This window comes from Hevea brasiliensis, chromosome 6 (assembly GCF_030052815.1).
Source record: "Hevea brasiliensis isolate MT/VB/25A 57/8 chromosome 6, ASM3005281v1, whole genome shotgun sequence".
Taxonomy (NCBI): Eukaryota; Viridiplantae; Streptophyta; class Magnoliopsida; order Malpighiales; family Euphorbiaceae; genus Hevea; species Hevea brasiliensis.
Genome location: NC_079498.1, coordinates 72,495,979 through 72,568,067, shown reverse-complemented (window position 1 = coordinate 72,568,067; position 72,089 = coordinate 72,495,979).

Sequence of the window (72,089 nt, the reverse complement as noted above, 5' to 3'; positions counted from 1 at the left end):
TGGGTAGTTGAATTGTGGAAGGATTTTTGAAGTTTGATGAGTTAAGGGAGAGGTACATTTTTGGCAACCATGAAACTCCATAAGAACAGTTTATCCTTACATGTAAATGGTAGATTAAAGTGTTGATGAAGTGTTTATGTGTGTAGGAATAAATTGGATAATGTATACTAAATGTATATGTGAAAGTACACTTCATTTTGGAAGCTCGGAAAACTAATTGAAGAAAATTACAATCGGCAATTTGAAGTGTGGACCAAAATATGTTGTTTTGTGGTTTGGTTTATGGAATTATATTGTTGAATTATGGTGCTTGTTATGGCAGCATGTTTATGTGTATAGAGGTTTGAATATGGACATGTAAATGAGCTTGTCATGTGGTTAAATTGTTTGTAATTTGGACTTAGAAAATTTTGTACTATAATGTGCATATTGAATGTTATTACAAGCTGTCAAAATGACCAAAAATGTGTTGTGAAATGTGTTAATGGTAAGGTACAAAATAGAAATGACATGGAAGAGATAACTTGGTAGGCATAGGATGTGTATTTGATGAGTGATGAACAATGAACAATAGGGCAGTGTATGTTTTGGCTTAGAACCTTAAGTGTGTGACTCCCATTGGTATGAGACCAATTGGAGGTGAAACTAGGCACAAAATGTGCCAACTTTCATGAAGGAAGCTTACCAAAATTCTGCTTGAAAGGTGACTTGAAAAATGACCAAATCCGAATTAGTACATTGAAAGCCTAAAAACTGACCATTTGGGCAGCAGTTAGTATTTTGGCCATAGCTCACTCAAAACAGGTCCAATTGACCTGAAATTTTTACCATGAATATTTAAGACATATATCTACAATTCTTATGAAGACAACAAAGCCCAGAAATGGCCAGAACCAAGCCAAATAGCTTGCACAAATTCAGGTCCAAAAATTGGCCGAACCAAAAGTGACCTAAAAATGACCTAAAATGACCATTTTGGTACATTCTGATCAGCAATAGTAAAATGACCATAACTTGGTCTAGTAAACTCAAAATGACCTGAAATTTTGCCCCCGCATGCAATAAGACATAAACCTACAAGTTTTTAGTTTTGACCGAAACCTGAAAACCGAGGAAACTAGGTCATCCGGCTAGGTCAAATTAGTATACTGAAATCCGGCAAATTGCAATAAAGTGCAATATACATGGAAATGAATTTGGTAATATGTACCAATACTTAAAGGCTACAAAATGTGACATATTGATAACATTAGAATTGGCTCACTTAGAGTGCATCAAGGGTCAACATTATAGATTGACTAACGAAAGGAATTGAAGGGAATAATACCAAGAAATTTTAAATATTAGATTTTATTATTAGAAACAAATTCATTGAGTACTGAAACACTTTAAATTGTGTGTTTCAGTTGAAAAGGATATTGAGAAGCGTAAGGAACACTGAGTCAGGGCCAAAAGGCAAATATCAGAGGTTTGTGCACAATAGTTATTTCTTTTGAATTTTTCAATTGAAGTAAATTATGATTATTTGTATGTTATTGTTTTAAATTGTGTTTGTGCACAATAATTTTAACTTCTCATTTTCTACTTAAAAATTTAATTAAACATTATAGTTTTAAATTGTGACCGTGCACAATACTTTTATATTCACTGCTTTTACTAGCAAATTTATTTGGAGAAATGAGTTATGAATAATTTTTTATTGTTTTGGTTTTGGGAATATTATTTGAAAATTATTGTGTTGCCAACTTTGCAAATGAATTTTGAGATAAAATGTGATTTGTGGTTTCTATGAAATATTATGATTTGAAATTGTTTTGATTCACACTTGGCATGACAATGCTATTATATTCCTCCCTCTTTGACTTATCAGTCTAGGGTGAGTGTGATTATGTTCCTCCCTCTTTGACTTGCCAGTCTGAGGTGAGTGTGGATGAGTACTCATTATTTAGCTAGCTTCCTCCCTCATTGATTTCGATTATTGGGGTGAGTGTGTCTTGTCGTGGTGTACAACACGGCATGTGCGGAAAATTTATGTCATGGCCTAAACTGTGTTATTCAGTTATTTGATCAAATGGTGTTATTGATTGGCAAAACTATATTATTCAGTTATTTGATCAAATGGTTTTATTGATTGGCAAAACTGTATTATTCAGTTATTTGATCAAATAGTGTTATTGATTGGCAAAACTGTGTTATTCAATTATTTGATCAAATTTGTGTTATATGAACTTTGTAAATTGTGAAATGGAATTGTGAATTATTTGATTTGTGAATTGTCAATAAAAGATTTATATATTGCATTTCAAATTGTTATTGTGCACCACTGAGTAAATTTTACTTAGCGATGGCTTTTCATTGCTGTCGTAGGTAAACAGACTGACAGGACAGTAGACTAGGCCGCTAGTACTACACTGAGAGATCATCGGGTATAATGAGTATACCATAGTTTGCATTTTGTATTGTAATGTATGTTCACTGTATGTATATAGTGTTCTTGATTTTGAGTAGTTGTAAATTAAAATTGTACATTGAAGTTGTAAAATAAATTGTAAATTATTTTGGTTTGTAAATATTGTGATATATTTCTTTTATCTCAGCCTTTAAAATTACTGAAATTATTGTGGATTTGAGTTGACTAAATGTTGGAGTTTGAGATTGAGAAATATATTTGAAGTGCTTTTTGCAGGTTTTTGAAGAACTGTTTTATTCAAAATATAGATGGCACTCTGCCAAAATTTTTACAGAAATTATTAATACTTCAAATGTGTTATTTGGTTTGACTTAAGAAAAAAAAAATTTTACACCTGTCAATGGTGCTCACCACTGTAAAAAGAAGTAAAAAAAGTTTTAAAATCCCTTGTAGTGTATTTAATGGGTTATCAGTAGACGAAGTTGATAATTCATTAAGTATACTATGGGATCATGTTATGCCTTACAGAGGGGTAGGGTGTGACAGTCATCTATATTTGGGAATAACAGTTCTTCAGATACCACTAAATACACTTCCAATAATTCTTTTCATCAAAATCAACCACTACCACAACACAAATCAACATCATTTCTCCCAACTCCATAATTCAAAACAATTCTCAATTCAATTATTTTCAAATATAATATTAAATAACTTCATTCATATTCCACTAAAGAAAAATTAATTTACATTCATTACAAAACTTAAAATTAAGTTTGAACATTACAATAATTTGCATTTCATTACATACCAAAATAATATTACAAGAGTTTTTGTACAACTGCTCAAATAAGTTACATATATATAATTACATGCATACATCAAAATCAAACATACAAGGGTATACCTATACCATACCCAAAGCTAATCTCAATGAGTTTTCAAGGCGCAGCTACAAGAAATCTTACTCAGCTGCTCTGTCTTTACTTTCACCTGCGACAGCATACAAAGCTATCGCTGAGTGGTAAACTCAGTGGTGCACAACTATAATTTAAAACATAATATAATATACTTTAACAAAATCACAACAAAGAATTTGGAAATCTGAATATTCATCAAATTCCAAAAATAGTAATATTTGTTGCCAATAATGTAAATCATTTGTTAAAATTACCTTGGTCCAGAAATTCAATTTATCAAATCACAACTAAACATTTAAAGTAATTTCAACAATTTATGGAACTAAATATTAATTTCAGTAAAATTACTTATGCACAAATCTCATTTAAAATCATAATTCCTTACTATTCAAAACCCATTCTTTATCTCACTAACTATGCAAGACTAATCTGAAAGGGCCATCTTTGGGGGCGATTCTAACTTCCTATGGTCGGGGAGGTCGAATCAAGATTCTAACTCCCTATGGTTGGGGAGGTCAAATCATCATGCATAGTACACAACACAATAATGAAACTTCCGAAAGGGCCAATGAATAACTTAGATCTAACCTCTAATAAGAGGAGAATCTAAGCCTATGCACACACCATGGTATTTAAAACAAAACAAAGCTAACTCCATTGTCTCCTCAACAAATGATATAGAGACGAGTAATAACCTAGTCAAGCATCTATAGTGAGATATAAAACCATATTATGCATTTCTTTGTCCTTTTTGTGAGCATAAATCACAACACAATTCAATTTAAAGTCAATTCCAGTATTCCCTAATTTTTTTATGCTCATCACTATCCAGAACAAAATTTTGTATTTTATTCATGCAAATTGCCCGCCATAATTCAAAACATAATTCCAACGCAATTTTCCAAACATAATTTATCCAGTCCAAAAAAATATTAAATAATTGTTGAAATAATATTTTACAAAACTAAACTCATGCTTGCTATACCAATTTCAATAATCATTGAAATAAATCCCATAATTGATAAACATAGTGCATAAGAAAAAATAAAACCATTTAATTACGTAAAATATTCAAAATAATTCAATTAAAAACTAGTTGTGCACAAGCCTCTTTTGTTGACTTAATTTACTCAAACTTTCGTTTCTCCTTCGAAGATCCCTTTCCAACTGAAACACAAATTTAAAGTGCTTCAGTATCCATTTTTAATACTTAAATTTCAACAATTTCTTTGCAAACTTGTCCTACCTATTACGGTTTATAAATTTCGGGTCTTTCACATTTTTGTGTATTGTGACAATATTCATGGCACTATTCAAGTCAAAATGTTGACTTTTCTATACTTAATAGGTTTATTAGCTCTAATTGCACCCATATACCCCATTTTGGGTGTCAATTTTGTTGGCATTGATTGCCAATTCAAGTTCTAAGTCTCCTAAGAGAAATTATAATTTTTAAGTTTTGGTCCCCTATTTTCTACTGTTCCATTGGTCTGGTTACTGTGAGAATTTGGCTAAGTGTCTTGCATCAAAGTTGTTCCTTATTATCTTAGCTTTAATTCCCTTTTTGAATCACTCTATTTGGAGTTTTGTAGCCCAAGTTATTCCTATTTTTCTAAGGCTGGCCAGATTTGGTGTTACCCAGAATTCTAGGCATTTTCTAGATATTGGCAGTTTTTGTGCGCTGACTATAGGTGACTATTTGGATAGGTTATGGTCAAAATTTAGGTTTTTTTTAAGTTGTAGAACTATGTCTCAGCTTTCTATCAGTATAAGATTCAGGTCATTTGGACCTTCCTAGACCAAGTTATGGTCATTTACGTAACTACTGCTCATTTGGTCATTTTTGTACAGGGCAGTGTGCCCAAATCCAGATTTGGCCTAATTGTTCACTAAGTTATGGTTATTTTTCTAGGCATGATTCCTAAATGAAAATTGGTCTATTTTGTTTCTAGTTTCATTCCCAATTGGCCTTACACTAATTGGATTGGTAAATTTTCAGTTTTGGTCTTTGAAAGGGACCTAGGTCAAGCTGCCTGAATATGAACACTAACCAATCCGAATTGCAATTTGGTTCTATCATTTCATACACACTACAAATGGTCCTATTTGACCATGTCTAACCCTCATTAAGATCATTTGCATCCATTGACTATTTTTTACAATTTTTCTTTTCTAAACCCTAAGTCAAGAATCCTAATTTTCTAAATTCTTCAATTCATGCAATTCACATATATAGATCATCTATACAATTTCAACTCACCAAGAATCCTTGTTTAATTTAATTAAACACCATCAAATCCTACCCTAACCATGGCTGACCAAAATTTCTTAATGGTCTAACATGCTTAATTTTTGTGATTTCTAAATTTAAATCCTCATCTTCAAGTTCACTTCTATGCATACATAACTAAATTAACTTAAAAGAAAGCTTACCTCAATGAAGCTTTTCTATCTTCTCCAATTCTTCAATTTTCCTTTTCTTTTTCACTTTCAATCTTCATATTAAGATTCAAGGATAATTTTTTGTTAAGGAAAGTCTACAATTAATGGTTAATTTTAGGGTTTTGGAAAGCTTGGGTGGGCTTCCATGGAGGAAGGAAGAAAAAGAGAGAGAGGTGAGATTATGGAATCGGCTAGAAGAAGAAAGGGAAAAAAAAAAAGAATTTTCTTTTCTTTTCTTTTAATTCTTATTGGTTCCTTTTTATGTTGAATTATCTCCCAATTTTCAAATTTAAAAAATGAATATTTATTGTGTCATGGATGATGTCATAAACTTTTTGATTTTTGATTTTTCACTTCTTTTTCATTTCTTTTTCATTTACCTCTTCAATTTAAATCAACATTTCAAAATTTTCATTTCTCAAATTTTATTGGACAGTTAGGTCAGGAGTCAGCTCTAGGGGTAAATTGACCAAATTGCCCCTCGCTGGTTCAATCCGGTTTGCAAGTTATTCGATATTTCTTCCAGATCCTTGACCTAATTATTTGACCTGTTTAACAACTCTTTTTCATGATTTTCTCTTTTCCACTGTGTTAGCAATAGTCCTAAGGACCGTGGCGTTATATTTTCTAGTTCGAAATTTGAGTTTAAACTGACCTCGCAGTCATTTCCCGAGAAGGTCACCCATCGCTGTGACTCCCGGCTCATTTAACTTCTTGTGTTCTATTTTTCTTATTTATTCTTGACTATTTGGCAATTACTAATTATTTGTATTCAGGGCTTATCTAGGTATCTTAGATGTGGTTCTAATTCTCTTAATTGTCTGGATTGATACCGGTCACCGGAACAGTAAAATATACTAGGCTATGCAAATAAGGGTGTTACATGAATAGGTATTATTCTTGAACCATTGGAAAGCTAAATGAATACCCTAAAATTTTGTAGTTATGATCGAAAATTGATTTTATTGGCTATAAGGTGAAATTCTTGCATTTCCTATTATTGCTCTGACTGTGACTGGAGTCTGGAACAATTTACATATTTTCATTCATAACTTGAGTTGTAGTCCTGATTTTCAAATGATTCAAATTGGAGATTGAAATAGACATATGAAAGTTCAATTCTGAAAAAGATGCCATAAAACCCTTATTGCTAGAATTTTTTATGGAATTTTAACTTTGCTGTCCTGTTTACCAGAATTGACTAAAAATTTAGGACAATAATGATTCATAGGCCTATAATTTGCATTCTTTGACTCCGAATGACATGAAATTTATGGAAAATGAAAGTTAAGATATAAGGCTAAAATTTTCATGAAGGAATGCCGCCCAAAAATTGTGTGTAAGTGACCTTAAAATTGGCTAGAAAATAGGGCATAGAATCTGAAACCTGGTAGGAGTGCATTCTAGACTATCCAGACTAAAATGGGTATAACTTACTTTAGGAAACTCCAAATGAGTTGATTCTTATTTTTTTGGAAAGTTAATATCTAAGGGAATAACTTTCATGAAGAAAGAATTGGCAAAATCTGATTGCAACCTGTTCAAATCTGGACGCCAAAATTTGTCCAAAACCTGCCTTGTAACTAGTGAAGTTGAAATTTTGCTTTCGGACAGTTGTCGATTAATTAATCATAACTTTTGATCTTTGAATTCAAATTAAATGATTCAAAAACTATATTAAAGTTAAGACATAGATTTAAAAATATTATGAAGAAAATTGAATTTAATTCCTATAATTACTAGATCAAAATACTTGAGCAAAGTAATGTATGAAGTCTGATTTTTGTTGGAATTTGACAAGGGTCATCATATGTGTAAATTTTGTATAGATGTATGAAATTTAAATGCATGCGATATGAAAATATGGTAATGGCAAAAGTTTATGTGCAAACAAGTATTATTGGTCACATCATATGAAAATAAAAATGATAAATACCTTATTAAGCCTAGATAAACCTAAACAGTGAATTATAGGTTTAGATAGATTGGCATGCCAATAGGGGACATCATTAGTAGTACTGCATTAATTATGTTAATGGGTTAATGAATCACTATAGAGGCACCAAGTGTTCAGTATTGAGTGCCTGTTATTAAATCGGTCAGAGACACCGAGTGTTCAGTACCGGGAGTCTCATATCCAGTCCATATAGTTTTGTCATAGGTTACAGTGGATACATAACAAATCTTAAAATGTGATTTAATTAAGAAAATGTACACAAATATAATGAGAATTATGTTAAACCTTGAAACTTTAAAGATTTCATATAACCATTGTATCATTTAATTGATTTAGTATGTTTGAAATTGGAAATGGTCATAGATTCGAATGTTTTGAGTTTCTTTATTTTTTATCATTATTTATAAAATCTCTTACAGTATGTATGCAAGTTTCACTCTTACTTTTAAATTAAAAGTATGCCACTAAGCTGTAAAGCTTAGCACGTAGGTTTTTCCTCGTACAGGTACAGAAGGTAAGGAGCAGATAGAGACAGGAGAGGAAAGAGTGGATTTGCTGGAAAGTCTGAAGTTACCTCATACTTGGACTTTGTGGTAGATGCACTACCAACAATAGATGTATTTTGTCACTCATTTTTGTATGCCCATTTGGCATGTACTAAAAAAAAACACATGATGTAAATTTATTTTGGAAGACTGTAAATTTTAGTATTAATATATTTTGTTACATTGACAAGTTTATGCTAGAATATATGTTGCATTAACATTTGCATATGATGAAGGAATGAGGTTAAATGCAAAGATGATGAGAATATATTATCAATATTGTTGCAATTGGAAATTATAAATATTGTTATTAACAGGTATTATTAACATATGGATATTATATGTTTGGGAAAACTCTTTTAGTTTTTCCATTTGAACTTTATTAAAAAATAAGAAGCAAACATTAAGAAAGAAAAATGTTTTAAGACAAGTTTAGGTGCTTCGTACACAGAATGTGGCATTCTTTTACTCAACTTCATTGTTGGTCAGGTAGGGGGGGGGGTGTTACATGAAATCCCATATGAATAATGCGTTACATATGTATGAACGAATGATGCAATTAATGATGATTAGTTTACTAATGAGCTTGTGGAAGCTTACCCCTTCCCCTAACCCCCAAGTACAGGGTTATAGGACTAGAAGAGTTCCTTGAGGAGAGAGCTCCAGGGGTAGCTTTAGCCTTCTCCTTATGTATAATGTATTAGTAGATGGACGTGTAAATTATAAATGGATAGTATTATGCTAGTGATTAAAGGAATTTGGAAATATGCAATAATTGTTTAAGTATGATAATGTATATGTTGTGTTAACCCTTTTAAGGATATGCAAGTCGAACCATTACACTTTGAATCTTATGTATGTCAAGGTTCAAATTATGAACCATTATTATGTTATGAATGTTTTGTTGGCATTGGGAAGCATGTTTAGGGCCCTAGAAGATTGAAATTCAAAAATTTATCTAAGGTTCCATGCAAACATGTAAGATGAGTTATGAACCTAGCTAATCTCTAATGCCCTAAAGCATGCCAAAACACACCTTTAGCATACATTTTTGATTCATTTACCATCAAAGATTGAGGTTTAACATTTAAACCTAATAAACCCTAACTAAATGAGGGATTGGAAAAGAATAACCTCAAAGGCGCAGAATCACACTTCTTACTCCCTTTGATAGTCTTCAAAGCTCCAATTGTAGCTCCTCTAGCTTGTCCACCACAAGTACCACCAAGATCACCTTAGGAAGCTCTAAATCTTCTTTTTGATGCTTGTCAACCACTAATAATTAGGGTATGCATCTTTAGGTGATGTTTTTATCGATGTAGGCAGCTAGAAACAATTTATAGAATTTTTTATTCAAGAGCAATTGAGTTTTTTCGCAAGAATCAATAGAGAAAAATTAAGAGAGAGAGAGCTCCCTTGTGCCGTCCAAAGTGGGAAGGAAGAAGAAGAACCAATTTTCTTCTTATCTTGTATTCATATACAAGAGACAAAAAGCATTAAGTAAGTGCCACATGTCATGATCTCATTTTATCTTGCTTTGATGTTGTCTTAATCTCATTAAGGCAAGTGTCAAGCCAATATTAAATTATCAAATATCATCTTCCATCACATGGAAGACAAATGGCACATTATTTAAGTGCCACGTGTCACCATCACATGGTGCCATGTGTCACCTTGTAAAATGACCAAAATGCCCTTATATGCATTTTTGAGTTCTCAACTCAAAATTGTAATTTTTCCCTCAAATTAATTTATATCATATATAAATAAATTAATTAATTAATCTCCATTAATTAATTTCACAATTAAATTCGTACTTAAACTCTTTAACTATAAATATAATTTATTTAATACATCAAATATCCTAGATTTGATTTCAAGTCATGCTAGGGACTTTACAATTTTATTGCAAACAAGATCTATTTAATTAATTAACTAAACTCTTTAATTAATCAATTAAATCATAATTAACTTGGTGGTTAACTTGTGTAAGTGTGTGACTTACTAGGCTCATTACTGATTGGCAATGAGAAATGATATTAACTCTCAATATCATTGGAATCTTCCTCACCTTAAATGATTTCTCCAAATCATTTTAGGTATCTCATGAATCATGGTTAATACCTAGCATAGCATGCCATGACCGCCCAATTAGTAATAAGGAATACCTTAAATATGAACCCTTAATCATACGTCATCATGCATTAAAATCCTTCCTTATTATGTTCTAATCCCATTAAGGGTCATGGTAGAGTCAAACCCTTTATCATGGAATCTTATGAACTCATTTGAGATCTGATTCATGACATATAGGACTTTACCATCAGGAAACACTTTTCCTGATAAAGTTATTCATCCTGGCTAGGAACTTAATCTTGTAAAGAGCAGCTCAAATCAGTATAGTACTTTTAACCCTGTTTACTTAAGGCTACGAATCCCCTTTTGACTGAACACCTGTCCCAATATATGACCAATCTGAGCCAACACACACTGAAATATCCATACACAGTATAGTTATGTAAATGGTATCAAACTCAAACTGCCCATATAAGAGACAACTGTTTCATCTCAGGTCTGAGGATTATATGCACTAATATGACACAGATAACATTTTATTGACTTGAGTAAACGCCATGTTCATGTCATCTGTGCATCACAAGTTCGACCTACTTATCTCATAAGTACCCACTGTGTTTATCCCAATATCTCATATCAGATGGCATGAGACTCATCATTCCATATACATCAGTATCTCATACTGATCAACAGAGATAAACAGAGGTGACAGCTCTTTGGATATAATGTGCCCACCAAAATATCCTTCAGCTGCGAACTCTGATTTATAGCAAATGTCCGATATATTCTGTCACTCATATTCTTATCTCAGAAGAATAGGATATACAACATATTGCTAATGGGAAATTTCAAATAAATAAGATATTATACATATACAACATTTAAATGAAATGTTTATTGCCATTAATTTATTTATAATGTTATTTACAAGTTACAAGATTAGTGCATGCTCTAGGGCACACACACAACAATCTCCCACTTGGCCTAGAGCCATTCATTACAGTATCTAAGACCCATCTTCTCAAGATGTCTGTCTAACTATTGCTATGTCATGGCCTTGGTCAGTGGATGAGCTAGGTTATCAGCTGAAGCTACTTTTTGCATGGCAATATCGCCTCTTCCAACTATCTCTCTGATAATATGAAATCGCCACTCTATGTGTTTGGATCACTGGTGAGACCTTGGTTCCTTTGCCTATGCAATGGCTTTATTATTGTCACAGTAGAGAGGAACTGCTGACTCAATGGAAGGAACCACTTCTTGTTCTAAAATGAACTTCTTGATCCAAATAGCTTCTTTTGTAGCATCACATGCAACAACATACTTGGCTTCAGTGGTGGAGTCTACTCTAGTTGTCTGTTTGGAACTCTTCTAACAGATAACCCCTCCATTGTACAAAAACACAAACCCCGAGATAGACTTTTTGTCATCAATGTATGATTAGAAATCAGAGTCTATAAATTCTTCTAGTTGAAGTTCACCTCCTCCATATATCAAGAATGAATCCTTAGTCCTTTTCAAGTTCTTAAGGACATTCTTGACGGCTATCCAGTGTTCCAAACCTGGATTGGATTGAAACCTGTTAGTCACACTAAAAGCGTAGGCAATATCAGGCCTAGTAGACAGCATGGCATACATTAGGCTTCCTATAGCCGAAGCATAAGGAACTTCAGCCATCTTTTCTCTTTCTTCAGAAGTCTTGGAAGACTATTCCTTAGAAAGATGAATCCCATGCCTAACTGGTAACAATCCCCTCTTGGAATCAAGCATGTTGAACCTCTTCAACAACTTTTCCAAGCAAAGCCTTTGGGACAAACTTTTCGGTCTATCTCTACAGATCTGAATTCCCAGAATATAGTTAACTTCCCCAAGGTATTTCATAAAGAAAGTACTTGACAACTAGGTTTTTACAGATGTTAGCATACCAATATCATTGTCTATGAATAATATATCATCCACATATAATACTAGAAAGGTAGTTATACTCCCACTAGTCTTCTTATACACACACAGCTCATCAATGTTTTGAATAAAACCAAAAGATTTAATGAATTCATCAAAACATTTATTCTGGCTTCTAGAAGCTTGCTTAAGACCATAAATGGATCTCTTAAGCTTGCACACCTTGGAGCCTTCCTTGGATTCAAAACCCTTGGGTTGTTCCATATATATGTTTTCCTTAATAACACCATTGAGAAAAGTGGTTTTGACATCCATTTGCCAAACCTCAAAGTCATAGTGTGCTACAATAGCTAGAAGAATCCATTGGATTTAAGCATGGCTACCGGAGAGAATGTTTCTTCATAATCAATTCCTTCCCTTTGACGAAACCCTTTCACTACAATCCTAGCTTTGAAGGTCTCTACCTTTCCATCAGGACCAATCTTTCTCTTAAAACTCCATTTGAAGGAACGAAAGCGTGAAAAACACAAGTTTACACCATTGAATTCAAAAAATTTTCACCTAAGATCACATGCATAATGCAAGATTTATTTTTATCTATTTGATTTCAATGATAAACAACATATTAAAACTCTTTTAATATGTTTTTGGATCTGTATTTGCCATTTAAGATTTTAAAATTAATCAGATTAATTTTAGAACCCTAGATTAAATCAAGAACGATTACACTAATCTCTTGATGCACTGCAGCGTGTCTGCGCCTTTGAGATTCGTCTTCAGGACACCAGATGTTGTCCCTCTAGCTTATCCACACCAAGAATACCTATGGAAGCCCTTGAATAGCTTCTAAAGCTTTTTCTATTAATTGGAAATTCAAGTTCTGCCTTTTAAGATATTAGAGATGTAAACAGGACACTAGAAACAATTTCTAGTGTTCTTAATTCAAGAGATTGATGGCTAATCTCTTTGAATTGATGAGAGATGAGGAAGAATAGATAAAAAGCCTCAAAGTGGCGTGACAAAGGAGAGGACTAGCTGCAGGTTATTTTTTCTTTTCATAACCACACTTAAATAGCTAGGTTAACACATTAAACCCTTACCACATGTCACCCTTTGATTAGCTCTAGGTTTATGTGACCCAATCACATTGTGCCAAGTGTCAAACCTATATTAAATCTTGATTTTAATCATCTTACATGATTAAAAAAACATTTGGCAAGCTTATGTGTAATCCCATGTGTCACCATCTCATGGTGCCACGTGTCACACTATGAAATGACCAAAATGCCCCTGTGTCTTAATTTTGAGTTCTTAACCCAAAATAATTATTTTTCTTCTTCTTCTAATTAATTTATATCAAATACAAATTAATTAATTAATCTCTATTAATTAATTTCTCATTAATTAAATTCATATTTAAACACTTTAAATATAAATTTAATATATACTACACATCCAATAATCTAGATTTGGTTTCAAGTCATGCTAGGGACTTTGCAATTTAATTGCAAACCAAACCTATTTAATTAAGCAATTAAACTCTTTAATTAATTAATTAAATCATATTTAAATAGGTGATAACTTGTGTTCGTGTGTGACTTACTAGGCTCATCACTAATTGGCAATGAGACATGATATCAACTCTTAATATCATCAGAACTCTTTCTTACCATAAATGATTTCTCTAAATCATTTTATGAACCTCATAGACCATGGTTAACACCTAGCATAGCATGCCATGGCCACCCAATTAGTAATAAGGTTTACCTTAAATGAACCTATAATCATATGTTACCATGCACTAGAATCTCTACATTACAAAATCCCAACTCAATTTGAGTCATGGTTTATGTCAAACTCCATTTGCTATGAATATTATGTTCTCTTTTAATTCCAGTTCTTGATTAAAAAGATTTTCTCATCATAAACTCTTTTCTGAATAAATCTATTTGTCCTGGCCAGGAACTTGAAACATCAAGAACAATTAAATGAACATAGGATTTTATCTCTATTTACTTAGAGGAACAGATTCCATCTTGATCAACACCTACCTCCATATATAACTAGTAGGAGCCAACAGATGCCCATATACCCATACATAGTACAAGTATGAAAGCAGTATCAAACTCAAACTACCTATATACAAGATAACTGTGTCATCTCAGCTCTAAAGATTATATGCACTGATATGATTTATGACAAAACATTGACAAGAGTAAACTCCATGTGCTTGTCATAAGTGTCACTGGTTCGGCCTACTTATCATTTATAAGTGCCTATCATGTTTGTTATATGGAATGAGACTCACCATTCCATCTTATTTATATCTCATATAAATAACTTGGGTACAACCATGAATACAATCTTTCTGGATAAGTCATGTCCTTATTATGAAGTATCCTCGATTGTGAACCTATTTATGATACTTTGTGCTAGAAATATTGTCACTCATATTCTTAACAACTTAAGAATAATATTTCTAACAAAATATCAATGGACCTTTTCTATTACACATAAATATATTATGTAAACGGAAAATTGGAAATGCCTTTTATTAATAAAAATATGTACAAGATACATACTAAATGATATGCTCTAGGGCATACTACTAACAATCTCCCAGTAGCACTAGAGCTATTCATTACAATATCTTAGACCTATCTTCTCAAAATATCGGTCTAACTGAGTCTGTGACATAGGCTTAGTGAATGGATCAGCTGGATTTTCAGTTGATGCTATTTTCTGCATGGCTATATCGCCTTGCCCAACTATATCTCTGATAATGTGGTAGTGCCTTTCTATGTGTTTGGATTTTGGGTAAGACCTTAGTTCCTTAGCCTCTATGACTGCTCCGTTATTGTCACAGTGTAGTGGAACTGCTGACTCAATGGAAGGAACTACTGTAGATTATGTCACGAACTTCTTTATCCAAACAGCTTCCTTTGCAGCATTTGATACAGTAATATACTCAGCCTCTGTAGTGGAATCTGCAGTCGTGCTCTGTTTGGAGCTCTTCCAACTGACTGCACCTCCATTACAAATGAACACATATCCAGAGGTAGACTTTCTATCATCGATATCTGATTGGAAATCAGAATCAGTATAACCATCCAATTGCAAGTCTCCACCTCCATAATTCTTCTCAAGTACTTAAGGATATTCCTGACAGCTATCCAGTGTTCCAAACCTGGATTGGATTGATACCTGCTAGTCAAACTAATAGCATATGCGATATCCGGCCTAGTACACAACATTGCATACATTAAACTTCCAATAGCCGAAGCATATGGAATCCTGGCCATCTTATCTCTTTCTTCAGGTGTCTTTGGAGACATCTCTTTAGAAAGGTGGATACCATGTCTCACTGGTAACAATCCTCTCTTGGAATCAAGCATGTTAAACCTCTTTAACACCTTTTCCAAGTATAGACTTTGAGATAAACCAATTATTCTTTTCGCTCTATCTCTATAGATGCGAATCCCAAGAATATAGGTTGCCTCCCCTAAGTCTTTCATGGAGAATGTATTAGACAACCATACATTTATAATCGTCAACATACCTGTGTCATTACCCATCAACAGTATGTCATCCACATATAAGACAAGGAAAGTGATAGCACTGTCACTAACCTTCTTATATACACATGGCTCATCCTCATTTTTGATAAAACCAAAGGATTTAATGGCTTCATCAAAACGGATGTTTCAACCCATAAATGGATTGCTTTAGCTTGCATACCTTGGAACCATCTTGGTATTCAAAACCCCTAGGTTGTTCCATGAAAATGTTTCTTTCAATGTATCCATTGAGAAAAGTTGTTTTGACATCCATCTGTCAAATCTCATAATCATAGTATGCAGCTATTGCTAATAAAATCCTATTTGATTTAAGCATGGCAACAGGCGAGAAAGTCTCCTCATAGTCGATTCCTTGCCTTTGGTGAAACCCTTTCGCTACTAGCCTTGCCTTATAGGTCTCTACCTTTCCATCAGAACCAATTTTCTTCTTGAAAACCCATTTGTTCCCTATAGGTATAATACCTTCAGGTGGGTCAACAAGATCCCAAACTTGATTCTTATACATGGAATCAATCTCGGATTTCATAGCATCAATCCATTTTGAAGAGTCTATATCTGATATAGCTTCTTCATAGGTAAGTGGATCATCTCCATGATCTACTTCTTCATGAGTAGACAATTCTCGTTCTTCTTCATGAAGAAAACCATATCTCACTGGTGGGTGAGATACCCTGGTTATTCTACGAGGAACAGCTGTAGATGTTTCATCAACGGGTATAGGTTGACTAGATGGATCTATATCCATCTGATCTGTTGGTTGGTCAGAATTCTCCAATTCTAACTCTATTTGCCTTCCTTTGCCTCCTTCTTGAACAAACTGTTGTTCAAAAAATGTGGCATCTCTACTTATCACAACCTTTTGTGAAGTAGGCAAATAAAAATAATATCCGAAACTTTCTTTTGGATATCCAACAAATCAACCTTTTTCTGATCTGGTCTCCAATTTATCAGTGTTCAGCTTTTTAATATAAGCTGGACAATCCCAAATCTTAACATGCTTAAGACTTGGTTTTCTTCCATGCCATATCTCATATGGTGTGTAAGAAACTGATTTTGATGGATTCCTATTCAGAATATACAAAGCTGATTCTAATGCAAATCCCCAAAAGAAGATTGGCATATCAGTATAGCTCATCATACTATGTACCATATCCAATAGGGTACGATTTCTCCTTTCAGATACACCATTCAGTTGTGGCGTTCCTGGAGGAGTTAGCTGAGAAACAATGCCATGCTTTCTCAAGTATTCATCAAATTCAGTACTCAAATATTCACCTCTACGATCTGATCGAAGAGCTTTAATACTCTTTCCTGTTTGATTTTCTACTTCAGATTTAAATTCTTTGAACTTTTCAAAAGATTCATGTTTGTATTTCATCAAATACAAATACCCAAACCTTGATTTATCATCAGTAAAGGTAATAAAATAATGAAAACCCCCTCTAGCCATTTCTTTAAATGGACCACATACATCACTATGTATTAGCTCCAAAATATTTTCAGCTCTTAGCCCTTGTCCAACAAAGGGTGATCTAGTCATTTTGCCCTGAAGGAAAGATTCACAATTTGGAGTAGGCTTAGAGCCCAATGATGATAAAATCCCCATTTTCTCCAGTTTTGCAATCCTATCTTCTGCAACATGACATAACCTTAAGTGCCAAATATATTTTGAACTTGAGTTGGTTTTCACCATGGCATTGCATTCTTTTAGATCACTTGCATTCAATTTGTGTTTGTCATTATTATCCAAATAATAAAGACCATCATTCATATAACCCGAACCAACATATTTATTTCCAAAATAAATATTGCAAACATCATCTGTGAACTGAAATTCATAGCCATTTCTAGTCAAACTAGATATAGAAATGATGTTCTTAAAAGCATCAGGTACATATAAAATATTATCCAAACACAAAACATGTCCAAACATGTAAAAAGATTTAGATCCTATGGCTAAAGCTTCAACAGTTGAGCCATTGCCAATCCGGACTCTAATATCTTGAGAACGCAAGCTGCTACTATTTGCTAGTTCCTGCATATCATTAGAAATGTGAGAACTGGCACCAGTATCTAAAACCCAAGCTGTAGATGAACTATGAGTATCATCAGAATCTAAATAACAAGATATGGACATACCTTCCGAAGGTGTATCCTTCTTGTCCTTCAGAAAAGCAAGATACTCTAGGCAGTTCCTTTTCCAGTGCCCATCCTTTTGGCAGTGGAAACACTTTCCTTTGCCTCCATCAGCTTTAGTCTTCCTTTTCTGTTTAGCTATTTTCTTGGAAGGACCAGGAATCTGAGGTTTCTTTTTCTTATTGCCCTTCTTCTTGTTGGACTTTCCAGTAGAAGAAGATGCAACCAAAGCTACCTCTTTTCCTTTATTGCCTGGCATATTCTTTTGGGCAATAACTAGCATGTTGATTAAAGCTGCTTAGGTGCATTCGTGTTTATTCATATGGAAATTTGTCACAAAATTCCCAAAAGACTCAGGAAGGGACTGAAGGATCAAATCCGTCTGTAGTTGGAAATCCATGTTAAAGTCAAGATGTTCCAACTGCTCAATCAGCCGAATCATCTTGTGGACATGATCCCCAATGTTCTGTCCCTCAGACATCCTCATACGGAATAGCTGTCTAGATATCTCATACCTAGCGTTCCTACTGTGCTCACCATACAACTCTTGTCGGTGAAAGAGGATCTCACTCGCACTCTGCATGTTCTCATGTTGCTTCTGTAACTCATTACTCATGGAAGCAAGCATGTAACACTTAGCTCTCATATCATGCTCCTTCCACTTATCCAAAGTTTCATGTTCCTCTTGTGTGGCCTCTGGAGGTAAGGGACCAGGAACATTTGAATCTAGAACATATCCTATATGTTTAACGTTCAGGACAAGTTTCAAATTTCTTAGCCAATCAGACAGATTAGGTCCTGTTAACCTATTGTGATCAAGTATGCTTGCAAGGATATTGGATGGTGGTGGTTGTTTTGTGCTCATTTTTATCAGAAAATTAACTACAGAAAATAACCAAATTAATTAGTAAATATATCATGTAATTAACCAAAATAATTATGGTCTTTTAATCAAATTGGTCCTCCCACTAACTTAGCGAATCCTACACTTCCAAAGTAGAAAACGGAAATCCTAGTTGGATGGATTTCTAGTGGGTGATTGAATTCTTATAATTCTATTGATCATCCTCAGGTACATCCATTATTGAAATTACAATAAACTATAAGTGAGCAACTCCTTGCCCATCACATCTCATGTGAGGGTCAATCCTTTACCTAGCCCCTAATGCTCAAAATCTTAGGTACATTCATTATTGACTTATCTTGCATTAGTTAAGTTGATCCCATTGAGCCAGTAATTATGCAAATAATTTTAATGTCCTCAGGTACATCCAATATTGCCCACCAAACCATTTACATATTTACAACATCTCATGCTTAACAATTATTCTTAAGAAAATCTCTTAAATTAATTGCATCTCATGGAACGATTTAAAATTTCTTAAAATAATTTCCCCAATGGAGGGCCTATGTTATAATTACTTTAGTTATAGCATTTCCAACTTAATCATTTGTTTGGAAGATTTTATGGTCATTCTAATTACTATTAAGGTCTCACTTTGCACATTATCCATTTAGCATGCATATATCATATAATTGCATAAATTCCCATACATCTCATGCATTCATGGATAAGCAGTAAATATGGTATGATCATGGACTTTCTAAGGGATTTAATTCTGAGCCACCAAGAATTGAATCAGGGCATTCCTAGGTGCATTTCATTCATTCATTTTACAAGAGTTGCTGAAGGAGTACGTAATCAACACTTGATCTTGAATTCCTCCCACTGGTCCCACCAATGCTCTTGACCTCCTTGAACTTCTTGCAATCCAATATTACATGGTAATCCTTGCCATACCAAGGTGAATTTACAAGAACTTAAATAAATGAAATTACAACCCAAAAATTATTACAAACTTAATAATACATGCCCAAAATAAATTAAAATAAATTAATTAATTTACAATCCCAAAGAAACATAAAAGAAATAAATCCAATCACATTGGTCTTTTATAGTCCATGATCATCCATCATACATATCATTATTTAACAATTAAATAAAACATATATACTTAAATTAAATTGAATATCTCATATTCAATTTAAAAATCCAGATTTGAATATGTTTCAAATAAATTTAAAAATCCAGATTTGAATCTCATTCAAACAAATTTAAAAATTCAGATTTGAATCACATTCAAACAACTTTAAAAATTCAGATTTGAATCACATTCAAACATTTTTTAAAAAATCAGATTTGAATCACATTCAAACATTTTTTAAAAAATTAGATCTGAATTTTATTCAATCAATTTTAAAAAATCAGATTTAAATATAATTCAAACAAATTTAAAAATTTAGATTTGAATTACATTCGAACAACTTTTAAAATTCAGATTTGAATCACATTCAAACAATTTTTAAAATTCTGATTTGAATCATAATTTAATTGTGTAATTAAAATTACTAATTAAACACTTTAATTAGTCAAAGAATAGGCCTTAGATCATACAACAATTGCAGAATTAAAAGCCAATCCTTGAACCACCCATGGTAGCCAAACCATGCGCACCATTGATGGTATTTTTTTTTTAAATATGCCGCCACCTTGCTTTGCAACCAGCAATGATCTATTGATCTCATGATTAAACACACAATTAAATCATATAATCGACAATCTAAATGGCAAATATAGTGGCTCTGATACCAATTGAAGGAACGGAAGCGTGAAAAACACAAGTTTATACCATTGAATTCAAAAAATTTTCACCTAGGGTCACATGCATCATGCAAAATTTATTTTTATCTATTTGATTTCAATGATAAACAACATATTAAAACTCTTTTAATATGTTTTTGGATCTGTATTTTCCATTTAAGATTTTAAAATTAATCAGATTAATTTTAGAACCCTAGATTAAATCAAGAACGATTACACTAACCTCTTGATGCACTGCAGTGTGTCTGCGCCTTTGAGATTCGTCTTCAGGACACCAGATGTTGTCCCTCTAGCTTGTCCACACCAAGAACACCTATGGCAGCCCTTGAACAGCTTCTAAAGCTTTTTCTATTAATTGGAAATTCAAGTTCTGCCTTTTAAGAGATTAGAGATGTAAACAGGACACTAGAAACAATTTCTAGTGTTCTTAATTCAAGAGATTGATGGCTAATCTCTTTGAATTGATGAGAGATGAAGAAGAATAGATAAAAAGCCTCAAAGTGGCGTGGCAAAGGAGAAGACTGGTTGCTGGTTATTTTTTCTTTTCATAACCACACTTAAATAGCTAGGTTAACACATTAAACCCTTGCCACATGTCACCCTTTGATTAGCTATAGGTTTAAGTGACCCAATCACATTATGCCAAGTGTCAAACCTATATTAAATCTTGATTTTAATCATCTTACATGATTAAAAAAACATTTGGCAAGCTTATGTGTAATCCCATGTGTCACCATCTCATGGTGCCACGTGTCACACTGTGAAATGACCAAAATGCCACTGTGTCTTAATTTTGAGTTCTTAACCCAAAATAATTATTTTTCTTCTTCTTCTAATTAATTTATATCAAATATAAATTAATTAATGAATCTCTATTAATTAATTTTTCATTAATTAAATTCATATTTAAACAATTTAAATATAAATTTAATCTATACTACACATCTAATAATATAGATTTGGTTTCAAGTCATGCTAGGGACTTTGTAATTTAATTGCAAACCAAACCTATTTAATTAATCAATTAAACTCTTTAATTAATTAATTAAATCATATTTAAATAGGTGATAACTTGTGTACGTGTGTGACTTACTAAGCTCATCACTAATTGGCAATGAGACATGATATCAACTCTTAATATAATCAGAACTCTTTCTTACCATAAATGATTTCTCTAAATCATTTTATGAACCTCATCGACCATGGTTAACACCTAGCATAGCATGCCATGGCCACCCAATTAGTAATAAGGTTTACCTTAAATGAACCTATAATCATATGTTACCATGTACTAGAATCTCTCTATTATAAAATCCCAACTCAAGCTGGAGTCATGGTTTATGTCAAACTCCATTTGCTATGAATATTATGTTCTCTTTTAATTCCAGTTCTTGATTAAAAAGATTTTCTCATCAGAAACTCTTTTCTGAATAAATCTATCTGTCTGGCAGAACTTGAAACATCAAGAATAATTAAATGAACATAGGATTTTATCTCTATTTACTTAGAGGAACAGATTCCATCTTGATCAACACCTACCTCCATATATAACTAGTAGGAGCCAACAGATGCCCATATACCCATACATAGTACAAGTATGAAAGCAGTATCAAACTCAAACTACCTATATACAAGATAACTGTGTTATCTCAGGTCTAAAGATTATATGCACTGATATGATTTATGACAAAACATTGACAAGAGTAAACTCCATGTGCTTGTCATAAGTGTCACTAGTTCGGCCTACTTATCATTTATAAGTGCCTATCATGTTTGTTATATGGCATGAGACTCACCATTCCATCTTATTTATATCTCATATATATAACTTGGAAACAAACATGAATACAATCTTTCTGGATAAGTCATGTCCTTATTATGAAGTATCCTCGATTGTGAACCTATTTATGATACTTTGTGCCAAAAATATTGTCACTCATATTCTTAACAACTTAAGAATAATATTTCTAACAAAAAATCAATGGACCTTTTCTATTACACATAAATATATTATCTAAATGGAAAATTGGAAATGTTTTTTATTAATAAAAATATGTATAAGATACATACTAAATGATATGCTCTAGGGCATACTACTAACACCATTTACATCCTATGGGTACAACACCCTCAAGTGGGTCTACAAGATCCTAGACTTGGTTCTTATGTGTGGAATCCATTTCAAATTTCATGGCTTTAGCCATTTTGGATAATCTATATCTGATATAGCTTCTTTATAACTAGTAGGATCATCTCCATGATCAACTTTTTCATGAATAAACAACTATTATTCATTCTCATGAAGAAATCCATATCTCTCTTATGGATGAGATATTCTATTAGATTTGCGAAGAACCGGTGTTGTGGATATATTATCTATAGGCATATGCTCTCCCACTGGATCAATATCCATAGGTGCAGATTGTTGGTCATCAGTGGAATTCTCTAATTCTGTTTCTATTTTCCTTCTTTTGCCACCTTATTGAAGAAACTCTTTTTCCAAGAAAATTATATCTCTACTTATCACAACTCTTTGTGATTGTGGAAGATAGAAATAATATCCAAAACTATCTTTTGGATAGCCAACAAACCTACCTTTTTTGGACCTTGTCTCCAATTTATCACTTTTTAGCTTTTTGATAAAAGCTAGATAGCCCCATACCTTAACATGTTTAAGGGATGGTTGTCTTCCATGCCATATCTCATATGGTGTGGAAAAAAATTGATTTAGTTGGAAGTTTGTTAAGAATATACAGTACAGTTTATAATGCATATCCCTATAAGGAAATAGGCAAATTAGTGAAGCTCATCATGCTACGTATCATGTCCAACAAAGTATGGTTTCTCCTTTCCGATACACCATTCAACTGTGCTGTTCCAGGAGGGGTCAACTAAGAAATAATGCCATGTTCCCGATGGAACTCATTAAATTCAGTGCTCAAGTACTCACCACCTCAATCAGATCGAAGGGTTGTAATACTCTTTCCTGCTTGATTTTCTACTTTAGCCTTAAACTCTTTCAACTTTTCAAAGGATTCAGACTTGTATTTCATTAAATACAAATATCCACACTAAGATTTATCATCAGTGAAGGTAATGAAGTAGTAATATCCACCTCTAGCCATTTCTTTAAATGGCCCACATACATCACTATGTATGTGTAATGCGGTTACTTTAGATAATCCATACAATCTACTGTTCCAATGACTAATGTCTGTCTGGATAGCCAAAATGTCTGAAACTATATTTAAACTAGAGTGAGGAGTCATGCTGTGTACATGTTTGCTAGGTCCATATTTAAACTAGGTGCTATGTTTGCTACAAAAAATAGGGTAAGGGCTATCCTAAACATGCTGTGTGCATGAATGTAATGTAGAAATGGACCATTTTGTTTTTACCTTTACCTATTCCTGATACATAACTAAAACTAAAGCACATAAATAGAACCAAAATTAGAACCAAAAACACAATCTAAAGGAAATTGAGAGGTAAAAAACAAAACCAAAACCTTCACTATAATTAAATCTTCGCTCCCTTATTACTCCAACTCTCATGTGTAGGGTAGGGGTAAAAAATCTATCCTAAGCTTTAGTACACTAGATACACCAATAGGGATGGTCTAGGACGGTCCTTCCTTTATAAACAATGGGTTTATATCCTTAATGTTTAACCATAAGTAGGCATCCCCCTAACATGGGTCCTTGAAATGGACCTTGGCCTATACATACATTAGGTTTATGCATATGCCTGAGTTCATTTCAACTATCATTAAGACTTATAGTTTGGACAAAAAGGGCATAAATTTGACACAACAAAGCTACAGGATACCTAGGTTGAAATCTAGGGCTCATGGGCTTCATTGGGTAGGAGAAAGGGTTACCCATGTGAGAGCTTGTTCATTACGCACAATAGTCGGAGCTATGGTTCTTTTATATACCTGAAGGTATAAGAATACGGTGCTAGCATTTGCCAATTTGCCATACCTCAAATGGAACTATAGCCTCCTTAGCTAGTTCTAGCTGGGTTAGAAGGGTAAGTGTAATCTATGTGATAGTGTAGTGCAATGCAAAGAAGTTTAACAAAGGAATAATGTTATATTAGTGGAAACACATTAGAGTAACTATCCATCATACCCAGTGGAGTTGCCAAAAACTATGGTTGGATCAAGTGCAATGAGGTAAAAATTCATCTACCAGAACTACATCAAGTGCACCAAGTAATGCCCAGAAAAGATGGTAAAGTCATATTGATTTCACTTAAGTACCACCTCCTTAGACAATATTTCCTAGACATGCAATTCATACAATCCTAATAGAATTAGATCTAATGGTAAGTACTATTTTCCCATAATACTACTAAGGTACTAAGGATTCATGTAACAAAGGCATAGATAGACAAGAGTTACCGCCCGGGTAATGTAACGCCCTCACTTTAGGTAGTCCATACATTTTACTGTTCTGACGACTAACGTCTGTTCGGACAGCTAGGATGTCTAGAACTACACTTAAAATAGGGTGAGGAGATAAAAATTGACCGAATTAAGACTATGAAAAATTAAGAAAAAATAAAATAAATGAAGTGCAGATAGGTTAAGGGAACCAAAAGTCACAGCGATAAGTGACCCTAATGGGAAGTGATTGTGAAGACAGTTGCCAATCCCAGGCTCACGGGGAAACCATGTAAGATAAATATTGGGAATTAATTGAAGACTTTATGAGGTCTAAATGACAATAAAAATGTCAAAGAAAATTCAAAAAAAATTTAGCCAATCGGTATAGATCGTTATAACTCGATAAACGCAATAAAGGGCACTTTGGTCATTTCACCATCAGTGTTAAATTTTGACCTAAATGTCAATTAAAATGAGAGAGATTAAAACACATAAAATAAATTATGATCATGAATTATGTAATGGAAAAGAGAAAAGAAGGAAAAGGAAAATAGAATTGAATTTTGATGTAAGCATTACTATATAATGACTTAAGCATGACTAAGTATGATGTAATAATGACATAATTAAAACCTTAATTCAATTACATGGAGATAAATACATAGCAAGAGATAAAATTGACTAAGAAATGATCATCTTCTTCCTTTGGACCAAGTTGGCCGAACCTCATAGCTCATCTTCCACCATTTTTTTTAAAGCTTTTAAAAGCTTAATTTTCCCATGCTCTACACCTTTAAACTCCTAAGTGTCTTCATTAAAAATTATCCCTACACCTTGATGAAGCTTTAGGCAACAAAAATTTGAAGAAAAATTAAAGTTTTAAATAAGTACAAGTTGGTCCTAATTGAGGTTAGTGCCTATCTTTACTTTCTTTCTTCTTAAATCATTGAAATTGAGTTGTAATAAATTGTTATTGCATGAGAATTTGAGAAAATAATGAGTACATGAAGGGATGAATTTTTGGCAGCCATGGTAGTGATGGGAAATTAATGAATTGATGACTATAATTATGTTCACTAATATTGATTAACAAGAAGATTTGAGTAGCATGTCAGTATACAGGTGTTATGCACAAATTAAAAATTGGAAGTTAGGGTTTTTGACCTCACTTGGAAATTTTGTGTTGTGGCTTGAAATTGATGTTATTGAGGCTTTTTCTTGACCATTAGAAGTTCCATGAATGCCAATTGAAGTTTGGGAGTCAGAAGGAATTAAATTTGCGAGTGTTACATTTTCATGTAGGTTTTAGGACCTATGAGTCTAGTGTAGTTTTTGAGCCATAAGTAGAGTTTTGTTGCTCCAATTGGTGTGAGGTGAATTGGAGATAAAACCTAGGACAAGTCGCCACATTTTTCATGAAGAGACCATACCCAAAAGCTGACCTTAACATGGCCTAAAATTTGCTTGAATCCAGGTAATGCTATTCTAGACCTGGGAAAAAAATGACCAAATGAACAGCAAATGTTCAAATGGCCATAACTTACTCTAGAAAGGTCAGAATGACCTGATTTTTAAACCATTGGAAAGGTTAAACATAGGAGTAAATTTTTCATGTAGATAACAAAACCCAGTTCTGACCCTAATCGAACCAAATTGCTAGAAAACATTAGGTCAATAATTCTGACCAGAACCAAAACTGCCCAGAAATTCTGGACTTGAACCTATACGACTAGTTTTGGTTAAAATATCATAACTTGGTCCACAAAACTATTAATGTAGTGAAACAAAATCCAAAAGTTTTATAAGACATAGAACTACAATTTTTGTGTTTTAACCAAAACCCAAAACCTAATGGAACTTGGTCAAAGTGCTAAGACAAGTCAGCATGCCAAAACCTAAAATTGAACCAAATAACCACTTGACCACAGAGAGTTTTTATATCAAAACTTTTAATAGAAAACTCCAATTGGGATGAGCAAAACAATTATGGAACCCTAAGAACCAGGGTTCCAACTTTTATTGAGGAACCTTCCTCAGATTTTGAGTGTAAGAATCCTAAAATGGGAGACAAAGCCACTGACCTGAACCTGGAATCCTGAAGGCACAGTGTGCATGAGTCTAGGCTAGTTAAATTACTATAATTAATTCTAAAAAATATGAAAAATTGAAATTATTAAATTTGAGTGATCCTAAGACATAGGGTAATAATTCCTATGAAGAACATTTGGCCTAAAAGTTCCTGTAACATGTCTAAATAATTAGGAAAATATTAACTCTAGAATCTGCTTGGTTCTGGAACTAGAGTGAGTTAATGAACCAGTTTTGGTTATTTGACCATAACTTGAGTTCTAAAACTCCAAATGACATAAATTAAAATGGAAAACAAATACAAGACATAAAGGAACATCTTCTATGAATGGAGTGTGGCCAAACAGTAGCCACATCTTGAACAATTTGCTAGGTGAAGTAAAGATACCAAATCTAGACCTTGAGAAAGGTTTATAAACTAACTTAGCATATGATATGAAATTAATCAAAATGACTTATTAAACATAAAAATGATATGAATATATATGTGGGACTTATGTTTCCCATTACAAGTGACATGAAAATGTTATGAAACACAATTAGTACATAACATGAAATAATGAAACTATAAGTACTTAATAATACTAATTTGCCCAAAGTATACCTAAAGTTATATATATAGCATGGATCAATTGGTATACCAATTAGGGATTACAGATTACAGTACTGCCTACAGGAATGATCTTTGATAGACAACATATGTCTGATATGGTTGTTCTTCAGGCTTTATGCCTGCCCGTTGGCCATTGTGCCTGATTTTATTTTTGGCTTCATGCCTGCTCGCTGACCTTGTGTCTGACATGGCAGATGTATACATGTTAGACATACGAATGTTTAATTATTATACTCCCGTGTATCCATTCTTTATAGTTTGTTATAGGTTACTTGGGCACAGATAAGGGCAATAAACCTTAAATTTAAATAAGTACACGAAGAGATCACAGGTATGAGTGATAAGACTGAACATGGAATAAATAAACAAAAAAGATGCTGATTAACTTAATTGCTTCCAAAGTCCTATAAACATGTAAATGATTTTAAATTCATGAAATTCTATATTTCTTTATAAGGTTATACGTGGAATAATTATGTTAATTATTTAGTTATTTTTATTTCAATTTATGCACCACTAAGCAATATGCTTAGCGCGTTGGTTCTTACCACGCATAGGTATGGGAAACCAACACTAGCAGCAGCAGCTGCAGTAGTGCCTAGACAGGATTTTGACTAGATTTGCTACAGTGTAGGTTATCACCTTAACAGTCCACTTTGGTAGGACTTGTGTATATTTAGATTTTGTATTTTTGTTATTGTATATAAGTAAATGATGTAAATCATTTTGTGACTGTAAATAATTTATAAATTATTGTACTTAAATTTTATATGAATGAAGTGAAATTTATTTTTTTGAAAATTATATGAGTTATGATATGATATAATGTATGGTGAATTGATATAAGCAATGAAATGGATATAAATTGTTTTTAACAAGTAAATAGTGGAACTCGCCATACACTAATAAAAACATAGGAGACTCCATCCGGATCTTCATGAAAATGAATTGTGATAAAAAAAAATTTTACACATGGCATAATATAAATAAATGGACATTAAATTAATAATGTACATGAAAAGACAAGATAGGGTGCTCCGGCACCAAATGTGACATACCTTGCTTGGCTACACTGTAGACAGGTAAGGGGAGTCACATTTAGTGGTATCAGAGCAAAGGTTTAGGCGGTCCTAGACCTAGATAGATAGAAAGATATAGTTTGTATAACATGCATGGGCCTTTATTTAGGAGTCGAGGTGACACTAATGCAGATATGTTCTTTGCCTATTTTATAGGATTGATGGAGTCTGTGTTAGTAATATGCCCTAGAGCATATCATTTTGTATGTATCCAGTACATATTTTATCAATAAAAGGCAATTTCACTTTTCCATTTACATAATATATTTATGTGTAATAGAAAAGGTCCATTGATATTTTATTAGAAATTCTATTATTAAGTTGTTAAGAATATGAGTGATGATAGAAATAGCACAAAATATCATAAATTGGTTCACAATCGAGGATGCTTCACAAAGGACATGAATTATCCAGAAATATTGTAATCATGTTTGTTCCCAAGGTATTTATATGAGATATAAATAAGATGGAGTGGTGAGTCTCATGCCACATAACAAACATGTAACACCTCTATATGCATAGCCTGGTATATTTCATTGTTTCGGTGGTTGGTATCGGTCTGGGCAATTAAGAGAATTAGAACTACATCTAAGACACCTAGAAAAGCCCAGAAATAATTAGTGACCACTTGATACGTAAGTATAAATAAGAAAAACAGAACATAAAAAGTTAAATGAGCCGGGAGTCACAGTGATGGATGACCTTCCCGGGAAGTGACTACGAAGTCAGTCTTAACCGAAATTCTGAACCCAAAAATGTGACGTCGCGGTCCTTAAGACTATTAGGAACATAGTGGAAAAGAGAAAATCATAGAAAAGAATTGTTAAGTAGGTCAAATAATTAGGTTAGGGATCCGAAAGAAATATCGAATAACTTGCAAACCAAATTGAATTAGCGAGGGGCAATTTAGTTAATTCATCCCTAGAGTTGACTCCTGACCTAACTGTCCAATAAAATCAGAGAAACGAAAATTTTGGAGTTGAGAAATTAATTAAAGAACCAAGGAAAAATAAATGGAAAAGAAAAAGAAAAGAAAAGCCTTTAATGACATCATGCCTACCTCATATTATGACATCATAAGTGAAATTTAATTTTTCCTACACATTTTGACCAAGTCAAGATCTGTTATTAAAGATAAATATGAAAATGAAAAAAAAATAAAAGTCAAATTTATCTTCTTCCAATTTTGGTTGCCGTTTCTCTCTCCCAAATTCTCTCTCAAACCTCCATTGTCACCCCAAACTCCAAGCTTGAAATTGTTTCCTCTCTCCATAAATCTTTCCCTAAACTAGTAGAAAACCTTAATTTAAGTCATTATTTAGAGAGTGGATGGAAGAGAGACAAGAAAGAGAAGAAAGAATTTCTAGCCTTGAAAAGCATCACATAAGGTTAGTGAGGTTCTTCCCATTCCTCTATTTACATGCATGCTTAAGTACTTCAAATAAATTAGAAATTGTGTAAAATAAGATAAACATGGCATGTTAGGGAACTAGGGTAAATTCAGCAGCCATGGGATTTAAGTGGGCATGCTATATTTAGTTTAATAGATGATGTATATAAGTGCAATGGAGATAGTAGTGTGATTAGAATACCTTAATTTTATTAATTGTGTTCATGGTGAAATTAGGGTTCTTAACCTCTTGAAAAATTAGAAAAATTTGGGAAACTGATTAATTGATGCAATTGACCTTAATTGAGGTAAGAAATGGTCAATTGGGACCATTTGCGATGTGTTTGAATTGGTAGAATGAGATTACAATTCGGATTGGTTAGGGTCACTATTCTGACAGCTTGACCTAGGTCCCTTTCAGAGATCAAACTGAAAATTTACCAACCCAATTGGTGTGAGGCCAATTGGGAATGAAAATAGACACATAATGGCACATTTTTTATTCAGGAATCATGCTCATAAAATGACCATAACATAGTGAACAATTAGGTCAAACCCGGGTGTAGTGCATTGTCACTGTACCAAAATGACCAAATAAACAGTGTTTGTTCATTTGGCCATAACTTGGGCTATACAGGTCCAAATAACCTTATTTTTGTGGCATTAGAAAGGTATGACATACCACTACAAATTTCATGAAGAAACCAAACCAAATTCTGCCCATAACCCAGTCATTTTGCCACCCAAAATTACTGATAAAAAACTACCAGAACCAAATTAAGTGCCCATAAATTCTGGGTAGACCAATTTGGCCAGCCATGTTCAAATGGCCATAACTTGAGCTACAAAACCCCGAATGGCATGATTTTAAAAAAGGAATTAAAGCTAAGACAATAAGGAACAAGTTTTATGAAGAACACTTTGACAAATTTCCACAGTAACATGACCAATGGAACAGTACAAAACAGGATATCAAATCTGGAAATTTTAAAGTTGTATCTAAGAGATCTAAAATTTGAAGAAACAATAAAAACCAACAAATTAGGCACCCAAAAGATGGTATGTGGGTATAACTAGATTTCCCATGCCTATTAAGCATAAGAAATTCAACATATTGACATGAATAGTAACTCCGAAATGAAAATTTTCAAGAACATTAGTTTAAGCATATTGGAGCTAGAATTGAGTATATATAAATTAATTATTGGATTTATTGTGAGATAAGGTACTAAAACACTGTCAATTGTGTATTTTAGCTGAAAAAGACTCGAAAGGGACAAAGGACAGAGTCAAGGCCTAGAGGTGACTCATATCAGGTCTGTGCACAGTAATTTTTGTTTAAATATATGATTCTTGAAAATTTGATATTTTTTAGTTAATTATGAATTGTGTTGCCATTTATGATTGTGAATATGACTTTAGAAATTGACCAAATTTCTCACAAATTGTTTGAATAAATTGTTTTGAATTGATTTTGTGTTCACACTTAACATGACAGTATCATATTATTCCTCCTCCATTTATGGGGTTGAGATCGGTTATTTTCCTCCCTCTCTGGCTTGCCAGTTGAGATTGAGATCAGATGAGTACTCATTAGCTAGTTAGCCACCTCCCTCATTGATTTCAATTAGTGAGGTTGTAGATTACTTTGTCGTGGTGTACAACACGACATTGATTAGAAATTTTGTGTCACGGCTTAAGTTGTGTATGGATTGGCAAAACTACATTTATTAAATTGTTTGACTAAAATTGTACTATAATGAGCTTTAAAAAAATTGTGCTATAATGAGCATTAAAAAAATTGTGAAATATGATTGTGAAATTTTTGAATTGTAAATTGTTCATAAATGTTTTATATTATACATTTTACATTTTATTGTGCACCACTGAGTATTTTTGTACTCAGCGATTGCTTCTTTTGCTATCGCAGATAGAGGCAAGGAAAAGCAGCAGAGTGAGCTGCTGATTGTGGGGACTACCCAGAGACTTTTGTACGGGTATTTGATTATACCCTTGTAATTTCTTGATGTAAATAATTTTATAGTCATATGTACTTTTGTAACTGAGCAGTTGTACAATTAATAAGTAATCATATTGTCTTTTGAATTTTGATGTTTGTAAATTTAAATGCATGGTGTAAACTTATTTTGGAAATTTTGGGATAACAATCTTATTTTGAATTGTGGAGTAGGATGGGATTTGTGATGAATTGAGATTTGGTGGTTGATTTGGTGATGTGTAATATTATTGGGAGTATTTTTCTGTAAGTAAAAATTTTTTATTTTTCATAAATACTGCCGGTACTCTGCCGAAATTTTTCCAGAATTTGTGGAAAAATAAAAATGGACAAAAATTTTAACTAGCTTTTAATCTTAAACTAAATGTTTTTAGTTCCTATAAAAAATGCTCACCACTTTCAAAATGTAAGAAAATGATTTTAAAATCCCTTGTAGTGTACTTAATAGGTTATCAGTAGGTGAAGTTCTATAAGTCATTAAGTATACTACGAGATCATGTTATGCCTTACAGATGGTTAAGGTGTGAAATATTTTAGTGGTATCAGAGCATGGTTTTGAAATAAATTTTGATTGTGCATGTGCATATTTCCTTTGATAAGTACAACTTCTCAAGTGTCCTAAATTGATACATATGACATATTTACATCATGAATATGCATTAATGGAGGTCAAACTCCTTGTGTTTGATCTCAGGAAATAGAAAATTTCTAAAGCAGAATGGAAGAAGGAGAACATTCCTTAGAACAGTCTGTTGAGGCTGAGGCACCAGGGGAAGCCCCAGCACTCCAGAACGTGAGTGGGTTAGCCACTCCAGCTCCTCCTCAAGTACCACAGTTTCCTGCTCAGTTTGCACAGCAGATGGCTGCGTTCTTTCAACAAATGGTGGGAAATGTGCCACCACAAGCTCAGATGCAGGCACCTGCAGCACAACCACAGCCCCCAGCTCGGTAATATGAAAAACAAATGAAATTTGGGGCTATCGAGTTTAAGGGCACTGTGGACCCACTGGAAGCAGGACAGTGGCTAGAACGGATGTAAAGGGTATTCAAAAAGCTACAATGTGCCGAGGAATTAAAATTTGAATACTCAGTATCTCTTCTGTAAGGGGATGCATATGAATGGTGGAAGACCATCTCCCACAACGTGGTTGAGCTACCTATTCTTACATGGGTAGACTTCTTGAGGGAGTTCAGACAGAAATGGGTCCCCAATACCTATGTCGAGATGAAAGTGCAAGAATTTTTGAATCTGAAGCAAGGGGACAAGACCATAGTAGAATATAAACGGGACATTTCAAGACTAAGCCACTATGCTGGAAGCTTGGTCTCTACTCCCAGAGACAGATGCAAGAGATTTGAGGCCGGGTTAAGGACTACATTAAGAATCCAAGTAGTGGGGTTCTGACACCAGAATTTTTCTGAGTTGATATCACAAGCCTTGGAATGTGAGAGGATAGAAATGGAAGGGTCAGTGAAAAAGAATACTCAAGAGAAAGAGAAAATCGAAAAAGCTACTAGCCAACCTACTGAGAGCAGTTCTAGAAAGAGGAAATGGTATGGGGGATCTAGCTCCCGCTGATCTAGTAGAGGTAGATTTTCTAGCCAAAGATCACCCCGGTCTGGTCAGCAGACTCAGCAGGCATCTCGGGGAGCTTTATCAGTCTGGCAGTGTGAGACTTGTGGTAGAACACATGGTGGGGTGTGTTTTAAAGCCACCGGTGCATGTTTTAACTGTGGAGGGACTAGACATTTTGCCAAGGATTGTACTAGTCCATGCTGATCTGGACCTTCTGCCACATCTGAGGGATCAACCTAAGTCTCTACACCAAGAGGGTCACAGCCATCTGGAAGAGGTAGAGGCAGAGATAGGGGTAGCACCCCAGGAAGTCAAAGCACTGTTAACCAGCCAGAACCCAGTGGCGCACCAGCCAGAGTGTACACAATACGTCAGAGGAAGGAGGCTGAAATGTTATATGTAGTAGCTAGTATTTTCTCTATCCTTGACCAAGACATATATGTGCTATTTGATCTTTGCTCCACACATTCGTATGTCAGTGCTAGTGTGATTTGTTCTACTGCTATTCCGTGTGTAAGAATGGACTATGATGTGCTAGTAACTAGTCCATTAGGGTAGGAGGTCAGGGTAAATAGAATATATAAAGATTGTTCTTTGGTGATCCAAGGACACACTTTTCTATCCGACCTGATTGAAATGCCCTTCAGAGATTTTGACATCATTTTGGGCATGGATTGGTTAGCCAGGGATCACGCCATAGTTGACTGTAGACTGAAGATAGTCACTTTTGGTCTCTCTCAGTATGGTGATGTGGTAATACATGAGGAGAGGCAGCTATTGCCATCAAACATCATTTCAGCTGCACTGGCCACAAAGATTATTAGAAAATGCTATGAAACATACTTAGAACATGTGATGGACACCCGAGTGGGGAGTTCAGTGTTAAGGGACATCCCTATTGTATGTGATTATCTGGACGTGTTTCCTTATGAGTTGCCAGGATTACCTTTGGAGAGAGAGGTGCAGTTTGAGATTGATATCATGCTTGGTGTGGACCCAATCTCCACAACACCATACAGAATGGCACTAGCAGAACTGAAAGAATTGAAAGTATAGTTGCAAGAGCTGCTTGACAAGGGCTTTATCCGCCCTAGTGTGTTACCTTGGGGAGCTCCAGTATTGTTTGTAAAGAAGAAAGATGGCACTCTCCGTTTATGTGTTGACTACTGGTAGTTGAATAAGGTGATAATAAAGAATAGATATCCATTACCCCGCATTGATGACTTGTGTGATCAGTTGAGGGGTGCAGCTGTGTTTTCCAAAATTGACCTGAGATCTGGTTATTATCAACTGAAAGTACAAGAGCAGAGTATCCCTAAAACTGCCTTTAGAATTCAATATGGCCATTATGAGTTCTTGGTCATGCCATTTGGGTTAATTAATATTCCAGCTGCTTTTATCAATCTGATGAACACTATCTTCAGACCATACCTCGATCAGTTTGTTGTGGTATTCATAGATGACATATTAGTTTATTCAAGGAGTATAGAAGAGCATGATAGACACCTGCGAATTATATTGCAGACTTTGAGGGAGAAATAGTTATATGCAAAATTGTCGAAGTGTAAATTTTGGTTGAATGAAATATCTTTCTTGGGGCATATAGTATCGGCAGAAGGCATCAAGGAAGATCCAACCAAAATAGAAGCTATCGTTAATTAGAAGCCACCCAGAAATGTCATAGAGATTCATAGTTTTCTGGGTCTAGCTGGATACTACTGCCATTTTGTGAAAAGGTTCTCCATGTTGGCATCTCAATTGACCAAGCTGCTTCAAAAAGATGTGAAATATCAGTGGACGGATAAATGCCAATAGAGTTTTGATGCATTAAAGAAATGTTTGACTGAGACTCCAGTCCTGACTTTACCTACACTGGGTAAAGAATACACAGTATATAGCGATGCTTCTCATAATGGGTTAGGCTGTGTATTGATGCAAGATCATAATGTCATTGCATATGCATCACGCCAGCTGAAACCGCATGAGAGGAATTATCCGACACATGACTTGGAGCTAGCAGCTATTGTTTTTGCTCTTAAGATATGGAGACACTACTTATATGGGGAGAAGTGTTACATCTACACAGATCATAAGAGTTTGAAATATCTGGGTACTCAGACAGAGCTAAATTTGAGACAAAGGAGATGGTTAGAATTGATTAAGGACTATGATTGTCTGATAGACTATCAGCCAGGGAAGGCAAATGTTATGGCTGACGCCTTAAGTTACAAGACTATGGCAAGTCTACAGGTTTCTCCTTTGTCTATGGTACATGAGTTGAGAGCATTGCATGCCAGCTTAGAGATTGATGATGAGGGGCAGACAGCAGTTGCATAGCATGTACAGCCAGTGTTGATTGTGTTAGTAGTATGCCCTAGAGCATATCATTCAGTATGTATCTTGTATATATTTTATTAATAAAAGGCATTTCCACTTTTCCGTTTACATAATATATTTATGTGTAATAGAAAAGGTCCATTGATATTTTGTTAGAAATATTATTCTTAAGTTGTTAAGAATATGAGTGACAATATTTCTAGCACAAAGTATCATAAATAGGTTCACAATCGAGGATACTTCATAATAAGGACATGACTTATCCAGAAAGATTGTATTCATGTTTGTTCCCAAGTTATTTATATGAGATATAAATAAGATGGAATGGTGAGTCTCATGCCATATAACAAACATGATAGGCACTTATACATGATAAGTAGGCCGAACCAGTGACACTTATGACAAGCACATGGAGTTTACTCTTGTCAATGTTTTGTCATAAATCATATCAGTGCATATAATCTTTAGACCTGAGATAGCACAGTTATCTTGTATATAGGTAGTTTGAGTTTGATACTGCTTTCATACTTGTACTGTGTATGGGTATATGGGCATCTGTTGGCTCCTACTAGTTATATATGGAGGTAGGTGTTGATCAAGATGGAATCTGTTCCTCTAAGTCAGGACAGATAGATTTATTCAGAAAAGAGTTTCTGATGAGAAAAATCTTTTTAATCAAGAACTGGAATTAAAAGAGAACATAATATTCATAGCAAATGGAGTTTGACATAAACCATGACTCCAGCTTGAGTTGGGATTTTGTAACAGAGAGATTCTAGTGCATGGTAACATATGATTATAGGTTCATTTAAGGTAAATCTTATTACTAATTGGGTGGCCATGGCATGCTATGCTAGGTGTTAACCATGGTCTATGAGGTTCATAAAATGATTTAGAGAAATCATTTATGGTAAGAAAGAGTTCTGATGATATTAAGAGTTGATATCATGTCTCATTGCCAATTAGTGATGAGCCTAGTAAGTCACACACATACACAAGTTATCACCTATTTAAATATGATTTAATTAATTAATTAAAGAGTTTAATTGATTAATTAAATAGATTTGGTTTGCAATTAAATTGCAAAGTTCCTAGCATGACTTGAAACCAAATCTAGATTATTGGATGTGTAGTATAAATTAAATTTATATTTAAAGTGTTTAAATATGAATTTAATTGATGAGAAATTAATTAATAGAGATTAATTAATTAATTTATATTTGATATAAATTAATTAGATGAAGAAAATAATTATTTTGGGTTAAGAACTCAAAATTAAGACACATGGGCATTTTGGTCATTTCACAGTGTGACACGTGGCACCATGAGATGGTGACGCATGGCATAACACATAAGCTTGCCAAATGTTTTTTAATCATGTAAGATGATTAAAATCAAGATTAAATATAGGTTTGACACTTGGCACAATGTGATTGGGTCACTTAAACCTAGAGCTAATCAAAAGGTGACATGTGGCTAGGGTTTAATGTGTTAACCTAGCTATTTAAGTGTGGTTATGAAAAGAAAACATAACCAGCAGCCTCTCCTCTCAATTGTCACACCACTTTGAGCCTCTCCAGCTATTTCTCTTCATCTCTCATCAATTCAAAGAGATTAGCCATCAATCTCTTGAATTAAGAACACTAGAAATTGTTTCTAGTGTCCTGTTTACATCTCTAATCTCTTAAAAGGCAGAACTTGAATTTCTAATTAATAGAAAAGGCTTTAGAAGCTGTTCAAGGGCTTCCATAGGTGTTCTTGGTGTGGACAAGCTAGAGGGACAACATCTGGTGTCCTGAAGACGAATTTCAAAGGCGCAGACACGCTTCAGAACATCAAGAGGTTAGTGTAATCGTTCTTGATTTAATCTATGGTTCTAAAATTAATCTGATTAATTTTAAAATCTTAAATGGCAAATACAGATCCAAAAACATATTAAAAGAGTTTTAATATGTTGTTTATCATTGAAATCAAATAGATAAAAATAAATCTTGCATGGTGCATGTGACCCTAGGTGAAAATTTTTGAATTCAATGGTATAATCTTGTGTTTTTCACGATTCCGTTCCTTCAATTGGTATCAGAGCCACTATATTTGCCATTTAGATTGTTGATTATATAATTTAATTGTGTGTTTGATCATGAGATCAAGAGATTCATTGCTGGTTGGATCATGAGATTTGGCGTCACACATGGAGAAGCCACCATTGGTGGCGGCAACAATGGTTCCATGGGTGATTCAAGGTTTGGCTTTTAATTCTGCAATTGTTGTATGATCTAAGGCCTATTCTTTGACTAATTAAAGTGTTTAATTAGTTGTTTTAATCACACAATTAAATTATGATTCAAATCAGAATTTTAAAAATTGTTTGAATGTGATTCAAATCTGAATTTTAAAAGTTGTTTGAATGTGATTCAAATCTGAATTTTTAAAGTTGTTTGAATCATATTTAAATCTGATTTTTTAAAATTGATTCAATAAAATTCAGATCTGATTTTTTACAAAATATTTGAATGTGATTCAAATCTGATTTTTTAAAAAATATTTGAATGTGATTCAAATCTGAATTTTTGAAGTTGTTTGAATGTGATTCAAATATGAATTTTTAAATTTGTTTGAATGAGATTCAAATCTGAATTTTTAAATTTATTTGAATCATATTCAAATCTAGATTTTTAAGTTGAATATGAGATATTCAATTTAATTTAAGTATGTATGTTTTATTTAATTGTTAAATAGTGATATGCATGATGGATGATCATGGACTATAAAAGACCAATGTGATTGGATTTATTTCTTTTATGTTTCTTTGGGATTGTAAATTAATTAATTTATTTTAATTTATTTTGGGCATGTATTATTAAGTTTGTAATAATTTTTGGGTTGTAATTTCATTTATTTAAGTTCTTGTAAATTCGCCTTGGTATGCCAAGGATTACTATGTAATATTGGATTGCAAGAAGTTCAAGGAGGTCAAAAGCATTGGTGGGACCAGTGGGAGGAATTCAATATCAAGTGTTGATTATTTACTCCTTCATAAACTCTTGTAAAATGAATTAATGAAATGAACATAGGAATGACAAGATTCAATTCTTGGTGGCTCAGAATTGAATCCCTTAGAAAGTCCATGATCATACCATATTTACTGCTTATCCATAAATGCATGAGATGTATGGGAATGTATGCAATTATATGATATATGCATGCTAAATGGATAATGTGCAAAGTGAGACCTTAATAGTAATTAGGATGGCTATAAAATCTTCCAAACAAATGATTAAGTTGGAAATGCTATAATTAAAGTAATTATAACATAAGCCCTCCATTGGGGCAATTATTTTAAGAAATTTTAAATAGTTGCATGAGATGCAATTAATTTAAGAGATTTTCTTAAGAATAATTGTTAAGCATGAGATGTTGTAAATATGTAAATGGTTTGGTGGCCAATATTGGATGTACCTGAGGACATTAAAATTATTTGCATAATTACTGACTCAATGGGATCAACTTAACTAATGCAAGATAAGTCAATAATGGATGTACCTGAGATTTTGAGCATTAGGGGCTAGGTAAAGGATTGAACCTCACATGAGATGTGATGGGCAAGGAGTTGCTCACTTATAGTTTATTGTAATTCCAATAATGGATGTACCTGAGGATGATCAATAGAATTATAAGAATTCAATCACCCACTAGAAATCCATCCAACTAGGATTTCCGTTTTCTACTTTGGAAGTGTAGGATTCGCTAAGTTAGTGGGAGGACCAATTTGATTAAAAGACCATAATCATATTTGGTTAATTACATGATACATTTGCTAATTAATCTGGTTATTTTTGCAATTAATTTTCTGATAATAATGAGCACAGAACAACTACCACCATCCAATATCCTTGCAAGCATACTTGATCGCAATAGGTTGACAGGACCTAATCTGTCTGATTAGCTAAGAAATTTGAAACTTATCTTGAACCTTGAACATATAGGATATGTTCTAGATTCAAATGTTCCTGGTCCCTTACCTCCAGAGGCCACACAAGAGGAACATGAAACTTTGGACAAGTGGAAGGAGCATGATATGAGAGCTAAGTGTTACATGCTTGCTTCCATGAGTAATGAGTTACAGAAGCAACATGAGAACATGCAGAGTGCTAGTGAGATCCTCCTTCACCTACAAGAGTTGTATGGTGAGCACAGCAGGAATGCTAGGTATGAGATATCTAGACAGCTATTCCGTATGAGGATGTCTGAGGGACAGAATGTTGGGGATGATGTCCACAAGATGATTCGGCTGATTGAGCAGTTGGAACATCTTGACTTCAACATGGATTTCCAACTACAAACGGATTTGATCCTTCAGTCCCTTCCTGAGTCTTTTGGGAATTTTGTGACAAATTTCCATATGACTAAATAGGAATGCACCTTAGCTGGTTTACTCAACATGCTAGTTATTGCCCAAAAGAATATGCTGGGCAATAAAGGAAAAGAGGTAGCTTTGGTTGCATCTTCTTCCGCTGGAAAGTCCAACAAGAAGAAGGGCAATAAGAACAAGAAACTTCACATTCCTGGTCCTTCCAAGAAAATAGCTAAACAGAAACGGAAGACCAAAGCTGACAAAGGCAAAGGAAAGTGTTTCCACTGCCAACAGGAAAGTGTTTCCATTTCCAATAGGAAAGTGTTTCCATTGCCAGTAAAAAGGTGTTTCCACTGGCCAGAGTATAGCAATCTAAATGAATGCAATGCCGTGGTGAAAACCAACTCAAGTTCAAAATATATTTGGCACTTAAGGTTATGTCATGTTGCAGAAGATAGGATTACAAAATTAGAGAAAATGGGGATTCTATCCTCATTGGGCTCTGAGCCTACTCCAACTTGTGAATCTTGCCTTCAGGGCAAAATGACTAGATCACCCTTTGTTGGACAGGGGCTAAGAGCTGAAAATATTTTGGAACTAATACATAGTGATGTATGTGGTCCGTTTAAAGAAATGGCTAGAGGGGGCTTTCATTATTTTATTACCTTTACTGATGATAAATCAAGGTTTGGGTATTTGTATTTGATGAAATACAAACATGAATCTTTTGAAAGTTCAAAGAATTTAAATCTGAAGTAGAAAATCAAACAGGAAAGAATATTAAAGCTCTTCGATCAGATCGTGGAGGTGAATATTTGAGTACTGAATTTGATGAATACTTGAGAGAGCATGGCATTGTTTCTCGGTGACTCCTCGAGAACGCATACGGTGAATGGTGTATCTGAAAGGAGAAATCGTACCTTATTGGATATGGTACGTAGTATGATGAGCTATCTTGATATGCCAATCTCCTTTTGGGATTTGCATTAGAATCGACTTTATATATTACGAATAGGATTCCATCAAAATCAGTTTCTTCCACACCTTATGAGATATGGCATGGAAGAAAACCAAGTCTTAAGCATGTTAAGATTTGGGGTTGTCCGACTTATATCAAAAAGTGAACAACGATAAATTGGAGACGGATCGAGAAAAGGTCGATTTGTTGGATATCCAAAAGATAGTTTTGGATATTATTTTTATTTGCCTACTTCACAAAAGGTTGTGATAAGTAGAGATGCCACATTTCTTAAACAACGGTTTGTTCAAGAAGGAGGCAAAGGAAGGCAAATAGAGTTAGAATTGGAGAATTCGACCAACCAACGCATCGGATGGATATAGATCCATCTAGTCAACCTATACCCATTGATGAAACATCTACATTTGTTCCTCGTAGAACAACTAGGTTATCTCACCCACGGTGAGATATGGTTTTCTTCATGAAGAAGAACAAGAGTTGTCTACTCATGAAGAAGTAGATCATGGAGATGATCCACTTACCTATGAAGAAGCTATATCGGATATAGAATCTTCAAAATGGATTGATGCTATGAAATCAGATTGATTCCATGTATAAGAATCAAGTTTGGGATCTTGTTGACCCACCTGAAGGTATTGTACCTATAGGGAATAAATGGGTTTTCAAGAAGAAAATTGGTTCTGATGGAAAGGTAGAGACCTATAAGGCAAGGCTAGTAGCGAAAGGGTTTCGCCAAAGGCAAGGAATTGACTATGAGGAGACTTTCTACTTTGTTGCCATGCTTAAATCAATTAGGATTTTATTAGCAATAGCTGCATACTATGATTATGAGATTTGGCAGATGGATGTCAAAACAGCTTTTCTCAATGGATACATTGAAGAAAACATTTTCATGGAACAACCTAAGGGATTTGAATCCCAAGATGGTTCCAAGGTATGCAAGCTAAAGCGATCCATTTATGGGTTGAAACAAGCTTCGAGGAGTTGGAACATCTGTTTTGATGAAGCCATTAAATCTTTTGGTTTTATCAAAAATGAGGATGAGCCATGTGTATATAAGAAGGTTAGTGACAGTGCTATCACTTTCCTTGTCTTATATGTGGATGACATACTGTTGATGAGTAATGATACAGGTATGTTGACGACTATAAAGGTATGGTTGTCAAATACATTCTCCATGAAAGACTTAGGGGAGGCAACCTATATTCTTGGGATTCGCATCTATAGAGATAGAGCGAAAAGAATAATTGGTTTATCCCAAAGTCTATACTTGGAAAAGGTGTTAAAGAGGTTTAACATGCTTGATTCCAAGAGAGGATTATTACAAGTGAGACATGGTATCCACCTTTCTAAAGAGATGTCTCCAAAGACACCTGAAGAAAGAGATAAGATGGCCAGGATTCCATATGCTTCGGCTATTGGAAGTTTAATGTATGCAATGTTGTGTACTAGGCCCGATATCGCATATGCTGTTAGTTTGACTAGCAGGTATCAATCCAATCCAGGTTTGGAACCTTTGGATAGTCACAAGAATATCCTTAAGTACTTGAGAAGAACTAAGGATTTATTCTTGATTTATGGAGAGTGGAGACTTGCAATTGGATGGTTATATTGATTACGATTTCCAATCGGATATCGATGATAGAAAGTCTACCTCTGGATATGTGTTCATTTGTAATGGAGTGCGATCGGTTGGAAGAGTTCCAAGCGAGCACGCATTGCAGATTCCACTCACGAGGTGAGTATATTCTTGCATCGAGATCTTTGCAAAGGAATCTGTTTGGATAAAGAAGTTCGTGACAGAACTTACAGTAGTTCCTTCCATTGAGTCGGCGGTTCCACTACCTTTGTGACAATAATGGAGCGATCATCTGAGCTAAGGAACTAAGGTCTCACCAAAATCCAAACACATAGAAAGGCACTACCACATTATCAGACATATAGTTGGGCAAAGGCGATATAGCCATGCAGAAAAATAACATCAGCTGAAAAATTCAGCTGATCCATTCACTAAGCCTTTGTCACAAGTTGATTAGTGACATCTTGAGAAGATGGGTCTAAGGTATTGTAATGAATGGCTCTAGTGCTAGTGGGAGATTGTTAGTAGTATGCCCTAGAGCATATCATTCAGTATGTATCTTGTATATATTTTATTAATAAAAGGCATTTCCACTTTTCCGTTTACATATATATTTATGTGTAATAGAAAAGGTCCATTGATATTTTGTTAGAAATATTATTCTTAAGTTGTTAAGAATATGAGTGACAATATTTCTAGCACAAAGTATCATAAATAGGTTCACAATCGAGGATACTTCATAATAAGGACATGACTTATCCAGAAAGATTGTATTCATGTTTGTTCCCAAGTTATTTATATGAGATATAAATAAGATGGAATGGTGAGTCTCATGCCATATAACAAACATGATAGGCACTTATACATGATAAGTAGGCGAACGGTGACACTTATGACAAGCACATGGAGTTTACTCTTGTCAATGTTTTGTCATAAATCATATCGATGCATATAATCTTTAGACTGAGATAGCACAGATTATCTTGTATATAGGTAGTTTGAGTATGATACTGCTTTCATACTTGTAGTGTGTATGTGTATATGGGCATCTGTTGGCTCCTACTAGTTATATATGGAGGTAGGTGTTGATCAAGATGGAATCTGTTCCTCTAAGTAAATAGAGTTAAAATCCTATGTTCATTTAATTGTTCTTGATGTTTCAAGTTCCTGGCCAGGACAGATAGATTTATTGAAAAAGAGTTTACGATGAGAAAAATCTTTTAATCAAGAACTGGAATTAAAAGAGAACATAATATTCATAGCAAATGGAGTTTGACATAAACCATGACTCGGCTTGAGTTGGGATTTTGTAACAGAGAGATTCTAGTGCATGGTAACATATGATTATAGGTTCATTTAAGGTAAATCTTATTACTAATTGGGTGGCCATGGCATGCTATGCTAGGTGTTAACCATGGTCTATGAGGTTCATAAAATGATTTAGAGAAATCATTTATGGTAAGAAAGAGTTCTGATGATATTAAGAGTTGATATCATGTCTCATTGCCAATTAGTGATGAGCCTAGTAAGTCACACACATACACAAGTTATCACCTATTTAAATATGATTTAATTAATTAATTAAAGAGTTTAATTGATTAATTAAATAGATTTGGTTTGCAATTAAATTGCAAAGTTCCTAGCATGACTTGAAACCAAATCTAGATTATTGGATGTGTAGTATAAATTAAATTTATATTTAAAGTATTTAAATATGAATTTAATTGATGAGAAATTAATTAATAGAGATTAATTAATTAATTTATATTTGATATAAATTAATTAGAAGAAGAAAATAATTATTTTGGGTTAAGAACTCAAAATTAAGACACATGGGCATTTTGGTCATTTCATAGTGTGACACGTGGCACCATGAGATGGTGACGCATGGCATAACACATAAGCTTGCCAAATGTTTTTTAATCATGTAAGATGATTAAAATCAAGATTAAATATAGGTTTGACACTTGGCACAATGTGATTGGGTCACTTAAACCTAGAGCTAATCAAAAGGTGACATGTGGCTAGGGTTTAATGTGTTAACCTAGCTATTTAAGTGTGGTTATGAAAAGAAAACATAACCAGCAGCCTCTCCTCTCAATTGTCACACCACTTTGAGCCTCTCCAGCTATTTCTCTTCATCTCTCATCAATTCAAAGAGATTAGCCATCAATCTCTTGAATTAAGAACACTAGAAATTGTTTCTAGTGTCCTGTTTACATCTCTAATCTCTTAAAAGGCAGAACTTGAATTTCTAATTAATAGAAAAGGCTTTAGAAGCTGTTCAAGGGCTGCCATAGGTGTTCTTGGTGTGGACAAGCTAGAGGACAACATCCGGTGTCACGAAGACAATTTCAAAGCGCGAACACGCTGCAACACATCAAGAGGTTAGTGTAATCGTTCTTGATTTAATCTAGGGTTCTAAAATTAATCTGATTAATTTTAAAATCTTAAATGGCAAATACAGATCCAAAAACATATTAAAAGAGTTTTAATATGTTGTTTATCATTGAAATCAAATAGATAAAAATAAATCTTGCATGGTGCATGTGACCCTAGGTGAAAATTTTTGAATTCAATGGTATAATCTTGTGTTTTTCACGCTTCCGTTCCTTCAGATTGATCAGATCAGAATGGCTGCTCAGAATGATAAGAAATATTAGAAGCTATTAGAAGAAGTAAGATAGGGCAAGAAACTAGAATTCTCAGTTAGAGATGACGGCCTACTGCTACACCAGGGTAGAATGTGCATTCCCAATGATGTTGATTTGAGATAGATCATTATGAAGGAAGCACATGAGTCTCCTTTTGCTACGCATCTTGGTGGTACTAAAATGTATAGAGGGCTGAAAGAGCATTACTGGTGGATGGGTATGAAAAGAGATGTAGTAAAATTTGTTTCCAAATGCCTAACTTGTCAACAAGTGAAGGCAAAGCATCAAGTACCAGCTGGGTTGTTACATCCACTGCTAGTACCTGAATGGAAATGGGAGAAGATAACTATGGATTTTTTGATGGGACTTCCAAGGACACAGAAGAGCAATGATGCGGTATGGGTCATTATTGACAGACTGATCAAGTTTGCTCATTTTTTGCCAGTCCGGATGGACTATAGTTTAGAGAGATTGGCCACATTGTACATATATGAGATTGTGAGACTGCATGGAGTGCTAGTATCCATTGTATCTGGCAGAGATCCTAGGTTCACTTCTAGATTCTGGGGTAGTTTATAGAGAGCCCTAGGAACTAGATTGAACTTCAGCACGGCATTCCACCCACAGACAGATGGCCAGTTTGAAAGGGTAATTCAAATCTTAGAGGACATGCTATGGGCTTGTGTGATTGAGTTTGAGGGCAGTTGGGATTCACACTTACCTTTGATTGAGTTCGCTTACCATAACAGCTACCAATCAAGCATTGGGATGCCTCCATATGAAGCTTTGTATGGCAGGAAGTGGAAAACCCCATTGTGTTGGGATGAAGTGGGCGAACGAAAGATGATTGGCCTAGAAATTATTTAGCAGACTGAGGAAAAAATCAAATTAATCACAGATCGACTCAAGGCTCATCAGACCGTCAAAAGTCCTTTATTGATCTGAAGAGAAGGGATATTGAGTATGCAGTGGGTGAGAAAGTATTACTCAAGGTTTCTCCTTGGAAGAAAATTATGAGATTTGGCAGAAAGGGGAAACTAAGTCCTCATTTCATCGGGCCATATGAGGTTCTGGAAAGAGTGAGTCCTTTGGCATACCATTTGACATTACCTCCAGAGTTAGAGAAGATACATAATGTCTTCCATGTATCAATGTTGAGGAGGTATAGATCAGACCCATCTCATGTGTTACCAGTGGAAGAAATTGAAGTGAATCTAGACCTCACATAAGAGGAAAAGCCCATAAAGATTCTGGCATATAAGGTGAAGCAGCTACAGAACAAGCAGATACCGTTGGTGAAAGTGCTGTGGAACCATCATTCAGGCCAATAGGCTACTTGGGAACGTGAGGAGGACATGAGGAGGCAGCACCCATAGCTGTTCAGAGACTGATACCAGGTAAAATTTCGAGACAAAATTTATTTTAAAGAGGGGTGGGGGGGATTGTAACACCCCTATATGCATAGCCTGGTATATTTCACTATTCCAGTGACCAGTGTCGGTCCGGACAATTAAGAGAATTAGAACTACATCTAAGACACCTATAAAAGCCTAGAATGAAAATAATTAGTGACCACCTAATAACTAAGTATAAATAAGAAAAACAAAACATAAAAGGTTAAATGAGCCGGGAGTCACAACGATGGATGACCTTCCCGGGAAGTGAATGCGAGGTCAGTCTTATTCTAAACTAGAAAATGTGACACTGCAATCCTTAGGACTATTATGAACATAGTGTAAAAGAGAAAACCACAAAAAAGAATTGTTAAGTAAGTCATTAGGTCAAGGATTCGGAAGAAATATCGAATAACTTGTAAATCGGATTGAATCAGCGATGGGCAATTTGGTCAATTTACCCTTAGAGCTAACTCCTGACCTAACTGTCCAATAAAATCAGAGAAACAAAAAAATTCAGAGTCGAGAAATTAATTAAAGAACCAAAGAAAAATAAATGGAAAAGAAAAAGAAAATAAAAGCCTTTAATGACATCATGCCTACTTCATATTATGACATCATAAGTCAAATTTAATTTTTCCTACACATTTTGATCTAGTCAAGATCTATTATTAAAGATAAAATATGAAAATGATAAAAAAAATAAAAGTCAAATTTATATTCTTCCCATTTTGGTTTTCATCTCTCTCTCCCAAATTCTCTCTCAAACCTCCATTATCACCCTAAAATCAAAGCTTGAAATTGTTTCCTCTCTCCATAAATCTTTCCCTAAACTAGTAGAAAACCTTAATTTAAGTCATTATTTGGAGAGTGGATAGAAGAAAGACAAGAAAGAGAAGAAAGGAAGAAATAATTTCAAGCCTTGAAAAGCATCACATAAGGTTAGTGAGGTTCTTCCCATACCTCTCTTTACATGCATGCTTAAGCACTTTAAATAAGTTAGAAATTGTGTAAAGTAAGATAAACATGGCATGTTAGGGAACTAGGATAAATTCGGCAGCCATGGGATTTGAGTGGGGATGATATATTTAGTTTAATAGATGATGAATAAAAGTGCAATGGAGATGGTAAGTGTGATTGGAAAACCTTAATTTTATTAATTGTGTTCATGGTGAAATTAGGGTTCTTAACCTCTTGAAACATTGGAAAAATTTAGAGAAATGATCAATTGATTCAATTGACATTAATTGAGGTGAGAAATGGTCAATTGGGACCATTTGTGATGTGTTTTAATTGGTTGAATGAGATTACAATTCAGATTGGTTAGGGTCACTATTCTGGCAGCTTGACCTAGGTCCCTTTGAGGGGCCAAAACTGAAACTTTATCAACCCAATTGGTGTGAGGCCAATTGGAATCAAAATAGACACATAATGGCACATTTTTCATTTAGGAATTATACCCAAAAAATGACCATAACATAGCAAACAATTAGGTCAAACCCGGGTGTAGTGCACTGCCACTGTACCAAAATGACCAAATGAACAGTATTTATTCATTTGGCCATAACTTGGACTATACAGGTCCAAATGACCTGAGTTTTGTGGCATTGGAAAGGTATGACATACCACTACAACTTTCATGAAGAACACCAAACCAAATTCTGCCCATAACCCAGTCATTTTGCCACCCAAAGTTAGTGATCCAAACTGCCAGAACCAAATTAAGTGCCCAGAAATTCTCGGTAGACCAATCCAGCCAGCCATGTTCAAATGGCCATAACTTGGGTTACAAAACTCCAAATGTAGTAATTCAAAAAAAGAAATTAATGTTAAGACAATAAGAAACAAGTTTTATGAAGAACACTTTGCCAAATTCTCACAGTAATATGACTAATGGAACATTACAAAATAGGACATCAAATCTAGAAATTTTGAAATTGTATCTAAGAGACCTAAAATTTCAAGACACAATAAAAACCAACAAATTAGGCACCCAAAATGTAGTATGTGGGTACAACTAGATTTCCTATACCTATTAAGCATAAGAAAGTCAACATATTGACATGAATAGTAACCCCGAAATGAAAATTTCTAATAGCATTAGTTTAAGCATATTGGGACTAGAATTGAGAATATATGAATTAATTATTAGATTTATTGTGAGATAAGGTACTGAAACACTGTCAATTATGTGTTTCAGCCGAAAAACACCCGGAAGAAACAAAAGACTGAGTCAAGGCCTAGAGGCGACTCATATCAGGTCTGTGCACAGTAATTTTTGTTTAAATATATGATTATTGAAATTTTGATTTTTTTTTTGAGTTAATTATGAATTGTGTTGCCATTTATGATTGTGAATATGACTTTGGAAATTAACCACATTTTTCACAAATTATTTGAATAAATTGTTTTGAATTGATTTTGTGTTCACACTTAGCATAACAGTATCACATTATTCCTCCTCCATTTATGGGGTTGAGATTGTTTATTTTCCTCCCTCTCTGGCTTGCCAGTTGAGGTTGAGATCGAATGAGTACTCATTAGCTAGCTAGCCACCTCCCTCATTGATTTTGATTAGTGAGGTTGTAGATTGCTTTATCGTGGTGTACAACATGGCATTGATCAGAAATTTTATGTCATGGCTTAAGTTGTGTATGGATTGGCAACACTGCATTTATTAAATTGTTTGACCAAAATTATGCTATAATGAGCTTTAAAAAAATTGTGAAATATGATTGTGAAATTTTTGAATTGTAAATTGTTCATAAATGTTTTATATTATGCATTTTACATTTTATTGTGCACCATTGAGTATTTTTATACTCAGCGATAGCTTCTTTTGCTGTAGCAAATAGAGGCAAGGAAAAAGCAATAGAGTGAGCTGCTGATTGTGGGAACTACCAAGAGACTTTTGTACTAGTATTTGATTATTCCCTTGTAATTTCTTGATGTAAATAATTTTGTAGTCATATGTATTTTTGTAACTGAGCAGTTGTACAGTTAATAAGTAATCATATTGTCTTTTGAATTTTAATGTTTGTAAATTTAAATGCATGATGTATAACTTATTTTGGAAAATTTGGGATAACAATCTTATTTTGAATAGTGGAGTAGGATGGGATTTGTTATGAATTGAGATTTGGTGGTTGATTTGGTGAAGTGTAATATTGTTGGGAGTGTTTTTCTATAGGTAAAAATTTTTTATTTTTCTCAATTACTGCCGACACCCTGCTGAAATTTTTTCAGAATTTGCAAAAAAAAAAAAAAGGACAAAAATTTTTAAACTAGCTTTTAATCTTCAACTAAATGTTTTTAGCTCCTATAAAAAATGCTCACCACTTTCAAAACGTAAGAAAATAGTTTTAAAATCCCTTATAGTGTACTTAATGGGTTATCGGTAGGTGAAGTTTGGTAAGTTATTAGGTATACTACAGGATCATGTTATGCCTTACAGAGGGATAAGATGTGACAAAACATGATTGGCACTTGTACATGATAAGTAGGCTGAACCAGTGACGCTTATGATAAGCACATGGAGTTTACTCTTGTCAATGCATTCTCATATATCATATATGTGTGTATAATCTTTAAACCTGAGATAACACAGTTATCTTGTATATAGGTGGTTTGAGTTTGATACTGCTTTCATACTTGTGTTGTGTATGGGTATATGGGCATGTATTGGCTCCTACTAGTTATATATGGAGATAGGTGTTGATCAAGATAGAATCCATTACCCTAAGTAAATAGGGATAAAATCCTATGTTCATTTAATTGTTCTTGATGTTACAAGTTCCTGGCCAGGGCAGACAGATTTAGTCAGAAAAGAGTTTCTAACAAGAAAATCTAATTAATCAAGAACTAGAATTAAAAGAGAACATAATGTTCATAGCAAAAGCGGTTTGACATTAACCATGACTCCAGCTCGAATTGGGATTTTATAATGGAAAGATTCTAGTGCATGATAACATATGATTAAAGGTTCATTTAAGGTATTCCTTATTACTGATTGGGTGGCCATGGCATACTATGCTAGGTGTCAACCATGATCTATGAGATGCCTAAAATGATTTAGAGAAATCATTTATGGTAAGAAAGAGTTCTAATGATATTAAGAGTTAATATCATTTCTCATTGCAAATAAGTAATGAGCCTAGTAAGTCACACATCTACACAAGCTAATCACCATGTAAAATATGATTTAATTGATTAATTAAAGAGTTTAATTAATTAATTGAAGAGGTTTAGTTTGCAATAAGATTGCAAAGTCCTTAGTATGACTTGAAACCAAATCTAGGTTATTGGATGTATAGTATAAATTAAATTTATATTTAATTTGATTAAATATGAATTTAATTATGACAAATTAATTAATGGAGAATAACTAATTAATTAATTAATATTTGATATAAATTGATTTAAAGAGGAGAAATTATAATTTTGGGTTGAGAACTCAAATTAAAGAGTAAGGGCAAATTGGTCATTTCACATGGTGACATGTGGCACCATGAGATTGTGACACCTGGCACCAAATGAGCTTGCCATTTGTCTTCCAATCATGCAAGATGATAAAAGTTAAGATTCAACCTACCTTTGACACTTGGCTTGATGAGATTAAGTCAACAAAAATAAGATTAAATCTAGTAGTGACATGTGGCAAGAGTTAATGAGATTTTAACCTAAGTATAAAATAAAAAGAAAGAAGAAACAAAATCAATTCTTCTTTCTCTCTTCAAAGTGGACGATGCCTTGGTGAGTACCTCTCCTCTCTTCTTTTCTCACTTGATTCAAAGAAAAATCCCTTGTTTTCTTTGAATTAAAATTGCTAGAAAAGGTTTCCAGTGTCCTAAATACCCATTAACCTTCACTAAAGCACTAAACCCCATCTTCAAGTGGTTGGCAAAGCTTGAGAGGAAAATTTTGGGCCTGCCATAGTTGCTTTTTGGTGTGCTTGTCGTGGACATGCTAGAGGGACAACATTTGGGGCCCTAAGAACATCCTAAGATTGCATTAATTGTGCATCAAGAGGTTAGTACCTAAAAATCCCTCTTTTAGTTAGGGTTTGATTGAATTAAATGTTAATTCATAATCTTTAATGGCAAATGAAATTTTAATATATGCTAAAATATGTTTTGGTATGCAATTGGGCATTGGAAATTGATTAAGTTCATAAGAAACTTGGTATGGTGTATGTAACCTTAGAAATAATTTTTGAAATTCAAGGTTCTAATGTCCAATAATCACACTTCCACTCCTTCAATTGGTATTAGAGCCACTATATTTGCCATTAAGATTATTTATGAGGTTTAATTGTGTGATTGGATCAAATTTTGATTGATCTAAAGTTGTTTGGATCTCACCATGGTGGCGGTATGAATGTGAAGAACACTCCTAGGGAGTGTTTGAATTATGCGCTTAGTTTATGGGCCAATCATGCAATTGTTGTATATCTTAAGGGCCATAATTAGGCCCATACCTAATTAAATTGTTTAATTAGGAATTTTAATCACACAATTAATTTTTGAAAATTGTTTTCAAGGTATTAAATTTGGAAAGGGTTTCTAAATTTAAATTTATTTGAATGAGATTCAAATTTGAATTTTGGTTGAATATGTGATATTCAATTTAATTTTTAGTATGTATATTTTCTTTAATTATTAAATTTTAATATGCATGATGGATGATCATAGACAATAAAAGACCAATGTGATTGGATTTATTTCTTTTATTCTTCTTTGAGATGTAAAATAATTAATTTTATTTTAGAGGCATGTATTTTAAATGTTGTAATAATTTGGGTTGTAATATCGTTTATTTGAGAACTTTAAACTCTATATTCTTGTAAATTTGCCTTGGTATGCCAAGGATTACAATGTAATTATTGCAAGAAGATCAAGGAGGTCAAGAGCATTAGTGGGACTAGTGAGAGGAAATCAAGATCAAGTGTTGATTATGTACTCCTTTAGCAAATCTTGTAAAATGAATGAATGAAATACACCTAGGAATGCCCTGATTCAATTCTTGGTGGCTCAGAATTAAATCCCTTAGAAAGTCCATGATCATACCATATTATTTGCTTATCCATGTATGTATGAGATATATGTGAATGTATGCAAGTATATGATATATGCATGCCAATTGGATAATGTGCAAAGTGGGACCATAATAGTAATTAAGTCGACCACTAAATCTTCCAAACAAATGATTAATTAGAAATGGTATAATTAAAGTAATTATATCATGGCCCTTCATTGAGGCAATTATTTTAAGAAATTATAAATAGTTGCATGTGATGCATTTATTTAAGAGATTTTCTTAACAATAATTGTTAAGCATGAGATGTTGTAAATAAGTAAATAGTTGGTGGCCAATAATGGATGTGCCTAAGGACATTAAAATTATTTGCATATTTACTGGCTCAATGAGATTAACTTAACTAATGCAAGATAAATCAATAATGGATATGCCTAAGATTTTTAGCATTAAGAGCTAAATAAATGATTGAACCTCACATGAGATGTGATGGGCAAGGAGTTGCTCACTTATAGTTTATTGTAATTCCAATAATGGATGTGCCTGAAGATGATCAATAAAACTATAAGAATTCAATCACCCACTAGAAATCCATCCAACTAGGATTTCCATTTTCCTACTTTGAAAGTGTAGGATTTGCCAAGTTAGTGGGAGGACCAATTTGATTAAAAGACCATAATCATTTTGGTTAATTACTTGATACATTTACTAATTAATCTAGTTATTTTATGTAGTTAATTTTTGATAATAATGAGCACACAACATCCACCACCATCCAATATCCATGCGAGCAGACTTGATCATAATAGGTTAACGAGACCTAATCTTTCTGATTGGCTAAGAAATTTAAAAATTATCCTGAACCTATAATGTATTGGATATATTTTAGACTCAAAGGTTCCTAGTCTCTTACCTCTAGAGGCCACTCAAGAGGAACTAGATACTTTGGAAAAGTGGAAGGAGCATGATATGAGAGCTAAATGTTACATGCTTGCTTCTATGAGTAATGAGTTAGAGAAGCAGCATGAAAATATGCAAAATGCAACTGAGATCCTCCTTGACCTGCAAGAGTTATATAGTGAGCACAGCAGGAATGCTAGGTATGAGATATCTAGATAGCTATTCCGCATGAGGATGTCTGAGGGACAGAATGTAGGAGATTATGTCCATAAGATGATTCGGCTTATTGAGAAGTTGGAACATCTTGATTTTCACATGAATTTCCAACTGCAGACGGATCTGATCCTTCAGTCCCTGCCTAAGTTATTTGGGAATTTTATGACAAATTTCCATATGACAAAGCAAGAGTGTACTTTGGCTGGATTACTTAACATGCTGGTTATTGCCCAAAAGAATATGTTGAGCAATAAAGGAAAAGAAGTGGCTTTGATTGTATCTTCTTCTTCTACTAGAAAGTCCAAAAAGAAGAAGGGCAATAAGAATAAGAAACCTCAAATTCTTGGACCTTCCAAGAAGATAGCCAAACAGAAGGGCAAGACCGAAGCTGAAAAAGGCAAGGGAAAGTGTTTCCACTGCCAGAAGGATGGGCACTGGAAAAGGAACTGCCCAGAGTATCTTGCTTCTCTGAAGGACAAGAAGGATAGACCTTCAGAAGGTATGTATGTGTCTTATTATTTAGATTCTGATGATATTCATAGTTCATCTACAGCTTGGGTTTTAGATACTGGTGCTAGTTCTCACATTACTTAGGATATGCAGGAACTAGCAAATAGTAGCAGCTTGCGGTCATGAGATATTAGACTCCGAGTTGGCAATGGCTCAACTATTGAAGCTTTAGCTATACGATCTAAATCTTTATACATGTGTGGGTATGTTTTGTATTTAAATAATATTTTGCATGTACCTGATGCTTTTAAGAACATCATTTCTATATCTAGTTTGACTAGAAATGGTTATGAATTTCAGTTCACAAATGATGTTTGCAATATTTATTTTAGAAATAAATATGTAGGATAAGGTTATATGCATGATGGACTTTATTATTTAGATAATAATGTTAAATACAAATCTAATGCAAGCAATCTAAATGAATGTAATGCCATGATAAAAATCAACTCAATTTCAAAATATATTTGGCACTTAAGATTAGGTCATGTTGCAGAAGATAGGATTGCAAAGCTGAAGAAAATGGGGATTTTATCCTCATTGGGTTCTAAACCTACTCCAACTTGTGAATCCCGCCTTCAAGGCAAAATGACTAGATCACCTTTTGTTGGACAAGGGTTAAGAGTTGAAAATATTTTGGAATTAATACATAGTGATGTATGTGGTCCATTTAAGGAAATGGCTAGAGGCGATTTTCATTACTTTATTACCTTTGCTAATGATAAATCAAGGTTTGGGTATTTGTATTTGATGAAATACAAACATGAATCCTTTGAAAAGTTCAAAGAATTTAAATGTGAAGTAGAAAATCAAACAGGAAAAAGTATTAAAACTCTTCGATCAGATCGTGCAGGTGAATACTTAAATACTGAATTTGATGAATACTTGAAAGAGCATGGCATTGTCTCCCAACTGACTCCTCTAGGAATGCCACAACTGAATGGTGTATCTGAAAGGAGAAATCATACCCTATTAGATATGGTACGCAGTATAATGAGCTATACTAATATGCCAATTTCCTTTTGGGGATTTGCATTAGAATCTGCTTTGCATATTATGAATAGGATTCCATCAAAATCAGTTTCTTCCACACCTTATGAGACATGGCATGGAAGAAAATCGAGTCTTAAGCATGTTAAGATTTGGGGTTGTCCAGTTTATATTAAAAAGCTGAACACTGATAAATTGGAAACCAGATCAGAAAATGGTCGATTTGTTAGATATCCAAAAGAAAGTTTTGGACATTATTTTTATTTGCCTACATCACAAAAGGTTATGGTAAGCAGAGATGCCATATTTCTTGAATAACAGTTTATTCAAGAAGGTGGCAAAGGAAGGCAAATAGAGTTAAAATTAGAGAATTCTGACCAACCAACAGATCAAATGGATATAGATCCATCTAGTCAACTTACACCTATTGATGAAACATCTATAGTAATTCCTCGCAGATCGACCAGGATATCTCACCCACTAGTGAGATATGATTTTCTTCATGAAGATGAACAAGAGTTGTTTACTCATGAAGAAATAAATCATGGAGATGATCCTCTTACTTATGAAGAAGCTATATTAGATATAGATTATTCAAAATGGATTGAAGCTATGAAATCCGAAATTGATTTCATGCATAAAAACCAAGTTTGGGACCTTGTTAACCCACCTGAAGGTATTGTACCTATAGAGAATAAATGGGTTTTCAAGAAGAAAATTGATTCTGATGGAAAGTTAGAAACCTATAAATCAAGGCTAGTAGCGAAAGGGTTCGACAAAGGCAAGGAATCGACTATGAGGAGACTTTCTCGCCTGTTGCCATGCTTAAATCAATTAGGATTCTGTTATCAATAGCTGCATACTATGATTATGAGATTTGGCAGATGGATGTCAAAGCAGCTTTTCTCAATGGATACATTGATGAAAACATTTTCATGGAACAACCTAGGCGTTTTGAATCCTAAAATAGTTCGAAGGTGTGCAAGCTAAAGCGATCCATTTATGGGTTAAAATAAGCTTTGAGGAGTTGGAACATCCGTTTTGATGAAGCCATTAAGTCATTTGGTTTTATTAAAAATGTCGATGAACCATGTATATATAAGAAGGTTAGTGATAGTGCTGTCACTTTCCTTGTCTTATATGTGGATGACATTCTGTTGATAGGCAATGATATAGGTATGTTGACAACTGTCAAGGTATGATTGTCAAATACATTCTCCATGAAAGACTTAGGGGAGGCAACCTATATTCTTGGAATTCGCATCTACAGAGGTAGAGCGAAAAGAATAATTAGTTTATTCCAAAGTCTATACTTGGAAAAGGTGTTAAGGAAGTTTAACATGCTTGATTCCAAGAGAGGATTGTTACTAGTGAGATATAGTATCCACCTTTCTAAAGAGATGTTTGCAAAGACACCAGAAGAAAGAGATAAAATGGCCAGGATTCCATATGCTTCGGCTATTGGAAGTTTGATATATGCAATAATGTGTACTAGGCCAGATATTGCATATGCTGTTAGTTTGACTAGCAGTTTTCAATCCAATCTAGGTTTGGAACACAGGATAGCTGTCAAGAATATCCTTAAGTACTTGAGAAGAACTAATGATTTATTCTTGATTTATAGAGGTGATGACTTGCAATTGGATGGTTATACTAATTCTGATTTTCAATCAGATATCGATGATAGAAAGTCTACCTCTAGGTTTGTGTTCATTTGTAATGGAGGTGCAATTAGTTGGAAGAGTTCCAAATAGAGTACGACTGCTAATTTCACTACAGAAGCCAAGTGTATTGCTACATCAGATGCTGCAAAATAGGCTATTTAGATAAAGAAGTTCGTGACAGAACTTGCAGTAGTTCCTTCCATTGAGTCAGCAATTCCTCTCTACTGTGACAATAATAGAGCAGCCATACAGGCTAAGGAACCTCAGTCTCACCAGAAATCCAAATGCGTAGAAAGGCGCTATCACATTATCAGAGAGATAGTTGGGTGAGGTGATGTAGCCATGCAGAAAATAGCATCAGTCGAAAATCTAGCTAATCCATTCACAAAGCGTATGCCACAAACTCAGTTAGACCGACATCTTGAGAAGATGGGTCTAAGATATTGTAATGAATGGCTCTGGTGCTAGTGGGAGATTGTTAGTAGTATGCCCTAGAGCAAATCATTTTACATATATCTAGTACATATTTTATCAATAAAAGGCAATTTCACTTTTCTATTTACATAATATATTTATGTGTAATAGACAAAGTCCATTGATATTTTGTTAGAAATTCTATTCTTAAGTTATTAGGAATATGAGTGATAGTATTTTAGCACAAAGTATCACAAATTGGTTTACAATCTAAGATACTTCACACAGGACATGACTTATCCAAAAATATTGTAATCATGTTTGTTCCTAAGGTATTTATATGAGATATAAAAAAGATAGAGTAGTGAGTCTCATGCCTCATAACAAATATGATAGGCTCTTATACATGATAAGTAGGCTTAACCAGTGACGCTTTTGACAAGCACATGGAGTTTAATCTTGTCAATGCATTACAACCCTATTGGCATGCCAACCTATCTGAACCCTATTGGCATGCCAACCTATCCAAACCAATCTTACTAGGTGTAATAGGGCACATTACAAAGTTATTAATTGAATTTTCATGTTTTACATGTAAGTTACTATTCATTTTACTATTTAGGTCAAATTATTGACTTTCCAATGCATAATAGCTACATGAGTCCTAATCACATAAATTTACCACATTTTGGTTCTCAAAAGTGTTGTCATTAGTTACTAATCCATACTTCTAACCAATGGAGAATAAATTAGAAATTTCAGTTTTGGGTGCTATAGTTCACTGTTCCATTAGGCCACTCTACAATGAGAATTTGGCCAAATATTCTTCATCAAAGTTGTTCTTTATTATGTCTGGTTACATATCACTTTTTGAATCACTCCATTTGGAGTTTTGTAGCTCAAGTTATGCCCTAAGTACCATAACTGGCCAGATTGCAATTTTTCCAGAATTTCTGGGCAGAATCAATTCTGCAGTTTTTGTACACTGATTGCAGGTGAGTTTTTGGACATGTTATGGTCAAAATTTGGATTTGTTTTCTTCATGAAAGTTGTAGGGCTATGTCTCATATTTCTATTAGTATAAAATTCAGGACAATTGGACCTTTCTACACTGAGTTATGACCAAATAAATGAACACTGTTCATTTGGTCATTTTCCAGGGACTGCATATTAGTCACCCAGATTAGGTTAATTTTTAGAGCCACTTAGGTTGGTTTTCTGGGTAGAGTTCCTTCACCAAAATTGTCGCATTATGTATCTAGTTTTACCTCAAATTGGCCTTGTATCAATTGGAGCTACACAAGTTCAGTTAAGGCTCTCTAAACACACTGGACTCCAAGAGTCCAAACTACAGCACATAAGGCAGCCTACCCTTTCGAATATTCAATGACCCAATTCACTTCATATTAAGTTTAAAACTTACCATATGGTCACTAATTGACTATTAAAATGTTCCTACACCATTATAGGAGAAAAACCTCAATTTGGTCAAAACCCTAAATTCTCAATTTCTTTATTCTTCCATTAATTTACAATTCAAGGTACTAAGTGTTAAGTTCATATCAAAGGGTAGCTTATAGACTCATTTAATCTAAAGAAATCATCGAAACCCTCATAAGTCCATAGCTAACAAAAAAGGGGTGACACTTCAACATGTTTAATTTTTATAGAATTTCACTTATCCTAGTTTATTTTATCATTCTAACAAGAAATTTGAAAGAAAGAGAAAAGGAATTGGACACTAACTTTGTTAGAGCTAACTCCCAAGTTTGTAAAAACTTCCTTTTTCTTCTTCTTTTTGCTAGCTAGAGAGAGTTTAAGATGCAAGATCAATTTTTTGTGAAGCAAGCTAGTGGTTTTAGGGTGAAATTAGGTGGGATTTAGAGCTTGATGAAGCTTTCATGGAGGTTGGGTTAGGGGAGGGAGTTCTGCTGGTCTGGTTCAAGGAAGAAGGTACATTGTTTTTGTTAATTTTACCTCATTTTATCTCTTTTTAATTGGTTTGTAATGGCTTGTTTCAATGTGATTGGTGGGAGCATTTTAATGACATCATGTGATGTCATGATTCTTAATTTCTTTTATTTTTCTTTTCTTTTCTACTCATTTTCAATTAAATTTTTAGCAATATTTATTTATATTTTATGTCATAATAATTATTTACTTAACTGGACAATTCGGCCAAAAATCATCTCTGAAGACGAAATGACCAAAATGCCCTCCGTTTGGCTTATTAAGCCAAAATCGTCTATACTGATCGAAAAATTTTTGTTAGCCTTTTCTTGGCATTCTATTGCCATATAAACCTCAATGACTCTTCTCTGGAGTCCCAAAAATTATTTCACGAACTTTCTCCCAGGTTTAGGGCTTATAGCTGTGAAGACCGCAACTCCCCACTGGGTTACCCATCGCTAGGGCACCGACTCATTTAACTTGGTTGTATTTTATTTCTAAAATTTTTCTTATTAATATTTGAGTTAATTATGACTCCTCACATTAGTCTAAATATTTTTCCAGGCGTTCTAGCTATCCGGACCAACACTGGTCATCGGAACTGTATAATGTATGGAATTCCTACAGTTAGGGTGTTACAACTCTTCCCCTCTAATTTAAATTTCGTCCTCGAAATTTACCTTATGCAAACAGTTGAGGGAACTGTTGCCTCATTGTCTCTTCACTTTCCCAAGTTGCCTCCTCGGTGTTGTGGTGCCTCCAAAGCACTTTCACCAGTGGAATCTGCTTATTTCTCAACTCTTTCACTTCTCGAGCTAGGATCCATATGGGTTCTTCTTCATATGTCAAATCCGGTTGTACTTCAATTTCTTTCATAGAGATGACATGTGAAGGATCTGAGCGGTATCTTCTTAGCATAGATACATAGAACACATTGTGGATCTTGTCTAGCTATGGTGGTAAAGCTAATCTGTAGGCCACTAGACCCACACGTTCAATGACTTCATATGGGCCAATGAACCTAGGGCTTAACTTACCTTTTCTTCCAAACCTCAATACCTTTTTCTATGGTGATACCTTGAGGAACACTTTTTTGCCAACTGCATATTCTATTTCTTTTCTCTTCAGGTTGGTATAGGATTTTTGTCTGTCTGAGGTAACCTTCAGATTAGCTCTAATTATCTTTACTTTCTCCTCAGTCTATATCACTAGGTCTGGCCCTACTAGTTTATCTTCGCCCAATTCAGTCCAACACACTGGGGTTCTACATTTCCTCCCATACAATGCTTCATACAGGGCCATTCGGATGCTAACTTGGTAGCTATTGTTGTATGCAAATTCTGCCAGTGGGAGATATCTATCCCAACTTCCCTCAAACTCGATGACACAACTTCTCAGCATATCCTCAAGGACCTAACATATATTTCATTTTATTATTATCATTTCAGTTCAATGTTTGTATTAATTCAATTGGTTTCAATGTTTACCTGGATTACTCTTTCTGATTGCCCATCTGTCGGAGGATGAAAAGCTGTGCTAAAGTGGAGTTGTGTACGCAAGGATTCATGCAACTTCTTATAAAATCTCAATGTAAACCTCGGGTCTCGATCAGATATGATGGAAAGTGGAATTCTATGTAGTCTAACTATCTCACTAATATATAATTCTGCTAACTTCTCCAGTGAGTAATATAGTCCTAACTGGCAGAAAGTGTGCTGACTTCATCAATCTATCTACTATCACCCATACTGCATCATGCTTCTTCTTGGTGAGAGGTAGACCACTTACAAAATCGATGGTGACCCGATCCCATTTCCATTCAAGTATGCGTATGGGCTGTAGCAAACCCGATGGAACTTGGTGTTCTGCCTTGACTTACTGATATGTCAAGCCTTTAGTCACATAGTCAGCTATATCCTTCTTCATACCAGGCCACCAATACTGAAGCTTCAGGTCATGATACATTTTTGTACTTCCTGGGTGCATAGTATAAACACTAGTGTGTGCCTCCTTTAGAATATTGGCTTTCAATTCCCCATCATCTGGTACACACACTCTTCCTTTGTAGTACAGACACCCATCTACTTTCACCTCATAGTCAGTTGCCTTCCCTTCTAAGATTTTGCTCATAGTAGCCATTAACTTCTCATCTATCTTCTGCCCATTTAAATCTGCTGCAGCAGGTTTGGCCTTACTTGCAACTCAGCCAAAATAGCTCCATCTCGAGCCAAGGATAGACGGGCATTCAATGATCTCAAAGCTGTGATGGATTTTCTGCTCAAAGCATCAGTAACTACATTTGCCTTCTTAGGATGGTAGTCAATCACACAATCATAGTCCTTCAGAAACTCAATCCATCGCCTCTGTCTAAGGTTGAGCTCCTTCTGGGTTGGCAAGTATTTCATACTTTTGTGGTCTGTGTAAATATAGCACTTTTTACCATACAAGTAGTGCCTCCATATCTTTAGTGCGAAGATAATTGCTGCAAGTTCTAAATCATGGGTAAGGTAATTCTGTTCAGGTGGCCTCAGCTGCTTGGAAGCATAGGCGACCACCTTCCCCTCTTGCATCAATACACACCCTAACCCATTATGAGAGGCATCACTATAGACCACAAAGTCCTTTCCCAATACTGGCTGTGTTAACACTGGTGCCTCTGTCAACATAGCCTTTAACTTCTCAAAACTGGCCTGACATTTATCATTCCAGTCAAATCTGACATTCTTGTGTAACAACTTGGTCATTGGAGCAGCTATTAAAGAAAATCCCTTCACAAATCTTCTGTAATACCCAACTAGTCCTAAGAAACTTCTGACCTCAGTTGTATTTCTGGGAGGCTTCCATTCCATAACTGCTTCTATCTTCTTAGGATCCACCCTAATCCCATCAGCTGACACTATGTGTCCAAGAAATGCATTCTCCCTCAACTAGAAGTCACACTTGGACAGCTTAACATATAGCTTCTTTTCTCTCAGGGTTTACAGAATAATCCTCAAATGTTCATCATGTTCTTCCTTGGTTTTGGAATACACAAAAATATTATCAAAAAGACCACTACGAACCGATCTAGGTATGGATGGAAGATACGGTTCATAAGGTCCATGAATACTGCTGGTGCATTTGTTAGGCCAAAGGGCATCACTAGAAACTCATAATGCCCATACCGAGTCCTAAATGTAGTCTTTGGCATATCTCCATCCTTCACCCTCAACTGATGATACCCTAATCTGATATCAATTTTGAAAAATAATTCTGCTCCCTTTAACTGATCAAACGGATAATCTATTCTAGGCAACGGATACTTATTCTTCACAATCACTTTATTCAATTACGAGTAATCAATGCATAGCCTTAAAGTCCCATCCTTTTTTTTCACAAACTCCACTGGAGCTCCCCATGATGACATACTGGAGCGTATAAACCCCTTGTCCAGTAACTCTTGCAACTGGATTTTCATTTCCTTCAATTCTATGGATGCCATCCTATAAGGAGCAATAGAGATTGGTGCTATACCTGGCAGTACGTCAATAGCAAATTTGACTTCCCTTTCTAGTGGTAAACCAGGCAATTCTTCAGGGTGCACATCTGGGAAGTCTCTTACTGTGGGTATGTCACACATAGCCTAGTATCCACCACATGTGCTAGGTAGGCTTCACAGCCTTTTCTCATCAGTTTTCTTGCAACTGTGACTGAGATGATATTGGACAAGAAATCTGTCCTTTCCCCCACAACTGTGATCTCATTACCCTCAAAAGTTTTCAAGGAAATTCTTTTCAATTTATGATCAACCATTGCCTGATGACGTAACAACCAGTCCATTCCCAAAATCACCTCAAACTCATAGAAAGGCAATTCAATCAGGTCTACCAAGAATTCATACCCCTGAATCCTTAACGGGCAACCTTTGTACACTTTGTTCACCACTATACTGTGGCCCAATGGATTAGTGACCAGAATATCTTGGTCACTCTCCCCTACTAGTATCCCCATTTCTATGGGTAGGTTAATGTAGATGTACAAATGAGTAGATCCTGGATCCACCAATGAATGCACAGATGTGTTGTAGAGGGAGAACGTACCCCTAATGACGTTTGAGGCATCTTGCTCCTCCTGAGCTCTCATGGCATAAGCTCTGGCAGGTGCTCTAGCCTCTGGCCTCTCGGTTGGCTCAGATACAGGTCTCTGTGATGGACCTACTGCGTCAGATTTACTGGACTTCCTACTCCTTTGAAGTGTAGGGGCAGGTCTATCTACTTGTGCTAGAGCAGCTGTGGTAGTTCTGTGTGGACAGTTCCTTAACTGATGCTTTGTCAACCCACACCTTAGGCAAGCACCCGTCACTCTCTAACACTCCCCCTTATGCCACTTCAGGCAGTGTGGACAAGTAGAAGATGTTGGGGCTGGTCCCTTGAGCACCATCCCTAGAGAGCTGCCCACTGATGCTGTGGACTGGCCTCTCCTAGGTGTGAACTGTGGCTGGGCCCCTGGGACTAACCCTGACCTTGAAGCTGACTTGAACTCTGAGCAGGTGGACCTTTGAACTTCTTCCCAGGTGCAGGAGATGGGCTAGACTAACCCGAGCCCCTCTTTTACTGTCTCTCTCTCCTGATCTGCTCACTTATTCTGACTTTCTCAACTTTTACTACAGCTTTCACTAACTTGGTGAAGTCTGTGATTCCCAAGGCAGTGATCATTATCTTTATGTTGTCATTTAGCCCCTCTTCAAATCTTTTACATCTTTCAGTCTCATTAGGGACTATCTCCCTTCCATTATGGCTTAATCTAACAAATTCTTTTTAATACTATACCACTGTCAGCTATCTCTGCCTCAGGTTAATGAATTCTCTTCTTCACTCTTCTAGATATACACTACCCACATACTTCTTTCTGAACTCTAAGAGGAAGAAGTCTTGGGTTATTTGTTCTCGCTGCACTTCACTGGACACTGTATCCCACCATTGATATGCATCATCTTGCAATAGAGATACAGTAGCTTCTAAGTTTTACTCTGGGGTGCAGTGGAGTTGTTTTAAAACTCTTCCTGTTCTGTTCAACCAGTTCTCAGCTGCAATAGAATCATCTTCTCTCTTGCCAAAAAAATCCACTGCTCCAAATTGTCTCAATTTTTCTAAATGACATTTTTGCTGTGGAGGTGGTGGTAGTGGTGGCATTACCCCTCTCATTTGTCTGAAAATTTCGGCCATTTACTGAAACATGGCCTGTGGAGGTTGAGCAGGCTCTGTTGAAGATAGTGGAGCAGGTTCTCCCCTGCCTCTAGTTTCAACTGCTGCAAGTGGAGAATGACTCTCCACTTCCTCCTCAACTGCCCTCTGAGATGTGGGGTCCATATCCTAATCAAAATAACAAAGACAAACAGATTTGCATTAGTGTCACCTCGACTCTTACAAATGCAATGCATGGTATAGACTCGATCTAGACCCAGAAATGCCTAAACCGTGCTCTGATATCAGTAAATGTGACACCCCTTACCTGTCTGCAGTGAAGCAGAGTAAGATATGCCACACAGTGTACCAGAATACCATATTTTATCTCAATTATTTTTATCATTCCTTAACTTATTTCTACATGGTTATGAAGTGAAATTTGTGAAATTCAACTCATTTAAGTCATTTATTAAAATTATAAATTCATTTGAGGTTCCGAAAATTTTATTAAAAATCCGATAGAGTACCGGCTAAAAATGGAGAAAATAGTTCTACGGAACCTGTGAAAAACACTTCCTATACATTTTCAATCATTCTCAAACTCCATTATATCAACAAAATCTCAATATTTCTCAACCATTTCTCAAAATTCTTCTATTTGTCATTCATTCATTTCACATGATAATCATGTACAAATCTTAAATAAATACTCAATTTTCATTTATAAACACAAATTACAAATATTTACATTAATACCAAAATATATTACATGAGTCTCAACTATACATGAGAAAATAAAAGTTTAATTACAAAACACCAAAATGGAACTTAGTGTCCTACCAATGCACTAAAGTCTGTGAGGTGACACGGATACTATGCAAGGCTGTGAACGGCCTCACCCAGTCTGTGGTCTACTGGGCTCTCTGTCAGTCTCTCCAGGACCTACGTGTGGTAAAAAGTAACGCGGTAAGCAATAATGCTTAGTGGTGCTAATAATAAAATAAAAAGAACTAAAAGAAAATAAATATGCAGTGTATATATTGATGTCTCATGCAAACAAATTTTTGGTAATTATTTGTAGTCTATTTATTTGGCACTTGTTATATCAATTATCTCATTAAATTTATCAACTTTCATTTTTGGTTGCCCAAGTAACCTATACTAGATGACTAGACTAGACAAACGGGTAAACTGGCAATGGCTACTAAGTACCTCGGGCCATCACACCATCGGTCACGTATGTATCTCCCGGTGTGCAATAAAACAGTTAATAAGCTGTAATAGTTTTTAGTCGTAAGGCCAAGTATCACCATAATATCAGAATGGCTAAAAGCCATAAAATCACAGAATGGCATAATGCCATGTGCAGTACTACTAACTGAACCCTACTGCCATGCCAACCTATCCAAACCAATCTTACTAGGTGTACTAGGGCACATTATAAAGTTATTAATTGAATTTTCATGTTTTACATGTAAGGTTACTATTTATTTTACTATTTAGGTCAAATTATTGACTTTCCAATGCATAACAGCTACATGAGTCCTAATCACATAAATTTACCACAATTTGGTTCTCAAAAGTGTTGGCATTAGTTGCCAATCCATACTTCTAACCAATGGAGAATAAATCAGAAATTTCAGTTTTGGGTGCTAGAGTTCACTATTCCATTAGGCCATTCTACAATGAGAACTTGGCCAAATATTCTTCATCAAATTTGTTCCTTATTGTGTATAGTTACATTTCACTTTTTGAATCACTTTATTTGGAGTTTTGTAGCTCAAGTTATGGCCTAAATACCATAACTGGCCGGATTGTAATTTTTCCAGAATTTCTGGGCAAAATTAATTATGTAGTTTTTGTACACTGATTGTAGATGAGTTTTTGAACATGTTATGGTCAAAATTTGGGTTGTTTTTCTTCATGAAAGTTGTAGGGTTATGTCTCAGCTTTCTATCGATATAAAATTCAGGTCAATTGGACCTTTCTACACTGAGTTATGACCAAATGAATGAACACTGTTCATTTGGTCATTTTCCAAGGACTGCATATTGGTTACCCGAATTAGGTCAATTTTTAGAGCCACTTAGGTTAGTTTTCTAGGTAGGATTCCTTCACCAAAATTGTGACATTATCTATCTAGTTTCACTTCCAATTGGCCTTGCACTAATTGGAGCTATACAAGTTCAGTTAAGGCTCTCTAAAAACACTGGACTAAAAGAGTCCAGACTGCAGCACACAAGGCAACCTACCCTTTCCAACATTCAATGACTCAATTCACTTCATATTAAGTTTAAAACTTACCAAATGGTCACTAATTGACCATTAAAATGTTCTTACACCATTATAGGAGTAAAACCTCAATTTGGTCAAAACCCTAAGTTCTCAATTTCTCTATTCTTCCATTAACTTACAATTCAAGGTGCTAAGTGTTAAGTTCATATCAAAGGGCAGCTTATATACTCATTTAATCCAAAGAAATCATTGAAACCCTCATAAGTCCATGGCTGCCGAAAATGGGGTGACACTTCAACATGTTTATTTTTTATAGAATTTTACATATCCTAGTTTAGTTTATCATTCTAATAAGAAATTTGAAAGAATGAGAAAAGGAATTGGACACTAACCTTGTTAGAGCTAACTCTCAAGTTTGTAAAAACTTCCTTTTCCTTCTTCTTTTTGCTGCCTAGAGAGAGTTTAAGATGCAAGATCAATTTTTAGTGAAGCAAGCTAGTGGTTTTAGGGTGAAATTAGGTGGGATTTGGAGCTTGATGAAGCTTTCATGGAGGTTGGGTTAGGGGAGGGAGTTCGGCTGGTCTAGTTCAAGGAAGAAGGCAGATTGTTTTTGTTAATTTTACCTCATTTTATCTCTTTTTAATTGGTTTGTAATGGCTTGTTTAAATGTGATTGGTGGGAGCATTTTAATGACATCATATGATGTCATAATTCCCAATTTCTTTCATTTTTCTTTCCTTTTCTTTTCTACTCATTTTCAATTAAATTTTTAGCAATATTTATTCATATTTTATGTCATAATAATTATTTAATTAACTTGATAAGTTGGCCAAAAATCATCTCTAAAGATGAAATGACCAAAATGCCCTCCATTTGGCTTTTTGAGCCAAAATCGTCTGTACCGATTGAAAAATTTTTCTAAGCCTTTTCTTAGCATTCTAATGCCATAGAAACCTCAATGACTCTTCTCTGGAGTCCCAAAAATTGTTTCATGAATTTTCTCCCAGGTTTAAAGCTTCTAGCTATGAAGACCGCAACTTCCCACTAGGTTACCCATCGCTAAGGCACCGGCTCATTTAACTTGGTTGTATTTTATTTCTAAATTTTTTTCTAAATTTTTCTTATTAATATTTATGTTAATTATGACTCCTCACATTAGTCTAAATATTTTTTCAGACGTTCTAGCTGTCTAGACCAACACCGGTAATCGAAACAGTAGAATGTACAGAATTGCTACAGTGAGGGTGTTACAGTGAGCAAACTCAGAGAAATAGGCAGCGTAAGAGGGGATCTGGAATAGGGCAGCCTAGCATGCCAACTTCTGCTATTAAGAGGCCTAAGGGTTCACAGGGCCAGAGAGGCCAATCTGGGGTATCTATGGCTAGTTCCTCATGTACAGTAACAAGGGGATCAGCCCTAGTGCCAGAGTGTACCCACTGTGTGAGGAGGCACCGAGGAGAGTGCCGATGATTGATTGAAGGATGCTTTAGATGTGGATCTATGGATCACTTTTTGAGAGATTGTCCACAGAGGCGTGCGCCCACTGCTCTACCACCGACTGAGAGATTCGCCCCCGCAGCCTAGAGGGGTAGACGATCTACGAGGCCAGAAGTGATGGGTACACCACAGAGACCTACTTATGAGACTATAGAGTGGCCCGAGGCCATAGTAACACCTCACGTATACGCAATGGATTGGGAGGAGCTAGATCCAGTAGATGTTGGTAGAGGTACAATTTGTATTTATAATGCCTTTGAATATGTATTAATAGACCCTGTATATAAGATAAAAGAAGATATGTGCAGAACTAGTTGAGAATAAGATTATAAAGCCAGATATAGTAAAACAAACTAAGGAGAAGGTAAGGAATTATAACACAAAAAAAAAGTGGAGAGACAAGGAGATAGTAGTTCCTCGACTATTTACACCTGGTAAATTTCGAGGATGAAATTTTTATTTAGAGGGCAGAATTATAACGCCATCACTTTAGGTAGTCCATACATTCTAGTATTCTGACGACTAATGTCTATTCAAACAGCTAAGATGTCTGAAATTACACTTAAACTATGGTGAGGAGAGAAAAATTGACTAAATTAAGACTAAGAAAAATTAAGAAAAAAATAAAAGAAATGAAGTGCAGATAGGTTAAGAGAGCAGGAAGTCACCGCGATGAGTGACCCTAATGGGAAGCGACTGTGAAGACAGTTGCCAATCCAAGACTCATGGGAAAACCCTGTAAGATAAATATTGGGAATTAATTGAAGGATTTATGAGGTCGAAATGACAATAAAAATATCAAAGAAAATTCAAAAAAAATTTAGCCAATCGACACAGACCGTTATAACTCGATAAACGCAACAAAGGGCATTTTGGTCATTTCACCCTTAGTGTTGAATTTTGACCTAAATGTCAAATAAAATAAGAGAGATTAAAACACATAAAATAAATTATGATCATGAATTATGTAATGGAAGAGAGAAAAGAAGGAAAAGGAAAATAAAATTGAATTATGATGTAAGCATTGCTATATAATGACTTAAGCATGACTAAGTATGACGTAATAATAACATAATTAAAATCTTAATTCAATTACATGGAGATAAATGCATAGCAAGAGATAAAATTGACTAAGAAATGATCATCTTCTTCTTGGGACCAAGTTGGCCAAACCTCGTAGCTCATCTTCCACTATTTTTTTTTAAGCTTTTCAAAGTTTAATTTTCCTATGCTCCACACCCTAAAAACCCTAAGCGTCTTTACTAAAAATTGTCCCTACAACTTGATGAAGCTTTAGACAACAAAAATTTGAAGAAAAATTGAAGTTTTAAACAGGTCCAAGTTGGTCCTAATTGAGGTTAGTGCCTATCTTTACTTTCTTTCTTCTTAAATCTTTGAAATTGAGTTGTAATAAGTTGTTATTGCATGAGAATTTAAGAAAATAATGAGTACATGAAGGGATGAATTTTTGGCAGCCATGGTAGTGATGGTAAATTAATGAATTGATGACTATAATTGTGTTCACTAATGTTAATTAACAAGAAGATATGAGTAGCATGTTAGTATATAGGTGTTATGCATGAATTGAAAATTGGAAGTTAAGGTTTTTGACCTAACATGGGAACTTTGTGTTGTGGCTTGAAATTTGATGTTATTGAGGCTATTTGTTGACCATTAGAAGTGCCATAATTGTCAATTGAAGTTTGGGAGTTGGGAGGAATTGAATTTGGGAGTATTACATTTTCATGCAGGTTTTGGGACCTATGAGTCCAGTATAGTTTTGAGCCATAAGTAGAGTTGTGTTACTCCAATTGGTGTGAGGATAATTAGAGATGAAACCTAGGACAATTTGCCACATTTTTCATAAGAGACTATGCCCAAAAGTTGACCCTAACCTAGCCTAAAATTTGCTAGAATCTGGGTAATCCTATTCTAGACCTGGAAAATAATGATCAAATGAACAGTAAATGTAAATGGCCATAACTTACTCTAGAAAGGTCAGAATGACCTGATTTTTGAACCATTGGAAAGGTTAGACATAGGAGTACATTTTTCATGAAGAACACAGGACTCAGTTTTGACCCTAAGCCAACCAAATTGTTAGAAAAATTTAGGTCAATAATTCTGATCAGAACCAAAACTGCCTAGAAATTCTGGACTTGAACCTATCTGTCCAATTTTGGCAAAAATGTCATAACTTGGTCCAAAAAACTGAAAATGCAGTGAAACCAAAGCCAAAAGTTTTTTAAGACATAGAACTACAATTTTGGTATATTAACCAAAACCCAGAACCTAATGAAACTTGGTTAAATTGCTAAGAAAAGTCAGAATGCCAAAACCTGAAATTGAACCAAATAACCACTTGACCCCATAACAGTTTTTATACCATAACTTTTAATAGAAAACTACAATTGGGATGAGCCAAACTGTTGTGCAACCCTAAGAAATAGGGCTACAACTTTTATTTAGGAACCTTCCATAGATTTTGAGTGTAAGAACCCTAAAATGGGAGACAAAGCCACTGACCTGAACCTAGAATCCTGAAGGCACAGGGTACACGAGTCAGGCTAATTAAATTATTATGATTAATTCTAAAAAACTTGAAAAATTGAAATTCATAAATATAAGTGATCCTAAGACATAGGGTAACAAGTCTTATGCAGAACATTAGGCCTAAAAGTGGCTGTAAGAATCTGCCTGGTTCTAGAACTATAGTGAGCTAATGTACAAGTTTTAGTTATTTGATCATAACTTGAGTTTTAAAACTCCAAATGACATGAATCTAAAAGGAAAACAAAGACAAGACATAGAGGAACAACTTCTATGAATGGAGTGTGGCCAAACATGTCACACCCTACCCCTCTGTAAGGCATAACATGATCCCGTAGTATACCTAATGAATTACCAACTTCGTCTACTGATAACTCATTAAATACACTACAAGGGATTTTAAAACTTTTCTTACTTCTTTTTATAGTGGTGAGCACTATTTACAGGTGTAAAAAAAAATTTTTGAACTTAAGTGAAAGAGATAACACATTTGAATTATTAGGAATTTCTGTAAAAATTTTGGCGGAGTACCATCTGTATTTTGAACAAAACAGTTCTTCAGAAAACCTGTAAAAAGCACTTCAAATAGATTTCTCAATCTCGACTCCAACAGTTAAACAACAAAATATATTTCTCAAGTCAAATCCACAATAATTTTTCAAAGACTAAGATAAAAGAAATATATTACAAATTTTACAAGTCAAAATAACTCATAATTTACTTTCCAACTTCAATGTACAATTTTAATTTACAACTGCTCAAAACCAAGAACACTATATACATACGGTGAACATACATTACAGTATAAAATGCAAAATGTGGTATACTCAATATACCCGATGATCTCTCGTTGAATGCACTAGCAGCCTAGTCTGCTGCCCTATCCA